Raw genomic sequence first — 71,395 nt, 5'->3', positions numbered from 1 at the left:
GGAGATTGGATCAATTGTTATCCTAGTCCATCCCTTGCAAAGAAATATTTAGTGTATAGCCACCCCTAAAACATTGTAATAATACGCAAAGGAGATATATATAGGGGAGAAGGCAATGCCCTCGGACAAGCAGACACGGGTGGGAGTACTATGTGGGTCATATGATGAACTCACTCAGTAGGGTTGGACACATGGGTCAGTTGCATGGACTCCCTAGTGGTTGCCAAGGGTTGGCTTTTGTCATGTTTCCCTATCTTTCCTCCTTCATGTGTAATCTTTGAATATTTTCTCAAATTTTGTGGTTTTCTTTCAACTAACGAAAACATGAAATTTGTTAGCAGTGACTAGTAGGTTAGTCCTAAAGGAAAAATATCATATATGAGAAATTATTAAACTTTAAAGGAATATATGCGCTTCTGGTTGTAGTGGTCAAAAAACAACATAAGGGTTATACAGTGACAATGTTAGACATCAGAAATTTAATATAAGCTTCGTTCCACAAAAATATGGAAGTCCTACTCTTATTGTTGAGGATATCAAGGAAAAAGAATAAAGAAGGGTGAGCGAGAACTCCATTGAAAGGAAAAACTCCAAACATGTGAACTTATGATAGAGAACCTTTTATTTGCATCGACAAGAGGTCAAATTTCCACCGAGAGGCAAGGTTGGAGAAAGTGCTAGCCTAGAACCTAGGTAGTGTTTAAGAACCCTAAGTGTAGCCTAGGTGGATGTATAGAATTGGCTATCAAGGTATATTTGGGGTTATATATGTGTACCAATATTAACTTAGATCATACATGTGAGTAAACTACCACATCTAGCCTTTAGAATATGGCCTAGGCCCATTCGACAAATCTATGTAACAAGGCATGATTTCTCGCTTGAGTGGATAATTTCTTTCTTCCACTGCCTAGAGTTTCGCTTATGCCCTAGGCGAGGCATTTGGTCGTTGCCTAACACCTAAGGGTGTCTAAGCGCCTTCTCGGTGCTGCCTTTTCTAGCATAGCCGAGAGATCTCTTCACACCACACTTGAGATGAAATCCCCTTCCATAAGAATGAGATGCCTTACAAGCTACTACGAGGCATTTTTATAGGCTCTTGGACTTGTACAAAATACTAGAAATACTTTTTTTACTACAACCATCATCGCTCTTGGCAAGGAGGGAAAATAAGGACACCTCGTAGTATTAGGGCTTCGTTTTTTGATATTTTTCTGAATTTTTGAGGGTATGTGTCCTACTCAAGGAGGCGAGGAGGCGATGGCTCTTTGATGATGGGATACGATTCTCCTTGCCTAGCCCCCATTCTGACGGTGCTTCTACCATTGCTAGAGGGAGTGTGAAGGTTTGTCTCATGGGATTCGGTCGGCGTTTGTCTTCGGTGGATCCACATGGATCAGGTCTTTGTTCGTCGGCGGTGGATGTTGTTCTGGTGCACTGGTCTAGTAGTGATTAACGCGACGACTTTTCGATTGTCTACTACAAAGATTTGCCCACCTCCGGTGAGTGAGGGGCAAGGACGGCGGTGCATCTTCGGCTCGCTACAGTGCTTATAGTCGTTGCTAGGTGGTCTATGGATTTGGATGTCATTTTTACTTCTGTTGTTCTTTACATTACCGTGACAGTTAATGAATAGATTGGAAGCTTTTCCCCTAAAAACACGAAGGGAAACGTTTGGAGACGGTGCGCCGGCCGAAGCTTCGGCCGGTCGCCCGCTACCTCGTGCTCCTGTGTCAATGAGACCTGCATCCGCACCCTATCTGCTGCAGCCCAATCTCGCAGGCGAGGCCGCCGTCCACCCCCGCATCGCGCCCCTACCCCGATGTAGCCTAATCTCGCCGGCAAGGCCGCTCTACCCCCCGCATCGACCCTCTACCCGCGGCAGCCCAATCTCATCGGCGAGGCCGCCGTCCACTGCACGGCCGGCGATTTCCCCACGCGCACGACACATCCACCCCCTACCTACAGTCTTCACGCGCGCGCATCCCCTGCCCCCTCCTCCCGGGCTGTGTTTGGGCAACCACAAGCTCCATCGCCGGCGGCCAAGCGCTCCCTGGCCGCCTGCAGCCATGCCCGGATCCTCCCGCGTATACAAGTGTTGCAACCGTCACCTAGAAAAGCTTCAACAACCGTTGAAAAAAGCTTCAACCATAGACATAGAAAGCTTCAATGGCACTGCACAACAAGGGAAAGCTGCAACCGTTGTTGGATTTTGCTACTATCGGCAAAGCTTTTTGCTACATCCATCAGGCAGAGCTGCGACCTCGCGAAGGACGACAATGATTTTTTTGCTGCAACCGTAGCAGGATTTTGCTACTACCGTTGGAGGTTTTTGCTACATCCATGTAAGGCTGAGCTGCGACCTCGCGAAGGCGGCGACGGCGTTTTTGCTGCACCCGTAGTTTGATTTTGCTACTACCAGTGAAATTGTTTGCTACATCCATTGAGCTACAACGGGTGAGAAGCTACAACCATTGTGGAAAAAGCTACAACGGGTGAAACAAAAAGCTTTCAACCGCCCGCAGGCGCCGACGTGCTGCACGGGGATGCTTCAACCATCTAAAACTTTTTGCTACATGCGTCATTCTTTCTTGCAGGGACAAGAGAGAAGCAGATGTTACAACCGGTGCACATCGGAGCTACAACCGTCAACCCAAAATGCTACGACCGATGGCATTTTTTGCTGGAACCAGAGAAAGAATAGGCTTCGACAGACGTGCGTTATAGCTGCAACTATACTGAAAAATGCTACGTTCGGCAACCAAAAAAGCTACATCCGATTTTGAAAAAAGTTTCAACTGGATACGGGATAGCTGGAGATCCGCCACCGCACAGCCGAAAAAAGCTGCAACTGGCATCGAGAATAGCTACTACCTGCTTTTAAAAAAGTTTCAAACTGAAAACAGCTAGATAACAATGGCGACCGGCGACGACGGTGCTGCGTGGCGGTGCTGCGATGGGCGCATGGCGAGCTACGACAGCAGGCCGGTGGCGACGCTGGAACCCTCATCTGGTGGTGCTACAATCAGGCGGTGTGACACACGTCGAGATGCAAGGCAGAGCTGCATCCGGCGAGCTGCGGCGGCTTCGGCGATCTGTGACATGGACCGGCCCCCGTGAGCTGCGACGTCGAGCAGGCCCGGCGAGGTGCGACGGGGCGGTCGAGCAGGCCCGGCGAGCTGCGACGGGGCGGCCAAGGGCGCGCACGAGGAGGCTGACCTGCAGATTTCCTTTTTTTCCCTCGCGCAAGGAAGAAGAAGGTAAGGGGGAATCGTTTTCTTTGGCGGGATCCAGCAGCCCAGGCGGTCGGATCCAACGGCTGCTGTGCGACCGGCCCAACAGTTGGGCCGGTGCGCCGGCGCAGATCGTTGCCCAAACACGAAAGGTGACATATATGGTTGATCTAGGGGCACGGTGGAAAGTGGATTTTATACTACAGTAATGCTCCAAGGTGCTGATTGACTTCTACTATATGACCCGTTTTTGACTTTTACCACTGTCTATTATCTTCACATGTACGAACAAAAAAGTACATGTAGATAAAAGTCATGGGATATGTGTGAAAAATGTTTTTCTATCACTAGTAGAAAAAGGGTCATCAGTCCCGGTTTATAAGGGCCTTTAGTCCCGGTTTTCGAACCGGGACTAAAGGGTCGTTACTAAAGGCCCCCCCCCTTTAGTCCCGGTTCTTACACGAACCGGGACTAAAGGCCCTCCACGTGGCCGCTGGCTAGAGCTCCACCAGCTCCATCTTTAGTCCCGGTTGGTAACATCAACCGGGACTAAAGGTATTTTTTTTGAATTTTTTTTGAATTTTTTTCTTGATTTTTAAATTTCTGAATTATTTTATAATTTAATCTCTAATCACCCACCCCTCATCACTACTCAATTTAACCTCTAATCTCTAATCACCCCTCATCATTCGAAATCATCTAACTTCCCGATCATCACCCATCCCTCTCACTACTCCAGCCCGAGCACGCTTAACTTTCGGGTTCTATTCTCCTTCGTCTCCAAGTCTGCACTTATTGTTTTTCTGACAATAATAAGATATCAATCCTATTAACCCTCGGGAGTTTAGCTTGAGCATGAAGTCACACATTTCACTGTTTGAGTTTGAAACTATTATTGTACAAAACAATAATTATTTAGTAACACTAATATTTCTTGAATAAATAGTTAGACCATAATTTGACCAGATTTGACCAAAATTCAGAAAAACTGAAATAATTATTTAGTAACACTAATATTTCTTGAATAAGTAGTTTGACCATTGTTAGTCCACAATTTGACCAGATTTGACAAAAATTCAAAAAAATTGAAATAAACCAGGACGGAGGTAGTAATTGGCATATCATAATGAACAATAGGGAGGATAGAGATCATCTGTTCTTCAAGTGCAACTTCAGTACTAGAGTTTGGAACTACATGCAGATCTCTTGAACTGATAACTCTGATAAGTGTGAGATTGCTTGCAAGGCCAGGAAATAATTTGACAAACCTTTTTTTTGCCGAGGTTGTCTTCACAGCTTGGTGGAATATATGCATAATCTGGAATGGAAAAATATTATTGAATGAAAAGCCCCGTTTTGCTAGGTGGAGAGTGGGATTCACTTGGGATATTTATTTGCTTACACATAGGATCAAGGCTACATATAAGGATGCTCTATTGAGATGGATTTCCTATTTGCCCCCTTTGGTTGTATTTTCTATTTTGGGTTCTCATATTCCCTCTTTAAGTAAGATTTTGTTTTCTCTTTCGGCCGAGGCCTTGTGATCACCTTTGTATATCTTTATATCTATGTTTCAATAAAGATGAAGTTGTGGTGCTTTGCCCTGCAGGTACGTCTAGTACAGCAAGATTTGCCCGCCTCCAGTGAGTGAGGGGCGATGACGCCGGCGCGTCTTTGGCTCGCTACAATGCTTGTAGTCGTCGCTAAGTGGTCTACGGATCTGGATGTAATTTTTACTTCTGATGTTCTTTATACTACCTTGTGAGTTGATGAATAGATCGGAAACTTTTCCCGCAGAAAAAAGGAAAAGTGATATATATGGTTGGTCTAGGGAGCACCATGGAAAGTGCCTTTTATACTGCAGTAATGCTCCAAGCTGCTCATTGGCTTCTACTATATGACTCTTCTTTGACTTTTACCACACTGTATTATCTTCACATGTACGAACAAAGAGTACATGTAGATAAAAATTATAGGATATGTATGAAAAATGAATTTCTATCTGGGATCCATTGTTCTTCGTGCTTGTGCACTTGCTTTTCACTGATACACAGCGGAACATAAAGATGCACTTCCTAACAAGAAGAGACTAATGCACACCACCGCCCAAAATATTGGTAACGCTGTTAGCCGCTATGCAACCGGTCCGTAAAGTAACTAAATTAAAATAGTCTAACTATAACTCTTCTTTTTACTAGTACATATGAAACATTATGATGCCCTAAGATAAAACAAAAAACACAACAAAACATTATTTATGTAACAACCAAAAATAAAACAATACAACTTAGACAATACTAGTAAGCGCACCAGATGACAACGCACGACACGTCGGATGTGGCAATTTCAAAGTGTTCGTCGTGTGTACAAGAAATTCACATGGTTGTAACGAAACAATAAATTAATAAAAAAAGAGTTGAAAGAGAAAGGAGCTATGACAATCTTACAGCAATTTACAGGGGAAAAACATGATCACAAATCAAAACAGCCTTGTACTTCTTCGGTGGCTTAATGGTTAACCACGTTGCACTTCTTCCTGATCTCGCCCTGGCTTCCGGTGAGCGGGTTGGCGTTGCCCATCTTGATCATGGAGGCGGCGAAGTCGGCGAAGAACTCGTCCTTGAATGCTCCGGTGGCATGGCGCTGGACGTAGGCGCGGGTGAAGGGGTCGGTGAGGAGGGCGCCGTCGGAGTGGAAGAGGCCCCTCCGCTTGCTCACCAGCTTGAAGTAATCGGTGTCGAAGGTCTTGAAGCTGCCGGGGTCCATCTCCACGAGTGTGGTGTTGTCGTTGAGGCTGGCACACTTGCTCTTTAGCCGCATCATGTACTGCGGCTCCAGCGTGGGGTCGATGTCGCTGGGGTTCTCCATGCCGGTGAAGTTGTAGAGCCGGTCGGAGAAGGAGAAGCAGTGCGACGTCCCGATGGTGTGCCCGGCGGACAAGACGACAAGGTCCTTTGCATCGAGGTTCACGGCGGCGAAGAGCTGGGTGAGCACGGTGAAGTTGGAGGTCGGGGGTGGCAGAGCGTCGGTCTCGTTGGAAATGGACACGCTGCCGTCTCGCCGGCCCAGAGGAACTGTCCAGAATGGACCCTTGCTCTGGAGAAACCATGATCGAGCAGCATTAGAATTTGGCTTCCACACGTACCGTGTCATTTGAAAAATGGCATAGTAGGAGTACTCTACTCACCAGCCATACTGCGTCCCTGGCAATGAGGGCGAGGATGTCGGCGCAGGAGACGGTGTCGGGGCAGGCCTTCTCCACCGCGGCCTTCACCCTCTCGACAAAGCCGAAGCCTCGCAGCGTCTGGTTCGGCTGCGCGTCCTTCTCCGCCGTCTTGTTGGCCGAGTCCAGCAGAACCGAGCCGTCGCACCCCTGCATTAATTAATGGCGGTCACTGGTCAGGCCACCGCACACAATAGGGTACGGGCAGGGCAGACAACATGCATGCAAATGTAGCTTACTCTGACGAAGCAGTCGTGGAAGTGCATCCGGAGGAGCGGCCCGGCGAGGCTAGGCGCTAGTGACAGAGCCCTCACCATCTCCTTCCTCACGACGTCCTCCACGCTGGGGCAGGACTCGCTGTAGAACTTGTCGTGCAGCTGCGCCCGCCCGCACGTCGCCGCCACCGCCGCGAGCAGCAGCGCCACCATCGTCGCAGCCCTGGACGCCATCTTCTCGGCCAAGAAGCTTGTTTCTTTCTTGGCTATGCAAGAAACGAGGATGGCTAGTTGATCCGGAGAAGCTTGAGCTGCTGCTGCTGATGATGAACTGGCGCCGGGGAAATATATAGCGCCGGAGTGTCCCCACGCCTGCATGTGGTGGGCTGTCCTCCGGAGCAGCAGGTAAAATTCCCATGGTTTAATGAGTTGTTCCTTGTTTGCACTCTGCGGAATCTTTGCCGTGGCAGGTACACCGGCGGCCACCGTACGTATAATGGAGGCGGACGGACAGCCAGACGGAAGCACATCATTAGATGAATTCACTAATTTTCTCTAGACAGCAATCTACTCACTAACTTACTAATTAGTTATGAGTTATCACGGAGAAAACTGCGGTGCCAAGTTGTAATCAACAAAGGCTACTGGCAATGAGTGAATGCCACCTACTGGTAGTTTGCAAGCGTGCGAATTTCATGATGCATATATTTGTACCGGTGCCACATGCTATCCTGAATATATATATATATATATATATATATATATATATATATATATATATATATAGTAACGCTAAACTAAGCGTGAGTGTAGAATAGCTTATTCTACATGCCAGTAACGGTACATACAAAATATAGTAACATACTATGTAAAATATAGTAATTTTCGTAAAAATATAGTAATTACAAACTTGGGTGATAAAAAAATATTTTCCAGGCAATATACGTACTTACACAAACACTAATTAGAGGTACCTCACAAAATTACCTTTGGTTGTCATCTACGAATTTGTCTGCGTTGCACACATGTCTTAGTTGGGTCTGGCTATGAGAAAACAGGCAAACGAAATCTGCATCTGCACCTCATTTGGTCGCCCACATCTAGACTTCCTGCATTAGGGGAACGGTTTTGGCATGCTGTTTGGTGTGCTGTATTGTCTCCACTCATGCAACTACACAGTGTTTGATTGTATATATACACAGGATATGATTAAGAGCTAATACCTACGCATGACATAACACACAGAGTTACAATAGAGTTCCTTGGCAGTGTGCCCGTGATGGTGGCATTAGTGTAAGCAGAGGGCGAGGAGGCATAGAGAAAAGACGCTGGCGGCAGTGCCAGGCACAATATGGCGTCCATCCGACAAGGTTGACAACTACACATAACACTGGCGACGACATGACGACAAGGAAGAAAAATATGAAGGAGAAATGCAATTTGCATGCCATGGCCGCGTTAGAGCAACTCTAGCGAACCCCATAAAAGTCACAAACCCGCAAAATTATGGCGAGTATACGGATTCGGCCCAATTTTCTGGCCAGAACAGAGCCCGTATACTCGACGGCCCGTAAATATTTTTACCGCGGCCTGCAACCCTCCCCCCCTCCGCCAAGCAGTATATCTATGGGTTTGCGGTGCATATGCGGGTCGAAACCCTATCCCCCGCTGCCGCGTCTCGCCGCAATTCCCCACTCCCCTCCTTACATTTCTCGCCAACGGTGAGCCCCTTCCACCTCCAAAAGACATGTGGGGCTGCATGCGGAGCTCCGGCCACGGCTCTGGGAGTAGCTCCGGCAGGGGCGGCAGCCCCGAGCGCGAGCGGCATGTCTGCTTGGATGGCGCGAGGAAGCGCGGGGCGAGGAACTAGACGAACAAGTCTCGAGCCGCTGCCGAGCTTCCTCGTCCGTGAGACGGAGGAATACGACCGTCGGCGCGGGCGTACGCCCTCCTCGGCCGCGGGCTCGTCCTCCGCCACGAGATCTTCCCACGCCGCGATCTCTTCCTCTTCCGGCGCAAGGCTTCTCCCCGTGAAGAGGGAGTGGTCGGAGGAGCCGGTGGAGATCGAGGTCATCGCCGTCAAGCAGGAACCGGAGGTGATCGAGTGACGAGGGGTCATCGAGCCCAAAGATTTCGTGGCCGATTTCGACGCGGTGGCGTCCGCCATTGCCGAGCGGAGCTTACGCGAGGAGGCGGAGCGCCGGCGCCACGACGACGAGGTCGACGACCTCATCATCCAGCAGGCGGTTGCGGCCAACCTGGCCGTGAAGGAGAAGGACGACGAGTGGCGGCGCATCCGCGAGGAGCAGAGGTCGAAGTTCATCGATCTCGTCAGCTCTGACGAGGACTGAGCTCCTCCACCGCGTCGTCCTCAGCGTGAGCTCATCCATTTTGGTATATCGATCTCGGCCTCGCCGCCATGAATCCCCCCTCCCTCTAGTAGTAGTAATAGAATGTAGTATGTATGATAATGTAGCATGTGATGATGAACTATGAATGATAATGTAGTATGTGATGAAATAGTGTGGTTGCAATTTCTCCCGCGAAAGTATTATTCAAATTATGCAGTTTCATATACGGGTTCTATTCTGCCACACACGATTTTGACCCGCAAAACAGTTCTTTATCGAACTGTAAACGCCTTATGCGGGTCACGGTTTTACGAGGTCTGCTAGAGTTGCTCTTAGTGCAAGAGGACACAGAGGAGGAGGCCAAAAAGAACAAAGCTAACGACGGCATCAGTGTAGTAGGACGGGAGCGTGGAGTTAGAGAGGAACAACGCCGGCGATGGCTTCAGTGTAGCAGAACATGGGATAGAAGACATAGAGGATCAACGACCGCTCGAGTGTAGTAGGACGCGGGAGAGGAGGTTGAGAGGAAACGATGCCGGAGGTGGCGCTAGCGCAACATCACGCAGTAGAGGAGGCCGAGAGGAACGACACTAACAGTGGCGTCAATGCAGCAGGACACATGACTGGAGACCGAGATTAAGGTCTGTCATTAACACACATCACACATATGCATATGTATGTTTTAACGAGGAAGAATTTACATCTAGTCTACGATCATCGAAACAGAAAATGTGCAATACAAAAGTCATGCGAAACTGCAAGATGAAGCAACTGGTCAAAGGAAGTTTCAAACGGTCAACCGTGCGCGACAAATTTAACAAAATATGTCCAAAATAGCTTCAAACATGAACACGAAATTGAGCATTTACGGTTGAAGAAACTACAAACCGGTGACCTGAATGAAACCATAACATTGATGGTGCATCTTTTTCATGTAGAGGTTATCTCGAATCGAAGCATCGTTGTGTAGATTAGAAGAGATGACAAAGAAAGAAGATTAGAGACGAGCTTAATGGAGGTAGAAGAACATAGCAGGTATAAAGCTCGCATCCCTCAAGTCTCCTCAGGTGCAACAAGGTCCACCATGTGCGTTCGATGTGCCTCATCTCAGTCTGGCTTGCTGAAAACTGTCGATTTGACCATTCCTAGCGGGCCTGACTGAGAGGTGCTTTAAAGTTTGTGCGTTACGGGCCAAACAATGAATGTAGATAAACAAACATGCCATTTTCTTCCCACACAGACCTGATTGACCTATATACAGGGTACCAAACACGCCCTAGGTGATGCCTCTAGGATTGGAGTTCTAAGTTTCATATCAATGCCATGTAGCCAACGACCAACCATGTTTTGACATTATGTGACAGGTGCAAATTAGAAGCTACCAGTAGAAATGATTTGGTTTTTAGTGGGAAAACTCTTCTCCTTCAGGTTTTTCTTTCTGTATACACTCACTTTGTATGTGATCTACGCTGCATCAAATAAAATACCAACCGATTTTCAAGACGGCGCGTATATAGTTGGAGGGGGTGCCAGGGAGGTTTTTACCCAACGTAGATGACAACATAATCTCCGGATCGGCCCACCACCTCCTTCGACATAGACACAGTGTCAGTACTATATAACTCTACTGTTGCAGATACGTTAATGTCTTTTACTATATGTTTGTTAGACTGTTGGTGTTTGGCTGCATGCATTTTAGTTATGTAAAGGTAGGGTGTCGTTCATCATGCTTTATATCCGCTTTATACTACATTTGACTTAATAAAAACACCCTCCTCGCAAAAAAAGACTTAATAAAAACACCCTTTATTAAAAAAGGATGATTGACCATGTAGCCCGAGCAAATTTGTAATCAAAGTAAATGTGCTTCATATATAGTTCCGTCTATTTGACATAAAAACATTGTCTACTTCAATACAAATTACATATGCTTCACAAGCTTGTTTTTTGTTGTTATTGAAATCACCCTTCCGCGAAGATACCAATTACTTTCGAAGGGATATTTAAATTTCATGTTCGTTAATTGGTACTACCTCCACCCTGGTTTATTGGCCCCTTTTGTAATTTGTGCCAAATTTTGAAAAAAAATTTAACTAATAAAATGTTAATGCATGTCACAAAAAATATATCATTGGGTTTGTATTTGAACATAGTTTTCAATGATATTTTTTTTTGGTGGCATGCATAAATATTTTATGAGTTAAATTTATAGTCAAAATTTGGCACAGAATACAATAGGGACCAATAAACCAGGACGGAGGTAGTAATTGGCATATCATAATGAACAATAGGGAGGATAGAGATCATCTGTTCTTCAAGTGCAACTTCAGTACTAGAGTTTGGAACTACATGCAGATCTCTTGAACTGATAACTCTGATAAGTGTGAGATTGCTTGCAAGGCCAGGAAATAATTTGACAAACCTTTTTTTTGCCGAGGTTGTCTTCACAGCTTGGTGGAATATATGCATAATCTGGAATGGAAAAATATTATTGAATGAAAAGCCCCGTTTTGCTAGGTGGAGAGTGGGATTCACTTGGGATATTTATTTGCTTACACATAGGATCAAGGCTACATATAAGGATGCTCTATTGAGATGGATTTCCTATTTGCCCCCTTTGGTTGTATTTTCTATTTTGGGTTCTCATATTCCCTCTTTAAGTAAGATTTTGTTTTCTCTTTCGGCCGAGGCCTTGTGATCACCTTTGTATATCTTTATATCTATGTTTCAATAAAGATGAAGTTGTGGTGCTTTGCCCTGCAGGTACGTCTAGTACAGCAAGATTTGCCCGCCTCCAGTGAGTGAGGGGCGATGACGCCGGCGCGTCTTTGGCTCGCTACAATGCTTGTAGTCGTCGCTAAGTGGTCTACGGATCTGGATGTAATTTTTACTTCTGATGTTCTTTATACTACCTTGTGAGTTGATGAATAGATCGGAAACTTTTCCCGCAGAAAAAAGGAAAAGTGATATATATGGTTGGTCTAGGGAGCACCATGGAAAGTGCCTTTTATACTGCAGTAATGCTCCAAGCTGCTCATTGGCTTCTACTATATGACTCTTCTTTGACTTTTACCACACTGTATTATCTTCACATGTACGAACAAAGAGTACATGTAGATAAAAATTATAGGATATGTATGAAAAATGAATTTCTATCTGGGATCCATTGTTCTTCGTGCTTGTGCACTTGCTTTTCACTGATACACAGCGGAACATAAAGATGCACTTCCTAACAAGAAGAGACTAATGCACACCACCGCCCAAAATATTGGTAACGCTGTTAGCCGCTATGCAACCGGTCCGTAAAGTAACTAAATTAAAATAGTCTAACTATAACTCTTCTTTTTACTAGTACATATGAAACATTATGATGCCCTAAGATAAAACAAAAAACACAACAAAACATTATTTATGTAACAACCAAAAATAAAACAATACAACTTAGACAATACTAGTAAGCGCACCAGATGACAACGCACGACACGTCGGATGTGGCAATTTCAAAGTGTTCGTCGTGTGTACAAGAAATTCACATGGTTGTAACGAAACAATAAATTAATAAAAAAAGAGTTGAAAGAGAAAGGAGCTATGACAATCTTACAGCAATTTACAGGGGAAAAACATGATCACAAATCAAAACAGCCTTGTACTTCTTCGGTGGCTTAATGGTTAACCACGTTGCACTTCTTCCTGATCTCGCCCTGGCTTCCGGTGAGCGGGTTGGCGTTGCCCATCTTGATCATGGAGGCGGCGAAGTCGGCGAAGAACTCGTCCTTGAATGCTCCGGTGGCATGGCGCTGGACGTAGGCGCGGGTGAAGGGGTCGGTGAGGAGGGCGCCGTCGGAGTGGAAGAGGCCCCTCCGCTTGCTCACCAGCTTGAAGTAATCGGTGTCGAAGGTCTTGAAGCTGCCGGGGTCCATCTCCACGAGTGTGGTGTTGTCGTTGAGGCTGGCACACTTGCTCTTTAGCCGCATCATGTACTGCGGCTCCAGCGTGGGGTCGATGTCGCTGGGGTTCTCCATGCCGGTGAAGTTGTAGAGCCGGTCGGAGAAGGAGAAGCAGTGCGACGTCCCGATGGTGTGCCCGGCGGACAAGACGACAAGGTCCTTTGCATCGAGGTTCACGGCGGCGAAGAGCTGGGTGAGCACGGTGAAGTTGGAGGTCGGGGGTGGCAGAGCGTCGGTCTCGTTGGAAATGGACACGCTGCCGTCTCGCCGGCCCAGAGGAACTGTCCAGAATGGACCCTTGCTCTGGAGAAACCATGATCGAGCAGCATTAGAATTTGGCTTCCACACGTACCGTGTCATTTGAAAAATGGCATAGTAGGAGTACTCTACTCACCAGCCATACTGCGTCCCTGGCAATGAGGGCGAGGATGTCGGCGCAGGAGACGGTGTCGGGGCAGGCCTTCTCCACCGCGGCCTTCACCCTCTCGACAAAGCCGAAGCCTCGCAGCGTCTGGTTCGGCTGCGCGTCCTTCTCCGCCGTCTTGTTGGCCGAGTCCAGCAGAACCGAGCCGTCGCACCCCTGCATTAATTAATGGCGGTCACTGGTCAGGCCACCGCACACAATAGGGTACGGGCAGGGCAGACAACATGCATGCAAATGTAGCTTACTCTGACGAAGCAGTCGTGGAAGTGCATCCGGAGGAGCGGCCCGGCGAGGCTAGGCGCTAGTGACAGAGCCCTCACCATCTCCTTCCTCACGACGTCCTCCACGCTGGGGCAGGACTCGCTGTAGAACTTGTCGTGCAGCTGCGCCCGCCCGCACGTCGCCGCCACCGCCGCGAGCAGCAGCGCCACCATCGTCGCAGCCCTGGACGCCATCTTCTCGGCCAAGAAGCTTGTTTCTTTCTTGGCTATGCAAGAAACGAGGATGGCTAGTTGATCCGGAGAAGCTTGAGCTGCTGCTGCTGATGATGAACTGGCGCCGGGGAAATATATAGCGCCGGAGTGTCCCCACGCCTGCATGTGGTGGGCTGTCCTCCGGAGCAGCAGGTAAAATTCCCATGGTTTAATGAGTTGTTCCTTGTTTGCACTCTGCGGAATCTTTGCCGTGGCAGGTACACCGGCGGCCACCGTACGTATAATGGAGGCGGACGGACAGCCAGACGGAAGCACATCATTAGATGAATTCACTAATTTTCTCTAGACAGCAATCTACTCACTAACTTACTAATTAGTTATGAGTTATCACGGAGAAAACTGCGGTGCCAAGTTGTAATCAACAAAGGCTACTGGCAATGAGTGAATGCCACCTACTGGTAGTTTGCAAGCGTGCGAATTTCATGATGCATATATTTGTACCGGTGCCACATGCTATCCTGAATATATATATATATATATATATATATATATATATATATATATATATATATATATATATATATATATAGTAACGCTAAACTAAGCGTGAGTGTAGAATAGCTTATTCTACATGCCAGTAACGGTACATACAAAATATAGTAACATACTATGTAAAATATAGTAATTTTCGTAAAAATATAGTAATTACAAACTTGGGTGATAAAAAAATATTTTCCAGGCAATATACGTACTTACACAAACACTAATTAGAGGTACCTCACAAAATTACCTTTGGTTGTCATCTACGAATTTGTCTGCGTTGCACACATGTCTTAGTTGGGTCTGGCTATGAGAAAACAGGCAAACGAAATCTGCATCTGCACCTCATTTGGTCGCCCACATCTAGACTTCCTGCATTAGGGGAACGGTTTTGGCATGCTGTTTGGTGTGCTGTATTGTCTCCACTCATGCAACTACACAGTGTTTGATTGTATATATACACAGGATATGATTAAGAGCTAATACCTACGCATGACATAACACACAGAGTTACAATAGAGTTCCTTGGCAGTGTGCCCGTGATGGTGGCATTAGTGTAAGCAGAGGGCGAGGAGGCATAGAGAAAAGACGCCGGCGGCAGTGCCAGGCACAATATGGCGTCCATCCGACAAGGTTGACAACTACACATAACACTGGCGACGACATGACGACAAGGAAGAAAAATATGAAGGAGAAATGCAATTTGCATGCCATGGCCGCGTTAGAGCAACTCTAGCGAACCCCATAAAAGTCACAAACCCGCAAAATTATGGCGAGTATACGGATTCGGCCCAATTTTCTGGCCAGAACAGAGCCCGTATACTCGACGGCCCGTAAATATTTTTACCGCGGCCTGCAACCCTCCCCCCCTCCGCCAAGCAGTATATCTATGGGTTTGCGGTGCATATGCGGGTCGAAACCCTATCCCCCGCTGCCGCGTCTCGCCGCAATTCCCCACTCCCCTCCTTACATTTCTCGCCAACGGTGAGCCCCTTCCACCTCCAAAAGACATGTGGGGCTGCATGCGGAGCTCCGGCCATGGCTCTGGGAGTAGCTCCGGCAGGGGCGGCAGCCTCGAGCGCGAGCGGCATGTCTGCTTGGATGGCGCGAGGAAGCGCGGGGCGAGGAACTAGACGAACAAGTCTCGAGCCGCTGCCGAGCTTCCTCGTCCGTGAGACGGAGGAATACGACCGTCGGCGCGGGCGTACGCCCTCCTCGGCCGCGGGCTCGTCCTCCGCCGCGAGATCTTCCCACGCCGCGATCTCTTCCTCTTCCGGCGCGAGGCTTCTCCCCGTGAAGAGGGAGTGGTCGGAGGAGCCGGTGGAGATCGAGGTCATCGCCGTCAAGCAGGAACCGGAGGTGATCGAGTGACGAGGGGTCGTCGAGCCCAAAGATTTCGTGGCCGATTTCGACGCGGTGGCGTCCGCCATTGTCGAGCGGAGCTTGCGCGAGGAGGCGGAGCGCCGGCGCCACGACGACGATGTCCAAGACCTCATCCTCCAGCAGGCGGTCGCGGCCAACCTTGCCGTGAAGGAGAAGGACGACGAGTGACGGCGCATCCGCGAGAACTAGAGGTCGAAGTTCATCGATCTCGTCAGCTCTGACGAGGACTGAGCTCCTCCACCGCGTCGTCCTCAGCGTGAGCTCATCCATTTTGGTATATCGATCTCGGCCTCGCCGCCATGAATCCCCCCTCCCTCTAGTAGTAGTAATAGAATGTAGTATGTATGATAATGTAGCATGTGATGATGAACTATGAATGATAATGTAGTATGTGATGAAATAGTGTGGTTGCAATTTCTCCCGCGAAAGTATTATTCAAATTATGCAGTTTCATATACGGGTTCTATTCTGCCACACACGATTTTGACCCGCAAAACAGTTCTTTATCGAACTGTAAACGCCTTATGCGGGTCACGGTTTTACGAGGTCTGCTAGAGTTGCTCTTAGTGCAAGAGGACACAGAGGAGGAGGCCAAAAAGAACAAAGCTAACGACGGCATCAGTGTAGTAGGACGGGAGCGTGGAGTTAGAGAGGAACAACGCCGGCGATGGCTTCAGTGTAGCAGAACATGGGATAGAAGACATAGAGGATCAACGACCGCTCGAGTGTAGTAGGACGCGGGAGAGGAGGTTGAGAGGAAACGATGCCGGAGGTGGCGCTAGCGCAACATCACGCAGTAGAGGAGGCCGAGAGGAACGACACTAACAGTGGCGTCAATGCAGCAGGACACATGACTGGAGACCGAGATTAAGGTCTGTCATTAACACACATCACACATATGCATATGTATGTTTTAACGAGGAAGAATTTACATCTAGTCTACGATCATCGAAACAGAAAATGTGCAATACAAAAGTCATGCGAAACTGCAAGATGAAGCAACTGGTCAAAGGAAGTTTCAAACGGTCAACCGTGCGCGACAAATTTAACAAAATATGTCCAAAATAGCTTCAAACATGAACACGAAATTGAGCATTTACGGTTGAAGAAACTACAAACCGGTGACCTGAATGAAACCATAACATTGATGGTGCATCTTTTTCATGTAGAGGTTATCTCGAATCGAAGCATCGTTGTGTAGATTAGAAGAGATGACAAAGAAAGAAGATTAGAGACGAGCTTAATGGAGGTAGAAGAACATAGCAGGTATAAAGCTCGCATCCCTCAAGTCTCCTCAGGTGCAACAAGGTCCACCATGTGCGTTCGATGTGCCTCATCTCAGTCTGGCTTGCTGAAAACTGTCGATTTGACCATTCCTAGCGGGCCTGACTGAGAGGTGCTTTAAAGTTTGTGCGTTACGGGCCAAACAATGAATGTAGATAAACAAACATGCCATTTTCTTCCCACACAGACCTGATTGACCTATATACAGGGTACCAAACACGCCCTAGGTGATGCCTCTAGGATTGGAGTTCTAAGTTTCATATCAATGCCATGTAGCCAACGACCAACCATGTTTTGACATTATGTGACAGGTGCAAATTAGAAGCTACCAGTAGAAATGATTTGGTTTTTAGTGGGAAAACTCTTCTCCTTCAGGTTTTTCTTTCTGTATACACTCACTTTGTATGTGATCTACGCTGCATCAAATAAAATACCAACCGATTTTCAAGACGGCGCGTATATAGTTGGAGGGGGTGCCAGGGAGGTTTTTACCCAACGTAGATGACAACATAATCTCCGGATCGGCCCACCACCTCCTTCGACATAGACACAGTGTCAGTACTATATAACTCTACTGTTGCAGATACGTTAATGTCTTTTACTATATGTTTGTTAGACTGTTGGTGTTTGGCTGCATGCATTTTAGTTATGTAAAGGTAGGGTGTCGTTCATCATGCTTTATATCCGCTTTATACTACATTTGACTTAATAAAAACACCCTCCTCGCAAAAAAAGACTTAATAAAAACACCCTTTATTAAAAAAGGATGATTGACCATGTAGCCCGAGCAAATTTGTAATCAAAGTAAATGTGCTTCATATATAGTTCCGTCTATTTGACATAAAAACATTGTCTACTTCAATACAAATTACATATGCTTCACAAGCTTGTTTTTTGTTGTTATTGAAATCACCCTTCCGCGAAGATACCAATTACTTTCGAAGGGATATTTAAATTTCATGTTCGTTAATTGGTACTACCTCCACCCTGGTTTATTGGCCCCTTTTGTAATTTGTGCCAAATTTTGAAAAAAAATTTAACTAATAAAATGTTAATGCATGTCACAAAAAATATATCATTGGGTTTGTATTTGAACATAGTTTTCAATGATATTTTTTTTTGGTGGCATGCATAAATATTTTATGAGTTAAATTTATAGTCAAAATTTGGCACAGAATACAATAGGGACCAATAAACCAGGACGGAGGTAGTAATTGGCATATCATAATGAACAATAGGGAGGATAGAGATCATCTGTTCTTCAAGTGCAACTTCAGTACTAGAGTTTGGAACTACATGCAGATCTCTTGAACTGATAACTCTGATAAGTGTGAGATTGCTTGCAAGGCCAGGAAATAATTTGACAAACCTTTTTTTTGCCGAGGTTGTCTTCACAGCTTGGTGGAATATATGCATAATCTGGAATGGAAAAATATTATTGAATGAAAAGCCCCGTTTTGCTAGGTGGAGAGTGGGATTCACTTGGGATATTTATTTGCTTACACATAGGATCAAGGCTACATATAAGGATGCTCTATTGAGATGGATTTCCTATTTGCCCCCTTTGGTTGTATTTTCTATTTTGGGTTCTCATATTCCCTCTTTAAGTAAGATTTTGTTTTCTCTTTCGGCCGAGGCCTTGTGATCACCTTTGTATATCTTTATATCTATGTTTCAATAAAGATGAAGTTGTGGTGCTTTGCCCTGCAGGTACGTCTAGTACAGCAAGATTTGCCCGCCTCCAGTGAGTGAGGGGCGATGACGCCGGCGCGTCTTTGGCTCGCTACAATGCTTGTAGTCGTCGCTAAGTGGTCTACGGATCTGGATGTAATTTTTACTTCTGATGTTCTTTATACTACCTTGTGAGTTGATGAATAGATCGGAAACTTTTCCCGCAGAAAAAAGGAAAAGTGATATATATGGTTGGTCTAGGGAGCACCATGGAAAGTGCCTTTTATACTGCAGTAATGCTCCAAGCTGCTCATTGGCTTCTACTATATGACTCTTCTTTGACTTTTACCACACTGTATTATCTTCACATGTACGAACAAAGAGTACATGTAGATAAAAATTATAGGATATGTATGAAAAATGAATTTCTATCTGGGATCCATTGTTCTTCGTGCTTGTGCACTTGCTTTTCACTGATACACAGCGGAACATAAAGATGCACTTCCTAACAAGAAGAGACTAATGCACACCACCGCCCAAAATATTGGTAACGCTGTTAGCCGCTATGCAACCGGTCCGTAAAGTAACTAAATTAAAATAGTCTAACTATAACTCTTCTTTTTACTAGTACATATGAAACATTATGATGCCCTAAGATAAAACAAAAAACACAACAAAACATTATTTATGTAACAACCAAAAATAAAACAATACAACTTAGACAATACTAGTAAGCGCACCAGATGACAACGCACGACACGTCGGATGTGGCAATTTCAAAGTGTTCGTCGTGTGTACAAGAAATTCACATGGTTGTAACGAAACAATAAATTAATAAAAAAAGAGTTGAAAGAGAAAGGAGCTATGACAATCTTACAGCAATTTACAGGGGAAAAACATGATCACAAATCAAAACAGCCTTGTACTTCTTCGGTGGCTTAATGGTTAACCACGTTGCACTTCTTCCTGATCTCGCCCTGGCTTCCGGTGAGCGGGTTGGCGTTGCCCATCTTGATCATGGAGGCGGCGAAGTCGGCGAAGAACTCGTCCTTGAATGCTCCGGTGGCATGGCGCTGGACGTAGGCGCGGGTGAAGGGGTCGGTGAGGAGGGCGCCGTCGGAGTGGAAGAGGCCCCTCCGCTTGCTCACCAGCTTGAAGTAATCGGTGTCGAAGGTCTTGAAGCTGCCGGGGTCCATCTCCACGAGTGTGGTGTTGTCGTTGAGGCTGGCACACTTGCTCTTTAGCCGCATCATGTACTGCGGCTCCAGCGTGGGGTCGATGTCGCTGGGGTTCTCCATGCCGGTGAAGTTGTAGAGCCGGTCGGAGAAGGAGAAGCAGTGCGACGTCCCGATGGTGTGCCCGGCGGACAAGACGACAAGGTCCTTTGCATCGAGGTTCACGGCGGCGAAGAGCTGGGTGAGCACGGTGAAGTTGGAGGTCGGGGGTGGCAGAGCGTCGGTCTCGTTGGAAATGGACACGCTGCCGTCTCGCCGGCCCAGAGGAACTGTCCAGAATGGACCCTTGCTCTGGAGAAACCATGATCGAGCAGCATTAGAATTTGGCTTCCACACGTACCGTGTCATTTGAAAAATGGCATAGTAGGAGTACTCTACTCACCAGCCATACTGCGTCCCTGGCAATGAGGGCGAGGATGTCGGCGCAGGAGACGGTGTCGGGGCAGGCCTTCTCCACCGCGGCCTTCACCCTCTCGACAAAGCCGAAGCCTCGCAGCGTCTGGTTCGGCTGCGCGTCCTTCTCCGCCGTCTTGTTGGCCGAGTCCAGCAGAACCGAGCCGTCGCACCCCTGCATTAATTAATGGCGGTCACTGGTCAGGCCACCGCACACAATAGGGTACGGGCAGGGCAGACAACATGCATGCAAATGTAGCTTACTCTGACGAAGCAGTCGTGGAAGTGCATCCGGAGGAGCGGCCCGGCGAGGCTAGGCGCTAGTGACAGAGCCCTCACCATCTCCTTCCTCACGACGTCCTCCACGCTGGGGCAGGACTCGCTGTAGAACTTGTCGTGCAGCTGCGCCCGCCCGCACGTCGCCGCCACCGCCGCGAGCAGCAGCGCCACCATCGTCGCAGCCCTGGACGCCATCTTCTCGGCCAAGAAGCTTGTTTCTTTCTTGGCTATGCAAGAAACGAGGATGGCTAGTTGATCCGGAGAAGCTTGAGCTGCTGCTGCTGATGATGAACTGGCGCCGGGGAAATATATAGCGCCGGAGTGTCCCCACGCCTGCATGTGGTGGGCTGTCCTCCGGAGCAGCAGGTAAAATTCCCATGGTTTAATGAGTTGTTCCTTGTTTGCACTCTGCGGAATCTTTGCCGTGGCAGGTACACCGGCGGCCACCGTACGTATAATGGAGGCGGACGGACAGCCAGACGGAAGCACATCATTAGATGAATTCACTAATTTTCTCTAGACAGCAATCTACTCACTAACTTACTAATTAGTTATGAGTTATCACGGAGAAAACTGCGGTGCCAAGTTGTAATCAACAAAGGCTACTGGCAATGAGTGAATGCCACCTACTGGTAGTTTGCAAGCGTGCGAATTTCATGATGCATATATTTGTACCGGTGCCACATGCTATCCTGAATATATATATATATATATATATATATATATATATATATATATATATATATATATAGTAACGCTAAACTAAGCGTGAGTGTAGAATAGCTTATTCTACATGCCAGTAACGGTACATACAAAATATAGTAACATACTATGTAAAATATAGTAATTTTCGTAAAAATATAGTAATTACAAACTTGGGTGATAAAAAAATATTTTCCAGGCAATATACGTACTTACACAAACACTAATTAGAGGTACCTCACAAAATTACCTTTGGTTGTCATCTACGAATTTGTCTGCGTTGCACACATGTCTTAGTTGGGTCTGGCTATGAGAAAACAGGCAAACGAAATCTGCATCTGCACCTCATTTGGTCGCCCACATCTAGACTTCCTGCATTAGGGGAACGGTTTTGGCATGCTGTTTGGTGTGCTGTATTGTCTCCACTCATGCAACTACACAGTGTTTGATTGTATATATACACAGGATATGATTAAGAGCTAATACCTACGCATGACATAACACACAGAGTTACAATAGAGTTCCTTGGCAGTGTGCCCGTGATGGTGGCATTAGTGTAAGCAGAGGGCGAGGAGGCATAGAGAAAAGACGCCGGCGGCAGTGCCAGGCACAATATGGCGTCCATCCGACAAGGTTGACAACTACACATAACACTGGCGACGACATGACGACAAGGAAGAAAAATATGAAGGAGAAATGCAATTTGCATGCCATGGCCGCGTTAGAGCAACTCTAGCGAACCCCATAAAAGTCACAAACCCGCAAAATTATGGCGAGTATACGGATTCGGCCCAATTTTCTGGCCAGAACAGAGCCCGTATACTCGACGGCCCGTAAATATTTTTACCGCGGCCTGCAACCCTCCCCCCCTCCGCCAAGCAGTATATCTATGGGTTTGCGGTGCATATGCGGGTCGAAACCCTATCCCCCGCTGCCACGTCTCGCCGCAATTCCCCACTCCCCTCCTTACATTTCTCGCCAACGGTGAGCCCCTTCCACCTCCAAAAGACATGTGGGGCTGCATGCGGAGCTCCGGCCATGGCTCTGGGAGTAGCTCCGGCAGGGGCGGCAGCCTCGAGCGCGAGCGGCATGTCTGCTTGGATGGCGCGAGGAAGCGCGGGGCGAGGAACTAGACGAACAAGTCTCGAGCCGCTGCCGAGCTTCCTCGTCCGTGAGACGGAGGAATACGACCGTCGGCGCGGGCGTACGCCCTCCTCGGCCGCGGGCTCGTCCTCCGCCGCGAGATCTTCCCACGCCGCGATCTCTTCCTCTTCCGGCGCGAGGCTTCTCCCCGTGAAGAGGGAGTGGTCGGAGGAGCCGGTGGAGATCGAGGTCATCGCCGTCAAGCAGGAACCGGAGGTGATCGAGTGACGAGGGGTCGTCGAGCCCAAAGATTTCGTGGCCGATTTCGACGCGGTGGCGTCCGCCATTGTCGAGCGGAGCTTGCGCGAGGAGGCGGAGCGCCGAGGCCACGACGACGATGTCCAAGACCTCATCCTCCAGCAGGCGGTCGCGGCCAACCTTGTCGTGAAGGAGAAGGACGACGAGTGACGGCGCATCCGCGAGAACTAGAGGTCGAAGTTCATCGATCTCGTCAGCTCTGACGAGGACTGAGCTGACGCACGATCTAGTATGTGATGATGAACTATGAATGATAATGTAGTATGTGATGAAATAGTGTGGTTGCAATTTCTCCCGCGAAAGTATTATTCAAATTATGCAGTTTCATATACGGGTTCTATTCTGCCACGCACGATTTTGACCCGCAAAACAGTTCTTCATCGAACTATAAACGCCTTATGCGGGTCACGGTTTTACGGTGTCTGCTAGAGTTGCTCTTAGTGCAAGAGGACACAGAGGAGGAGGCCAAAAAGAACAAAGCTAACGACGGCATCAGTGTAGTAGGACGGGAGCGTGGAGTTAGAGAGGAACAACGCCGGCGATGGCTTCAGTGTAGCAGAACATGGGATAGAAGGCATAGAGGATCAACGACCGCTCGAGTGTAGTAGGACGCGGGAGAGGAGGTTGAGAGGAAACGATGCCGGAGGTGGCGTTAGCGCAACATCACGCAGCAGAGGAGGCCGAGAGGAACGACACTAACAGTGGCGTCAATGCAGCAGGACACATGACTGGAGACCGAGATTAAGGTCTGTCATTAACACACATCACACATATGAATATGTATGTTTTAACGAGGAAGAATTTACATCTAGTCTACGATCGTCGAAACAGAAAATGTGCAATACAAAAGTCATGCGAAATTGCAAGATGAAGCAACTGGTCAAAGGAAATTTCAAACGATCAACCATGCGCGACAAATTTAACAAAATGTGTCCAAAATAGCTTCAAACATGAACACGAAATTGAGCATTTACAGTTGAAGAAACTACGAACCGGTGACCTGAATGAAACCATAACATTGATGGTGCATCTTTTTCATGTAGAGGTTATCTCGAATCGAAGCATCGTTGTGTAGATTAGAAGGGACGACAAAGAAAGAAGATTAGAGACGAGCTTAATGAAGGTAGAAGAACATAGCAGGTATAAAGCTCACATCCCTCAAGTCTCCTCAGGTGCAACAAGGTCCACCATGTGCGTTCGATGTGCCTCACCTCAATCTGGCTTGCTGAAAACTGTCGATTTGATCATTCCTAGCGGGCCTGGCTGGGTGGTGCTTTAAAGTCTGTGCTTTACGGGCCAAACAATGAATGTATATAAACAAACATGCCATTTTCTTCCCACACGGACCTGATTGGCCTATATACAGGGTACCAAACACGCTCTAGCGATGCCTCTAGGATTGGAGTTCTAAGTTTCGTATCAATGCCAGGTAGCCAACGACCAACCATGTTTTGACATTATGTGACAGGTGCAAATTAGAAGCTACCAGTAGAAATGATTTGGTTTTTAGTGGGAAAACTCTTCTCCTTTGCAGATTTTTTTTCTGTATACACTCATTTTGTATGTGATCTATGCTGCATCAAATAAAATACCAACCGATTTTCAAGACGGCGTGTATATAGTTGGAGGGGGTGCCAGGGAGGTTTTTACCCAACGTAGATGGCAACATAATCTCTGGATCGGCCCACCACCTCCTTCGACATAGACATACTGTTGCAGATACATTAATGTCTTTTACTATATGTTTGTTAGACTGTTGGTGTTTGGCTGCATGCATTTTAATTATGTAAAGGTCGGGTGTCGTTCATCATGCTTTATATCCGCTTTATACTACATTTGACATAATAAAAACACCCACCTCGCAAAAAAAGACTTAATAAAAACACTCTTTATTAAAAAAAGGATGATTGGCCATGTAGCCCGAGCAAATTTGTAATCAAAGTAAATGTGCTTCATATATAGTTCCGTCTATTTGACATAAAAAACATTGTCTACTTCAATACAAATTACATATGCTTCACAAGCTTGTTTTTTGTTGTTATTGAAATCACCCTTCCGCGAAGATACCAATTACTTTCGAAGGGATATTTAATTTTCATGTTCGTTAATTCGTACTACCTCCGCCCTGGTTTATTGGTCCCTTTTGTAATTTGTGCCAAATTTTGAAAAAAAATTTAACTAATAAAATGTTAATGCATGTCAACAAAAAATATATCGTTTGGTTCGTATTTGAACATAGTTTTCAATGATATATTTTTCGGTGGCATGCATAAATATTTTATGAGTTAAATTTATAGTCAAAATTTGGCACAGAATACAATGGAGACCAATAAACCAGGACAGAGGTAGTAATTGGCATATCACAATGAACACTAGGGAGGATAGAAATCATCTGTTCTTCAAGTGCAACTTCAGTACTAGAGTTTGGAACTACATGCAGATCTCTTGAACTGATAACTCTGATAAGTGTGAGATTGCTTGCAAGGCCAGGAAATAATTTGACAAACCTTTTTTTTTGCTGAGGTTGTCTTCACAGCTTGGTGGAATATATGCATAATCTGGAATGGAAAAATATTATTGAATGAAAAGCCCCGTTTTGCTAGGTGGAGAGTGGGATTCACTTGGGATATTTATTTGATTACATATAGGATCAAGGCTACATATAAGGATGCTCTATTGAGATGGATTTCCTATTTGCCCCCTTTGGTTGTATTTTCTATTTTTGGTTCTCATGTTCCCTCTGTAAGTAAGATTTTGTTTTCTCTTTCGGCCGAGGCCTTGTAATCACCTTTGTATATCTTTATATCTATGTTTCAATAAAGATGAAGCTGTGGTGCTTTGCCCTGTAGGTACAAGTTTCCAAAACATTGCACTGTGCGTCAAATTAATCCAAAAACATTCTTTTTTACCAAGGTTCCATTGAAACTCGTCTTTGACTCTTGTAACAACTGCACAACCTCAAACCAAGTTAGAAGTGTTTTCCATGTCTCATCTTGGCCCAAGCAAGGTCGTCCTAAACGTCCCGTTGTGGGTGAGGCACTGAAGAATTGCTCAAAGGTATCTTGTTTGTTATAGACAATACCAAATAGGATATCGGTCACTGAGAGGAACATTTGTCTAGCCACTAATCCTTCAAAATTCTAATTTGTGAGATGTCTTTAATGCTGAAGCTTCCAAAGTGGTAGAAAAAAACTCTCCATTTTCATTGGGCTCGCCCTAAAATGAGAGTCTTCCATTTAACCCAAGAGATGGTTTCACAAGAGGTCTTACCATACACCTTCCTCGCGAAGACAAAGCTTAAGCAGTAATTTAAGGAGAAATGCAATGTTCTTGGCCTCAACATCCCATTTTTTTTCAACCCGCACCTTCTACTTTCTCCACTTCTCTGCAAAAAAAAAACTGGACTGAAAATAGTCCAATATTTGCATAATCCGTAGTGGAATTTAGTAGAAAAACAACATGTACAAGACCATGCTGATAAGCACAGAGTTAATACGGACCAACCATCCACAAAGGACAAAAACTTTCCTTTCCAACTAAGAATGTGTTTCTCCCTTCTCTCTACCATGATTACTGCATTCTCGAGCTTCAGATAATGAATTGGAATCCCCAAATAGTGAATGGGGAATTGGCCATGCTCGTAAAAAAATTGGTATATCGAACTTCAGCTTCCCGGCCAACCTCTAAACAAGCCAACTAGCTCTTGTGGAGGCTAATTTTAAGGCCCAAAAGTTGCTCAAATACAGAAACCACTAACTTGATGTTTTAAGCCTTTTGAAGGTCATGTTCCATGTATAGGATTGTGTCATTAGTGTATTATAGGATGGACAAGTGTACACTAGATGTGGCACTACCCCACGGATTTGACCAATTTCCTTGGCAAGCTCAATGAGAATCGTCAATATATCTGCAACAATATGAAATAACATAAGAGATAAACAATCCCAATGTCCCATACCATTTTCTGTATCAAAATAGTGGGGAGTGTCGTCGAGGAACTTAATGGTACACTAAAACGATCAATTAAGCACGCCATTTATTGGAGAAGCATTACATCATGAGTCCCTATTGAAGAAAAGACCACTTGACTTGTTGTATGTTGAGTGAAATTCACCACTAATCCATTAACTTAATATGATTGCACACTTTAGACCAACAACTCGGGAAGTGATCAGTTAAGGCCCTACACTCATTGATTTGATCAAATAATCTAAAACTCAATTTGATAGAGAAAAATCTGGCCACATGGCTGTCATGTGAGCATTCCTTTGACCGCTCGGGAACTAATTATTTTATACTAGTCGTCAACCCGTGCGTGCGCACGGGCTAGTAGTTTGGAAAATAGCTTAGTAGTTTTTTTTGTAAATATTGTTAGAAACAAAATAGGAACTAATTATGAATTATAAATTTACACTTGAAAAAATGACACTTTGTTCTTTAATCATATATTTTATATTTAAGTATATTTTATATGTCATATAAGAACACTATAGTTTGATTTCTTTGCTCTAAAAAATGTTAATTTATTCTTCAGCATGTGCAAATATCTCCCAAAAACAATTTTTTCTGAAGAATTGTTAGGGTTGGAAGAAGTTCATACATTTATTAAGTCTCCCAAGTGTATTAATTATATAAATTTACTGTCAGTAATGTTTTTGAAATGAAACTACATTTGTGCGAACAAAAAATATTCTTAAGTTTAGAACAAAAACAAACAAACAAAATTGTTCGATACTTTCCTATATATAGTGCATAATTATTGAAATATGTACAGAGAAGCATGATGTGTATAATCATGACATCCCTCCAAAAAAAATAACTAAACATGAGCCCATGAGTTTCTGTCATGTTTGTTTGTCGAGAAACACATGATTTCTTCCTACGTACACATTCTTAATTATCCAAGTCGAATTTGTTGGACGATTGTAAACTCTGAACATCACAAACATAATGAATTTATTTTCGTCCAAATACACCTCTAGTATCATCTCTTCTATTTTCCTAAAGGAAAACTCAATTCTTTGAATCCCCAGGTATCAGCCACTTATTTTTCTAATCTCATAAACCAAGTCGGGGTGCTATGAAATATTCAAATGGTTATACAGATCAGATGCATCGTGGTGGATAACTTGGGCCATGTGATGCACACTACCTTAGGAAATGTAAAAACAAAATGGACTATATTTGTTTACAAATTATTGAAAAACTTGAGCAAGAAAGAGAAATAGAGTGGCCAAGATTAATATATTATTTTTTGGAAAGACTTATATAGTTGTACCAGAAACCTAATAATAATTTGTGAAACAATTTTCGCTGTTTTCAACATGCAGCAATATTACTTGTTGTTTTCAATGAGAAGGAGAAACAGTTTTGCATAGTTAAATGTCACCTGGCTTTGTAACCCCAAAGGAATAAGAATCTACAAATTATGAGTAGAAGCATACATCCCTACTTAACAAAAGGACACACCAAGTTCATCAAACATGGATGAAAAAACTGAGTGTTGTTATTGGACATCAGAAGTCCATATCCTAAAAAATATGACCATGCCGAAGGTAAAATTAGTATCATCTAAGCTAGACTTTTGCCACTCGAAATGATAATACATTTTTCAACTACTAATTTTATTTGTCCAGGCTACAGCACAACTAATGTCTGCATTGCAGTAGTATTTGGGTAACAAAAAATCATATTATAATTTGAGACGCTGCAGAACGTTCTGAACTATCGGCATGCACGTATACTGGATCGTGTAGAAAGGAGAAATAACCGGCACTTTTGGCGATGCGGGCACACCGCCATACTGCAACACAACGCCTTTAAAGTTTTCCCCTGGGAACATCCAATTAATATTTACATATATGAACTTGTAAGCCTATTGATCATGTTGCACACACCTGTTGTGACCTTCACTCACCTGCCAGTACCCCGACCGGTCGACACCTCTTCCTGCAAGTAGCCACCAGTTCAATGATATAGAAGATAAAGAAACGAAATTTACATCAACTTCGATAGTCAAAAAAACTCTTTCGTAACACTTCACTTCACATTACGTTAGTGCTAGACTCATCTTCATGACTTGAGTAGTTGCCTAATTCACTACAAACAAAACAAACCAGCTGGCTGGCAATAACATGTGGCGGAAGTGCAGCAACATTAAATCTAAACAAACTGCATTAGTCGATTCAAACCATACCAGGGAGCTCAACTAAGATCATCAAGAGTCTGTGTGATCTCTGATTGAGGCATGATCTAGATGACACGGGGTGGTAATTATACTGAAAATCTGATTATCTATGTATGCATCTTTTTATTCCATCTATTCATCGCCATGTATCTAACTATGCATCCATCAATCCTTCCTATCCATCAATTCCATATACGTATCAGCAAGTAGCATCAAGGTAATGCATGGGACAATGAGAAAATATCGGACCTGAGATTAAAGGGGCTGGAGCATGACCACCATAGATTCCACTTCATACGCATCTGCAGATTAAACTGGCTGGAGCAGGACCAACTTCCCATAGAAGATGGTTCTTGGTACTTGGTATTCAATGTGTTGGCCGTAATGGAACTTCGAATTGTTATATATTTACCTTTGTTTACAAAGCGGTTTTATTTACAAAGATGATGGCGTACACTATATTATCCTTCCACCTGAATTGCTAGCATAGAAACAACAGAAGCCTGAAAAGGAATATATTGCAAGTTACAACAACAGTATTCGTAAATCAACATTGACATAAACCACTGAATTGAAGAAGAAATACAGAAAGCGGTAACTCACAAATCAGTCGAGTACAAAGAACTGATGCACATTTTTCAATCATATAAATGTGTAGAAAGGCCTAGGTAGGAATACGGGAAGGTGTGTATATGCATTATGTACTTCCTCTAAACACAACTATTTTCTATCATCCAGGTCACGCCCGATGGCAAACATTGCCGCAGTCCATACATGTCATGGGTTTGGCCTAATTGGGTTTGGAGGATGCTACAACATAGAGATGCATTCTTGCCACGGTCCCCATGGTATGGTGTTGAATTTGGGAAGCACATGAAGAGGAGGAAGTGGTGTTGAATCTACACATGTGGCCTCAAGTGTTCGTTTCCCAGAGCTTAATCCACTACTGTTTGCAGTGCTAATTCACCGTATTCCAAAAGCTTAGGACGCGTTTGGTTGCTACTCAGGTAACGTCTTCAGTTAAGGTACCGGGAAGCTCCGGTTCCCTTTTCTTCTTTAGGAATACGTGATGTGTTTGGTTTGGCCGCCCCACTCCCGCTTTTGTAATCAGCCGCGATTTGGGTGTTTTCGAGTTTGTGAACCTCCGGATCGGAAGACACTGCTACGGAATACGTTGTTGGCGTACCAAATGCTGGGTGCCATTTCAGAAAGCGCGGTAGTCGGAAACCGTGACAATTCTTCCGAAACAAACGCGTCGTTAATTGCTTAGGAAACCAATCCACATCCGATCTGGTCACCTCAATCCATTGGAAGCTGCCTCAGGTCAACTTTGTCCCCTTCCTACTGCCGTGCGGAATTTGCAAAGTACAACACATTGCTACAAAACATGAGAAAGCATAGCAGGGAAGACAGAAGAAGGTCCGACATTGTTAGGGCAATCATCGCCATGGTCCAGCTCGGCGTTTCTGCTAACTGGACTGACCCGTACAATCTTTTCACCACCAAAATAAAGATCGCAAGTACCTAATTATACTACAACACTCTCTCGAGCGCTCGCAGAAAAACAGATCACCATGTACCTGATTGTACTACTGCGGCATGTGGAGGCCCTGAGGAAGGAGGCCGACCGAGGAGGCCCGTGCGTGTGGACGATGGTAGCACCCCTGCAGGAGGGAAGAGATGAAGATCTCGTCCTGCTCGACAACGCTCAGATGATGCCGCTATGATGAAGGGAAGGCATATGCGTGAGAGATTGAGCCACAAAGAAAAACAGGAAGGAAAAAAACAAAAACATGAGAGATTGAACAGGAAGGAAAAAAACAAAAACATGAGAGATTAGCGGAGCCATTTAAGAGAGAGAGTTGACGGATCCTTTTTTTTGGCAGTTGATTATTCTGTACGTGCACGCGTGTTTTTTCTTTTGGAGTTTTGCTCTAGCTTTCAAAAGAGGCATGAGAGATTGAGTCAGAAAAAAATAGCAAAAACAGATGTACACCTTTTTAATTCGGTCGCACGAGATAAACGAAAAAAATAGAAAAAATAGCTTTCAAAAGAGGCATGAGAGATTGAGCCAAAAAGAAAAAAAAAGCAAGAACAGATCTACACCTTTATAAGATCTACACCTTTATAATTCGGTCCCACCAAATAAACAAAAGAAAATAAATAGTAAAAACAGATCTACACCGTTATAATTAGGTCCCACCAAATAAACGGCTCTTAATTTCTAATTAATGTAGGAATTTCTAGAAAGTGACAAATTATTATAGATAGATAGATAGATAGATAGGGATCTATTTGTAAATTGGTTAGTTTTTACTCACAAACCATGCTGAGGATGTATGGAGGACAAATATATTAAAAACCTTAAGTTGCATGGGATTGAAAGCCACATCCTTAGAGATGGCAAACATCTCGCTAACCGCATGAACATCAACTAGTTTGTGTACCAAAATGCAACCCACTCTATATATTAAAATTCAAAAAACTAAGCAGCAAAAATCATATGAGATTAGAATAAAAAAATATTGCTACGAACACTGTTCTACTATATTGCAAAACAATATAGACAATGGAGAATTTTGAAGAAAAGAACAGAAAAATCGCATATCTCAGGCTATCACATCATAGTATTTTAAGAGCCATGCATAATAGTATATGAAGAATCCCATAACCGCCTCCTGGGTCGCTCGCCTCCCGGGTCGCTCGCTAGGGCGACTCTAGAGGCCACCCTAATCCAGTAGCACAACTCATCTCTCGTGCTCCTCGTGCCGCCTTCGATGGCGGCGGTGGCGGCGCCCGGCCGTGGAAGGCAGAGGTCTTGCTGCGGGTTTCTCATGCCGGAGGAGGTGCGGTCGTTCGAGCACCCTGTTTCTTATGGTGGCACGCAGGTGGTGGGCCGCCGATCAAGTTGTCAGCATTGCGCGAGCGGAGATCTTTAGTGATCAGGTGGGATGTGGCTCGTGCATAGGGGTTCCTTCTCGCACTGGCCAAGTGTTGTTCCTCCGGCAGCCATCGGACATGGAGTCGGTCATGCTGCGCGAATGGATGCATTTCGATGCCTTTGGGCAGTTTTGCTCGGCTCCTCAGTTGGGCTGCATCTTGATGGCTGCTTGGCGTGAGGGTTCTAGTTTGACGAGTGAATGGGCCATGGATGGTGTCTTTGGTGAGGTTTGTGGCACTCCGGCTAAAAACCGTACCTGACCTTTGTTGATGCTGTTTACCACGTCGCCTTCGGGTGTCGTTATTCATCCCCTCACCGAGGATCTCTAACACCTATTTCAATCTTGTGATCTCGTCTCCCGGTGAAAACCGTAATCCAGATTCCCAAATCGGCGATGTCAATATCCTTTATGAGGAAGTCATTACTAGAATGCATCGTGTCAGAGACTTGACTTGTTGGAGAACCTCATGGGGAGTCGTTGGTGGAGGGCCTGCGGTGGCGCGGTTGGTGTGGCTTTCCTGTCTCTCCGGTGGACTGCTTTGGGTGGCTGAGGTATGGAGGTGATGCTTGGCGATGGGTAGCAATGATTCTTCCTGGCAGAGTGGCGATGCCAAGATGGTGCACGGCAACCCGTGTCAGTGATGCGTTGGTGGTGCCATGGAGCCAGATCCTTGAGGCCTTGTTCGGTTAAGCCACTCCTCAAGTGGATTGGAGTGGAATGGAGGGAATTTGGGGAAAATTTGAACTAGATGGAATTTAATCCCTGCCAATCTCTGTCAATCCCTCTTATTTTTCATGGAACCGAACAAGGCCTGACGAAGTTACTGGTTGCAGATCCCGGTCCTAGCAATGCAATGAGGGCTCATGGTGTATTATCTGGCGGCAGGTAGCCATGCTCAGATTTACCACTGATTTGCACTTGCGACGGGGACACGTGATCGCCAAAGCGTCCCTTATGGAGGATTTTGGTGGCATTGTTGTCTCTAGTCCGTGGATATATAACATGCGCCACATGGGTGTCAATGCATGCACCTGGCAATAAAGGCCGATTGTGGCGGCTAGATCGCTCCATTGGTGTCTGCACAGTTTTGAGCTTGCTTGCTGATGGCTCTATATTTTACACATTTCTAGAGCTCATTTGTTGCATGTTCTCGGCATACATCAAGGCATGTTGAACCAAATAAATGTCCAACACATGATTACTGATTTTTACTCTTTTCGTGACAATTGCCTATTATTATTATTATTATTATTATTATTATTATTATTATTATTATTATTTGGTTTTTATTAGATTCCTTTATTTTGTTGTGTCTACAGGTGTTTTGGAGCAACCTAGGACCAAACACGATGAATAGGCCAAGGTTAAGTTCCTTACAGAGGACTTCCAGCATCGGACTTGCGCACTTCGGAAGCTAAAAAAAGTGAGACTTTTTCCAAATCATTATATAATACAATTGGTACGTCGGTGTCGTTCTCATGATTTCAACTAGATTAAGAACTTTGAAAACGTTGTTCGGATGAGTAAGTTATCACTATTTTCCCAGAAGAGGTCATAACAAAAGACGACCTCTAGTACGACAAAAAATGGTCCTACTGATGGTCGTACCAGGTGCAGATAGGCCCGAAAGTTGCCTCTCTGGATGAGATTCTTCATCAATTTCGTCTCCCTTTGTTACCTCGTGTTCCTTGGCTAATAAGGAAGAGTTTGAGAGAGGATTTGACTCAAGTTGAGCCCTTGAATGAAGGTGGAGGGTCCACATCTATGCAAGAGACCCAATCAGGCCTTCTATATATTGAAATGGCAATATCAGAGTCTTCGTCGTGTGTACAAGGAATTAACATGGTCGTAACGAAACAACAAATTAAGAGTGAATTCCAGTTTTTACCCCCTAATTTAGCATTTTTGACATTAGTTACCCCATTTAACAAATTTTCATCCAGATTACCCCATTTAGTGACAATATTGTCTGTTTCTACCCCTTTTAATTTTTAAGAGCCTTCTAGATCGTGTTTTACTCAAGAGAGACTCAGTGCCCAAACATACATTTCTGTTATAACAAAAAAAATCCCATACTATTATGTTAATAACTGATAGTACTAATTTTCAATGGACACACATCATTGGAGCCCAACTAAAAAACACATGTTCGACAATAGCACAGCAGACCTGTAAAATAGAATGTGATGTTTTAGTTTGATGATCTCCCAAAGCGTAAAATAAATGTGTCCTCTGATGTTTTGCATCAAGGAAGAAAACTAAAATATCATCACATTAAACTTACGAAACACAACTCACAATGCAAAATTGAACATACTGTCCAAATGAATATTTTTGCCAGTTGTGATGTCGGAACCTCGAGACGTCTGTCCATCTTTTTTGGGAATGCCCGGTGCACTGCAAAATGAAAACGTATCAGTACATGGACGGGCTGCAGCACTCTTGATCCTACAACCTGGCCGCCTGGTCTCGGCGGTCGGCGCAGTACATGAAGAGAGCGGAGGATAGATACTGTAAGGGCATGAAAGCGGTGATGATGATTGTGGTCTAGGAGGTGTGGCTGGAGAGAAACAGGAGAGTTTTCAACAGGAAAATTGCTCCGGTTAACAGCTTGATCCAAATCATTAGGGCAACCTTGGGGCAATGGAGAATTGCTGGTGTGAAGTGCTTACAACACCCATTTGGGGATCCCGGCTTATCATCCCCTTTCTGGAGTCTCTCTCTTTCCTTTCATTTCTCTTCAGTTCTCTTGCCACCTGTTGGTGCTTGTAAATATCTCTACCGTCTAATACAAATGGCCAGCGATTGCTGGAACTTAAAAAAATTGAACGTACTTGACCGCTCAAGATAAGTGTTCCCCTTTCCGGCGATGTGGTGCACATGTACACCTGACAGCTAGGAGAAAAAGAAAACGGGTGCTGCTCAACCAAGTGGCCGGTTCGGTCATTGGAAAAAAATGCCAAGAGGAATCTGATGGCACGGAGTTAATTGGTAGATCGCTCTCAAAAAAACTACTGGGGTAAAAACTGGCAAGACCTTTGCTAAATGGGGTAATCTGGATGAAAATTTGTTAAATGGGGTAATTAGTGTCAAAAATATTAAAATGAGGGGTAAAAAATGGAATTCACTCTAAAATAATGAAAGAAAAAGATTTGGGAGAGAAAGGAGCTATGGCAATCTTACAGCAATTTACAGAGGAAAAAGATGATCACGAATCAAAACAGCCTTGTACTTCTTCGGTGGCTTAATGGTTAACCACGTTGCACTTCTTCCTGATCTCGCCCTGGCTTCCGGTGAGCGGATTGGCGTTGCCCATCTTGATCATGGAGGCGGCAAAGTCGGCGAAGAACTCGTCCATGAAGGCGCCGGTGGCATGGCGCTGGACGTAGGCGCGGGTGAAGGGGTCGGTGAGGAGGGCGCCGTCAGAGTGGAAGAGGCCCCTCCGCTTGCTCACCAGCTTGAAGTAGTCGGTGTCGAAGGTCTTGAAGCTGCCGGGGTCCATCTCCACGAGGGTGGTGTTGTCGTTGAGGCTGGCACACTTGCTCTTTAGCCGCATCATGTACTGCGGCTCCAGCGAGGGGTCGATATCGCTGGGGTTCTCCAAGCCGGTGAAGTTGTAGAGCCGGTCGGAGAAGGAGAAGCAGTGCGACGTCCCGATGGTGTGTCCGGCGGACAAGACGACAAGGTCCTTTGCGTCGAGGTTCACGGCGGCGAAGAGCTGGGTGAGCACGGTGAAGTTGGAGGTCGGGGGTGGCAGAGCGTCGGTCTCGTTGGAAATGGACACGCTGCCGTCTCGCCGACCCAGAGGAACTGTCCAGAATGGACCCTTGCTCTGGAGAAACCATGATCGAGCAGCATTAGAATTTGGCTTCCACACGTACCGTGTCATTTGAAAAATGGCATAGTAGTAGTACTCTACTCACCAGCCATACTGCGTCCCTGGCAATGAGGGCGAGGATGTCGGCGCAGGAGACGGTGTCGGGGCAGGCCTTCTCCACCGCGGCCTTCACCCTCTCGACAAAGCCGAAGCCTCGCAGCGTCTGGTTCGGCTGCGCGTCCTTCTCCGCCGTCTTGTTGGCCGAGTCTAGCAGAACCGAGCCGTCGCACCCCTGCATATTCACGGTGGTCAGGCCATAGCGCACAACGGGGTACGGGCAGATACTGATGCATGCAAATGCAGCATACCCTGACGAAGCAGTCGTGGAAGTGCATCCGGAGGAGCGGCCCGGCGAGGCTGGGCGCCAGTGACAGCGCCCTCACCATCTCCTTCCTCACGACGTCCTCCACGCTGGGGCACGACTCGCTGTAGAACTTGTCGTGCAGCTGCGCCCGCGCGCACGTCGCCGCCACCGCCGCGAGCAGCAGCGCCACCATCGTCGCACCCTTACACGCCATCTTCTCGCCAAGAAGCTTGTTTCTTGCTTGGCTATGCAAGAAACGACGATGGCTAGGTGGCGAGTTGATCAGGAGAAGCTTGAGCTGCTGCTGCTGATGGACTGGCGCCGGGGAAATATATAGCGCCGGAGTGTCCCCACGCCTGCATGTGGTGGGCTGTCCTCCGGAGCAGCAGGTAAAATTCCCATGGTTTAATGAGTTGTTCCTTGTTTGCACTCTGCGGAATCTTTGCCGTGGCAGGTACACCGGCGGCCACCGTACGTATAATGGAGGCGGACGGACAGCCAGACGGAAGCACATCATTAGATGAATTCACTAATTTTCTCTAGACAGCAATTTTCTCACTAACTTACTAATTAGCCATCACGGAGCAAACTGCGGTGCCAAGTTCTAATCAGCAAAGGATACGTGCAACAAATGAATGCCACCACCTACTGGTAGTTTGAAGACATGGAAATATCATGATCCGTATATTTATATTGGCACCACATGCTATCCCGAATCAGCTTTGCTAAGTCTCAGTCAATGCTATATTCGCTTGATCTTGCGTGAAGATCCGTACAATTTCGATGTGGTTTGAAATACTTGTAACACCAGAATTTTGAGCCAGATTTACAAACTTGAAAATAAATTTAAATTATGTTACAATTCATTGAAAGGTAGTAATTTTTTTAAAGAATTTTCGCATATGTCATCCAAAATTGCTTTGTTTTTTAGATTAAAAACCTTGCCAATAATTATGTTAATATTATGCCTTGGTCGAGGCCCTGGCCCAAAAGACCAGAAGAATTTAAATATCATCTTTTGATCAACATATAATTGGAATAATGACGTTTAAATTCCAAACATGGTTAAAATGATATTTATAAATTTGGATATCTAGTTTTTATAAGTCTCAAGCTTGGCACGTGGTTGGAATTTTGTATTCACGAAAAACCAATGGATGTGAATCCCCCCCCCCCCCCCCCCCCCCTTCTCCCGGGTGTTTGAGGCAAGTAATTCTGCACGAAATTCAATATTTAAACCCGAATATTAATATAGAGATCCTACACCTACGAAAGTCTAGGTAAACCCACCATAACAATCATACAGACATTCTAGAACACGACAAAGATAGTTGCCGAGGCAAGATCCTAAACATGCCCATTACCGGGTTGCATCTTATTGCTTGGTCATCTTGTCATATGCATCGACCGTCGCCTAAGAAAACCATACATTATAGGAAATGGCTTATAGGTGAATACAAATTTGTGACGGGCGAGACGTATGCCCGCCACTGGTAGACCGTTTCAGAGCTGGCCGCGTAATGCAACCTAATTGTGGTGAGCAGTAACAAAGGCCCGCCACTACTTATTTGTACATCAGTGGCGAGTGTGACTGTTGCTTGCCACAGCTAAATTATGGTAAGCACTCTTATCAGACACGAAGGAAGTACATATTATACACTTGTAGTAGTGGCCGGTCCAGTCGGCCGCCCGCCAGTGTTGTCCACTTACGTGTAGCAGGCGCCCTGCCGTGCCCGTCACACATAGACCCACGACACTGGCTGCAGTTTACTTTTCCCTCACCTGAAAAACGGTTCCAAAATTTGGCATTTCCCCCGCCCCCTTCCCCCGCGCCTTTCCCCCCAAATCTCGGCCGACTCGGCGTCGCGCCCCTCGTTGCCGCCTCTCATCCTCGCCGCTGCTGCGCCCCTCGTTGCCACCTCTCCTCCTCGCCGCCGCCGCCACACCCCTCGTTGTTGTCGCCCCCTTCGTCGACGCTGCGTCGCGGCCTTCCTCGCGGCCATGGGCATGGACTCCTTCTCCAACACTGGAGGCATCTTGCTTCCGCCGCCACCGCGAAGCTCCTCCGCGATGGCTACCCCTCCGACCATTGTGCCCTCCTCCGCCAACATCGGATACCTCGCGCCGCCTTCGGACGCCAAGCAAGCCACCTCTCTGGTATGGTCAAAGTTGTGTTTAGGGTAAATAAATATTTAGCATTGATTAAATTTGAGTAGTGTGCCGTACTATTATTGTGCTTACGGTAACTATGAGTAGATTAGGAACATTTTTTAGGTATTGACATGAGTGACAATGTTTTGGCAAAACGTCGATTCATTTTCGTTTCGCCGAATTTCTGGTACTCATTATGTCCTCCTTTTAGCAGAGGTCATGTCGAATTTTTCTTTCATTTTTTAACTAGGATCCATTGTAGTATCATTGGTTTATATTTGCAGGTATTAACATGAGTGCCAATGTTTTGGCGAAACGTCGATTCATTTCTGTTGGCCTTACTTTGAAACGTAAGTTCATTTCTTTATGCTTGCAAATATACACATGAGTACTTTGATGTGAATCTCATTAATTTTACATTGTTCAATTGTTCCCCGAGACGGCTGAGCTTATTTCTTCGATTTCAGGAGAGACCCTAAGAAGCCATGGACCGATCTGAAGAAAGTTATCAATGCTGCTCTTTTGATGTGTCATAAGTCCGACCGTAAGAACATGCCACATTCGCAGTACAAATTTAACACTAGCTTCTATTGCCGGCAACAACCGAAAGGCAAAACCATGCACATGGCTGGCTACTGTGCCATGGTCTTGATGGATGACGATGTGCGCGCAGGACCACTGTTGAGGAGTGATTCGATGTTGTAGAAATGGTCCGAAGAGAATGAGAAGGAATTTAAGCGAGCTCACTTTTGGACAGAGCATGAGCACTTTCAGAGGGTGCTCATGAATATCATCAATCGCCATGTAGTAGGGGATGAGGAGATGTTCTACTGTAGGGCAGAGAGCCAAGAAGAACGAGAGATGAGAATGAAACATTGACATGGCGATATACATGCTCCTTTCTAGTCCAGCAAACCGTCAAAAACCATTAAACTATGTCATGACACACTGCTTGTTACCTTGTGATCTCTAGTTTATATGTACGCATGTCATATGTTTATATATTAACCTTGTGATCTTTTCCATATGTATATATTTTGAATTTTATTGTCTGCTAAAAATAACAGATGGGACCACCAGAAGATTTGTGGGATGGGGTCTCTGCGGCGGACATGGAGAAGCACTATCTATGGACGTGGGAAAAGTATCGGGCAAAGTACCTCAGGGAGGCGATGTTAGCTTGGGTTAGGAGTATTCCAATGACCCAGAGTTCTCTCCCAGCGATTGAGAAGATTGCAGAGAAGTGTTTAGTGACCTTGCGGCGTCCATCCTTACGGAGGCAACCCTGAATGAGAGGCTGAGGATCTGGCCGGGTATGAGTCCAACCACCATACCCATAACCGCTGAGGTTGTTGTGGGCTCTCCGAGAGGCCAAATGTCCAATTCCAGAGCAAGCGGCCCGTTGGTCCCCATTCGTTCCATCAAGTACTAATTCATGTAGTATGTGCGGCTTCTACTAACAGTCTACGCGTTAAATATCCGCTGACACTCATTGCACTCCAAAACAACTCGTCAAATCATTAATTATGTGATGAGCGATGACATATATATGCTTATTAATGATTGTAATGCACTTGTTATATTTTCTTTATAACTACTACTTTTCATTAATCTGACATCATTGTAATGTGGTGCGTGTATGTGAATCATGGTTCAAACCCACATTTATGTATCAAATGCAATATGATGATATGATTGAGGTGCAATATGCTGCAATTCAATCAATTCGGCATGCGACGATAGCAGTGACGAGCACAACACACTGTGGTGGGCGGTACAAAAGGACTGCCACTGATGCGCGAAATTCCTATGCTGGGCAACACGGAAAACTGTGGCGAGCCCGGACAATCGCGAGCCACTGCTCTTGGGCTACCACTGGCAGGCGGGTGGCCGGCACTGATGTCGTATTAGCAGTGGTGGAAGGTCAGTGGCGCGTGCCCCTGAGAGCCTTGCCCGCCACTCCTGGGCTTTTCCCACATGCGACTGCTAGGCATTCCTGCAGTAGTGATAGTTCTCGTTGAAATGGGCGGTGAGTCTGATCCCTCACAAGTTGATTTCGTTCTTAGTAGAGCCGCCAAAGCGTGGTAGCCCAAGAAAATTCTCGAGATTATATGTTAATTTTGTAACGCCCCGTCAGGCTAGCCCAAGGCCCCTTTAGCATATTGCACGAGCATGTCCATCAATCGGGCATGTGGGCCATCCAGAAGGAAGGAACTAGCATCTTGACGATCAAGGGAAGAAGGCCAGATATCCAGGAGGACTCTCCAGCCGCCTTAGCTGACTAGGATTATTGTAACCATAGGCCTTAGTATCCTTAATAAGTCAAGGTCAAGCTAGCAGCTAGGGGACCTTACAATCAACCCTTTGATACACCTAAGATTCCAGAGCCCTTCAAAAAAAACCTAAGATTCTAGAGATCATCATCATACTTTGTGCACCCCTTCAATCCAGTACAACACAAGTAAGAGTAGTGCTTTGCCTCCAAAGAGAGGTCTGAACCTAGATATGTATTATGTTTCCCCTCCGTGCTTTCTGGCTAGTCACGGCACCCTACCGAGGGGTCTACGGGATTTTACATTGACAATAGCACCAGACATGGATCGTGCTACTAAGAGTTGACATCGAGATTGGATCCAAACATCAATTGTGATGTCTTCGCTCCATGCCAGATCTTCACCTTCGTGGCGATGAACTTAATCACAAACTCGGTGGCCAGATTAATCCCATTGACACTTACGCAGCAGTTCAGATTCTCTTCTTCGAGAATCTAGATACACTGTCGATGGGCGTGATGAGCTCGATCTCTGCAACCTAGCACAATGCAGGAGCCAGAGCCGATCTTCATTAGTCCACCAACCTCCCACTACATTGCCACCATCGACTTTTTCCATGACGTCCTAATGGAGCACGAGCCAAAGGAAGAGGAAAGCGATGGAAGTTGCCCCGAATTGATATCAACACCTTGCTAGCCTTGGGAGGCAACTGCCATGTACATGGTTGATAACATAGCCAACGCCGAAGATGACGCTTTCGACGAGCGCGCACTCGCAACGCGCATGACACCAGTACCAAATACCAACGACGCCTCCAAAAAACTGGAAGCCTGTCGTAAGAAGATGTAGCACCTGCACTTGCGCCAGCAACAGGAGCGCAGTCGCCTCTTAGAAAGGAAGGCCCAACCGTAGCCTCCATCAGGCTAGTCCAGAATAGGGCAGAACATAGTGTATTATCTGAAGATGTGACCAAACTTGTCGCCCGGGCCCGAGCAATGCATACAGCAATACATGGAGTTGCACCTGCCAATTCGTCAATGTTTCACACCCCGCCATAAACCTTATGGTTCCAATGGGGCAGTGAACGACATCAAACTCCTAGACGATCATCCAGGCCATGAGAATTGTTTTTTTAAAATAATTTATATATGCAATATGACCAGAAAATGATTAGTTTCAGGAGGGCCAGCATTATACCCCTTTTCTGCAGACTAGGGAGTAGCAAAAAATATTTGTGCTTCGCAGGATTGCAACTCATGTCCCCAAAGGCCTCAACCAGCTGACCTAGCATATGCTTGTGCTAAAAATAGGTTCATTATTTAATTAAAAAGTCCCACCTCGACTCTTTGCACGAGAATACATCAATTTATATAAATTTATAAATTGCATGGAAATTGGGGAGCTAATTGAAGAAAAAGGAACAGAGGGAGTGAATGAATTAAATGGATTTGGGCTAGCATTGGTGACTTGTACTAGATAAATAAAATTGTTGCATTTGCATGGATGGTTGTGCCAATATAAATTAATTGAATTTGTAATAAAGGCCAGATTTCGTGATTGTTGCTATGAGGGGGAGACCCTATAATTAATGAATTAATCCTTCCGGAGTCTACCAATCTTATGTTAATACTCATTTTTTAAGACTTTCGTGAGATAACCACAACAAAGGGTGGAATGGATTTCAACCTCGGCGTGCGTATCCCTGCTGACGTCAAGTGGCACCATCCAGATGTTGTTGTGTCGCATGGACATGTCAATTACTTCTCCCGTTGCAATGCACGGGCATATATGCTAGTAAACCTTATGGTTGCAATGGGGCAGTGAACGACATAAAACTCCTAGACGATCATCCAGGCCAGGAGAATTTTGAGCATGCCAAAATTTTGCTCCAAACAGTTGTGGTATAACAAAATGTTTGTATAGGATCGAAGACCACGGTGGGGACCTCGAACGACATGCACAACAGACAAGTTCACTCCATCGGAATTGAATGTCCACTCGTTCGCATAGGCATGTAGTTGCCAACCTGTCTCCGCCGACATGCTCGCAAAGTCACGCACTCGCCAACCCTGAGAGAACACCATCGCCGCACTATCTGCTAGGAAACATAGTAGAAAACTAAAAAATTCGCCTTATGATCACAATCCAGGAACACTATGAAGATGCATTAGAGGTATAGATTGGATCGTTACCAACTTAGAGTTGCACTGTAAGAAGAGTTGATGTATATCATTGATGAAGTCCCGTAAACCGTTCATGAATGATCCATCGAGCAGAAGAACGAGCCTAAGAATATCCCTCCATCGTCGGAGGAGCAAATCCCACTCTTGAGCTATCTAGCCCCTTGTCACACTTTTCGATGAACCTGAAAGTTTTCGTTATGATCACCGTGTTATAGAAGACGTTTGAGAAAGCCCAAAGTTTATTGTCTGGTATGAAGTGACTACGATACTCCCATGGTACGATGAACTAAAGTATACATTACCTCTCCTTGTTATACCAATAGACTTGTGACGATTACATGTCAAAGTATAACAATCAAGTTGGATCAATTCAATATGATCGTTCTTGTAACATCATAGTACCAATGTTGTTTTGGTATCCTCGTTACTCTTATCTAAATACGTATGATCAGGAAAACATGATTATCACACAACACTTGAGCTAGTCCTAGGGGCAAAACTAGGAATCAGATTTTACTGTTGATTATTCTAGACATGTATGTGTGTTTCCTCTGAATCGCATATTCAAGAATGAAAGCAAGTATATCATAGAATATAAACTCTTAATTGGAAATATAGAAATAAATAATACAAATATAATTGCTTCTAGGGCATATTTCCAGCAAACTCCCACTTGCCCTAGAGCCAATAATCTAGTTACATAGCTTCTCTAACACCAATGGCTATTCATGTTACTCATATTTTGGTCATCATAGAGGCTTCATCATCAGGTCCAACACATTCAAAAAATTGTGAATCTTGAGTACTTTCACAAAAACTTTATATGCTGTTAGATGATGTGATACCTGCGTTCGACATCCCTAGTCTTCATGTGGGACCTTGGCTCCTTTTCTTGCGTAACATCGCCTCTATTATAACAATAGAGCTCCATTGGACTCAACACACTTGGGACCACAACTCTTCAAGAAACTTCTTGATCTAGACTGCCTCCTTCAATCCTTCTGAAGCCGCAATATATTCTACCTCCGTCGTAGAATCTGCAACAATGTTCTGCTGGAAACTTTTCCAAACCACTGCACCACCATTAAGAGTGAAAACATAGCCCGGTTGAGATTTATAGTCATTTATATCAGTGATGAAGCTATTGTTAGTGTAACCACTTACAACGATCTCTTCATCTCCTCCATAGACAAGAAGAATGTCATTCATCCTTTTGAGGTACTTAAGAATATTTTTAACAGCTGCCCAGTGTTCCAATCCCGGATCACTTTGGAACCTTCTACTAACACTTAGCACATAATAAACATCTAGTATTGTACATATCATAGCATACATGATAGAACGAATTGCGGAGGCATATGGGAGTCCACTTATTTGCACACGCTCATCAACAGTCTTGGGAGATGATTCTTGCTAAGTGTTGTGCTATGTGGCATTGGAAGAAAACCTTTCTTAGTGTTCTCCATTTTAAGCCTCTTTAAAACCTTGTCCATGTGCGTGCTTTGGCTTAGCACAATTAGACGTCTTGATCTATATCAATCGATCTTAATGCCAAATATATAAGTTGCTTTGCCTAAGTCTCTCATCGAAAACATACTTTTCAATGAATGTTTTGTTGTGCTAAGAAACTTTACTTCATTCCAACAATAATATGTCATCCACGTATAAGATTAGAAATGCTATAGAGCTCCCACTAAACTTCTTGTATACACAAGCTTCTTCATCGTTCTTAATGAAGCCAAATTCTTTAACCACTTCATTAAAATGTTGATTCCAACTCCTCGATACTTGCTTTAAACCATAAAGTGATCTTTGAAGCTTGCACACCTTACCGTCATCCTTAGGATCTAAAAAACCTTCTGGTTGCATCATGTATACATCCCCATTAAGATTTCCATTTATAAAAGTCGTTTTGATGTCTATTTGCCATATCTTGTAACCGAAATATGCAGCAATTGCCATCATAACTGCAGACTTTAACATGGATACTAGCAAAAAAGTATCGTCATAATCAACTCACTCGATTTGCAAAAATCCTTTCACAACTAGTCTTGTTTTATAGATAAGTAGGATTACAATCTGTGTCGCTTTTTCATTTGAAGATCCATTTATATTGAATGTGTTTTACACACTCTCGGGGATATACCAAGTTCCAAACTTTTGATTCTCGCACATGGACTCCATTTCGTTTTTCATGGCTTTAAGCCATTCTTTTGAACCGGGCGCCTCCATCGCTTCTCTATAGTGCGCAGGCTCATCTTCTTCTAAGATGAATATTTCATTATGAAACAAGTCAGTAGGTTTGCTAACTCTTGCTAACATACGCGGTTCTGTTACATGCTTAACTAGATTTTGTATAACTGGTGTAGTAAATTTTGGTTCAATTGTGTGGACAACTTCCAAAACAATTTCCGGTTCATTAGTCCAACTTACTTCCACCGGAGATTCAGCAATCTCATCAAGGTGTACTATCCTCCCACTCATGTCTTTAGGTGGAAACTCTTTCTCAAGAAAGTGTCCAGCCCTTGCAAGAAACAATTTGTCATCAGATGGGCGGTAGAAGGAATACCCAATAGTTTGTTTGGGATAACCTACAAATTAACATTTGTCTGATTTGGCATTGAGTTTATTTGGTTGTAAATTCTTCACATAAGGTTTCACAACCCCAAATCTTGAGATGCGACAAATTGGGTCTCTTCCCATTTCATAACTCATATGGTGTCGACTCAACAGACTTAGACTGTGCTCTGTTTACTGTGTATGTTGCTGTTTCGAGAGCATATCCCCAAAATTATAAAGGCAAATCGGTAAGAGACATCATTGGCCTCACCATGTCAACATGGTTTGGTTACACCTCTTAGACACTCCATTCCTTTGTGGAGTTCCGGGATGAGTATATTCCAAAACAAATCCATGATCACTTAGATGTTTGTTAAACTCGTGACTTTGATATTCGCCTCTGCGCTATGATCGTAGAAACTTTATCTTCTTGCCACGATGATTATCAACTTCGTTCTGGAATTCTTTGAACTTTTCAAAGGTCTCGGGCTTATGTTTCATTAAGTAAATATTACTATATTTATTAAAATGATCAGCGAAGGTTACAAAGTATAAGCGTCCACCGTGTGCCAGTGTGAACATTGGACCACCTATATCACTATGTATTATTTCCAATAATTCACCCCCCGTTAAGGATGACCCATGAACGGGGTCTCAGTTAGTTTACCCATCAAGAAAGGCTCGCATGTGTCAAATGATTCAAAATCAAAAGACGTTAATACTCCATATTTATGAAGCTTTTGCATACATTTCTTTCCGATGTGACCAAGTCAGCAATGACACATGTAAGTATTATTATTAGTCTTCTTAAGACGTTTAACTTCTATGTTATAGACATCATTTTCACATTCAGGATCCAAAATGAAAAATTGACCGATAATAGGTGCAAAGCCATAAAACATATCCTTATAACAAATTGAACACTCATTTTTCCGAGACATATAATGATAACCATAGTTTATTTAACATGATACAGAGATAATGTTCTTACAGAAATCAAAACAAAATAACAATTATTAAGTTCTAAGATAAATCTTGAAGGTAAACTTAAAGACATGACTCTGATAGCTTGAGTAGAGATCACATCACCATTCCCGACATGCATCACGACTTCATTTCCCTAAAAAAATCGATCTATACAATGAGGATATTCCACATAATCTTACAAAGGTTAATGTCAAATGTATCATTAAAATATATAAATTGGTGGCATCTTACTTCACAAACTGGTTTGAGGTTCTTGTGGCACGGAGACAGTCGATAACCCTAAAGCGTATGGTTTTGAGTCCTAGGGAATGTAAAGTTTTACAAAGAAAACATTCATACATCATTAGCGTGGTTTGTAAGAAAGAACAACCAGTTTGCAGATAAATCCGTGTAAAACATAGTTAGTTCACGAGTGGTCAAAGGAACGTTGTATGTCAGTCACGTGACCGAAATTTTCCCTATCAACCAGATTTTGGCCATATTTGATCAAATCAATGGGTATATGTCTTAAACTGATCACTTTCTAAGTTGTTGGCTTGAAGCATGCATCATTTGAGTTAGTGTAATGGTGACAAATTTCACAGTTGTATGCCTTATCGAAGTCTACTTTCAAATGACACCATCCATTTTCATGGTACAATTTATGAACAAATTCATGGAAGACCACCACCTTGTCCATGATAATCCTATCATGCATTAATGACATTTTTGTGGGTTGAACCACTTGGTTGACAAACCCATTGAGTCAATCATTCGCCACCTTTATAAATATGAAGTTAATGTTAAGAAGGCATGTCAATATGTACAATGGAAATAGATTAGCCTCTTTAGTCATGGGCATTAAAATAATTTCACAAAAAATAGTCTTAAAAGCTTAGGGTGCTCCACATGGAGGTCCTCAAACAACTTCCCAACCTCCTAGAAGGTTTGCTAGGCTCGGTTGAGAAGTCATCCGATCCAGCTAATTTATTATGAATACAACTTCGCTCACCCTGTGTTTAGAAAAAAGGTTCCAAGGAGCTTGTTTTGACCATCCAAAACCTATTGAGATGTCATCTACTGAATCATTTAGAGAGAAATTACTCTAATTGGGAGGTCCAAATAGACATATTATTTGGTAGTATAAGTCCATAGGGAAGTCGTGGAGAGAGAGAGAGAGGGTTGCTACATAGCTACTACATCAAAATGGTAGCCTGAATAAGACACCACTCAAGTGTAATCATGAGAGTGCATAATACATCTATTTATTCGAGCTGGCTAAGGCCGGTGCTTGATGACATAATATCACCGACCCAGAGTGACATAATATCATGTCTATTAACAAGACACTGCTCGCACTTCTCGATCCGCTTGAAGACATGGAGGTACTTGAAGTATTGGTTGCTGTTGTCCTAACGATACAGGGCGGACATCCGCAACAGCTGCTCCAAGGAACAAATAGTTGGCCGGCGTGCATGGCGAAAAGAAGTGGGGAACCGGCGTGCCATACCTGATCCTTAATGCTGGCGTCACTCTCCGGGCGAGCTACTATCTTCTCGACGATCCCATGCCATTTGTTGCACGCCGCCTGGATGAGCCCCCAATGGTTCGACATCGCCTTCGACCCGCGCTACATGTAGACGCCTTTGAAGTAGGGGTCGACGAGCTTGCGCTCGTCGAACTCGGCCTTGATGCGGTCCCAATACGTCTCGATGCTCTAGTTCGTGCCAGTGATCGCGTCGAGGCAGACGACTTCCCACGCTTCGGCGAGGCACTCCTACTCCTTGGACGCCCACTTGATGCGCGGCTCACCAGTCCTGGCCGTCCCCTTCTTCTTCTTCTTCTTCTTCTTCTTCTTCTTCTTCCGTTTCCTCGCCGGCACCGGCTCCTCCTTCTCATCCTAATCCTCCTCCTCCTGCTCATCCGGCTCCTCCTCGCCGTAGTCAAGCTCACCGTCCATATCGCCGTTGAGGTCTATTGTGTCCTCCTGCATAGTGAACCCGGGGGACGCGGCATCGGCGGCCAAGCCTGCCGTAATGATGTCGTCCATGTCGGCTTCGGTCGCCGAGGTGCGACGCGGAGGCGTCGGAGAAGGGCAGCGCGCCACGACGGAGAAGGGGCGTCGGGGAGGATGAGTAGGCCGACGACAAGTAGTTGTACGGAGGGTCCTGCACGCTGTCGAAGGCAGGCGAGGGCGCCCGCTGGGCCGGGTGACCATGGGGGAAGGTGATGTTGGGGTTGAACCCACCGTCCATGTCCCCGCCGGCGTATCTCGACAACGGTGAGTAGCCCTAGGGTTGCGGCAACGACGAGAAGCCGGCTGGAGAGCCGACGATTTGCTAGCTCCAAGGCACATACTGGCCGTGGATGTCGGGTGGATTCATCATACCCACTCGAGCCGCCTCGGCTTGTTCGGCCGAGCGCTCCGCCGCCGCCACAGCCACGAGCGCCGCACTATCCCTTGCCTTCTTGGAGTTGGCCCTGTTCCATCGGTCGGTGGTGACAGCCTCCCGACGCTGAAATTCAGCCTTCCAGTCGGCGTTGGACATGCCTGGGGGCTTGGACGGTGGCGGCCTCAGTTTCCTCTGCTTCGGCTGGGCGACGGTGGCGGTCGCAACCGTCGTGGCGCGGGGGACGACGTACTTCTTTGGCGGCATGGCGGCCGGCGCGGAGGAGGAGCAGGAGGAGATTGATGGGAGGAATGGAGAGAATGAGAGGGAAGCCGGGGGAAAGCGGGAAAAAACGGCAGGAAAAGGCCCCCCTCTCGCCGACAGAGCGGCCCCACGCCCCTTTTCGCTTGTTCCGACGCCCCCAGGCGCCCCCAGCGTGCCGGGTTCTGCTCGGGTGCGACGGCTGTTATTTCGGCCCAACCCGGCAAAAAACAGATTCCTGGGACGCGACTGGGACGATTTTCGCCCGCCGACGCTAATAAATCGCCTAAGGGGGGCAAATAAGACGCTCCCGAAGCATGGAAATTGAATCGGAAGAATCCTCAACTCCTTCCCACTCAAGCCCCGAACCATTCGGGGGCTAATCATGAAGCTATGTACCTAGGGTAGGGTCACAGGTCTGACCTAGACGCCCTCCCCAAGGTCATCGCCTCAAAGCCAGAAGCATTCGAAGGGTATCATCATCCACTCGACTAAAGACATTCCACTCGAAAGAATCAATTACACTCGACTGTCACAGAAGCCACTCGACGTACAGAAGATCTAAAGCCACTCTGCACAAATGACGGCCAGGCGTTTACTCATAGACTTAATTGCCATTTACATCACTTAATTGCTAGCGTTACCAGTAATGTTCCACTCTTAATGTACAATGAACCCTGTGTAACGGAGGGGAGCTAGGGTCCTGGCGCACTCTATATAATCCACCCCCCTCCTTTGGGACAAGGGTTCACATCTTTTGTAAACTCACACACACATACAATCCAGTCGACCGCCTCAGGGCACCGAGACGTAGGGCTGTTACTTCCTCCGCGAAGGGCCTGAACTCGTAAACTCGTGTGTACAACTACTCCATAGCTAAGATCTTGCCTCCTCATACCTACCCCCCATTCTACTGCCAGTCTTAGATCCACGACAGTTGGCGCACACCGTGGGGCAGGTGCCTTAGCAGTTTGTTGGAGAAGTTGCGATTCTTCTGATTCCCATCATCATGGTTTCCGGCGGAGGATTGACTGAAGGCCGCGAGATCCGTCTCGGCGCGCTCGTCTTCATCGCCGACGACTCCGCTTGGATCCACGAGGCTCCACTCGACGTCAAGGCGCTCCCCGTCCGCGGGGCGACGCAGTTCCGCGCTTGCGTCTGCGGTGTCCTTCTTCGACAGCCATCAACTCAGTATCAGCCGGCTCCTACGGCATCCTCGCTTCCCATTGTTCGCCGGCGTCAGCGATCCGGTCGGTCGTGGCTTCAGCGGTGAGTGAGACATGCGGTGGCTCGCCAATCGGCCACCCCACAAATCACGGCGATCGAGCCCGATGAAACTCTCTACGGCCTGTTCGATCTGTCGACTGGCTCCGTCGAGACTGCATCCGAGTGCGACAGCAACGACCCCGCGGCAGAAGTCTTGATGGTCAATGGACCACGCAGTCCTCCTGGCTTCCCCCGTGAAGACGGTGGCGATGGCGTCGGTGACCCATCACATGTCCACGAAGAGTACCGCCCCGAACCCCTCTCTTCGCAGCAGAGGGAAGATCTTCGCCACCGTAATATGGATGCACTTCACACTCCTATCGTTGGAGAAACCCCCGAGGCCCAGGCCTTGGAGGAGGTGCGCCTGGCCAACTTGGCTGAGCGCACTCGACTGGAGAACCTCCAGCGCGCACTCGACGAGCGTGCTCGGCAGCGGATTCCTGAGTCCAGTCGACGACAACTTTCTCCGCCTCCGACCCCGGTATACCAAACTCCGATCCAGAATCTCACAGCTGCAGCTCGAATAGCAGAGTCAATTCAACCTTACCAGTCAGAAGTTGGCCGAGGTTTGATGCAGATTCGGGCTTTACTCCGGGCAGCAGGAGAGCATAATACAGCAGTATCTCAGTCACGGAATAGGATTCATAGCAGATCTGTGGTGGCAGATACTGTCCAATCTTCTCACAGCCCAAGATCGCCTCCGCGGCGTGAGGGACGTGGGCACCAGCAAGATCAGTACAGGAACCGTGAGCAGTATGATCATCGACTTGACCACGATGACCGTCGTCGAGTGCCCACACCTCCTCCGAGGAGTGGGTCATACGTGCCTCTGCGGCAAGATGACAGGCGCCCCCACAGCGGGGAACGAAGAATTCCGGTCGACCTAGAGAGCCAGGCTTTGATGCAAGATCTACTCTCGTTCAAGGTCTGGTTGATAGGAACAGGGCTCACAGAGAAGGCCACGATAGAGATTATCCGACTGGAAGCAGGGTGCATGTTCCAGGACCCGAGTGTTTCAGCAGAGCCATTAGAGCAGCAGTGATTCCTCCCTACTTCAGGTTGGTGACTGGAGTCAGCAAGTTCACCGGCGAGTCCAAGCCAGCCACTTGGCTTGAAGGCTACCGAGTGGCTGTGCAGATTGGTGGCGGCAATGATGATGTGGCCATGAAGCACCTTCCCTTGATGTTGGAGGGCTCAGCCAGAGCGTGATTGAATCAGTTGGCTCCTGGCATCATATATAGTTGGGAGGAACTTCCTCGAGTGTTGTTAGAACCTTTGAAGGTACTTGCAAAAGGCCAGCAGGGTTGACAGAATTACAGTCCTGTGTTCAGAAGCCGAATGAAACCTTGAGAGATTATATCCAGAGATGGATCACTCTGCACCACACAGTGGAGAATGTGTCGGATCACCAAGCAGTTTGTGCCTTCAAGGAAGGAGTTAAGTACAGAGAGTTGAACCTGAAGTTCGGTCGAACAGGAGATATGTCCCTGAGTTGAATGATGGAGATTGCCACCAAGTATGCCAATGGTGAAGAGGAAGACTGACTCTGGAGTGGCAAGCACAACAGTCGCCCAAGAAACGAAGGAGGGAATTCCAGTCGGAAACAGAAGCGAAAGGCCGAACCAGCTGCTCCTAGTGAAGCTTTAGTTGTTGCCCAAGGAAAGCCCAAAGGGCCCTGGACTCCCAAAAAAGTTAAGGATCAAGAAGGAAATGACGTGCTGGATTTACCGTGCCATATTCATACCAAAAAAGATGAAGAGGGGAATTTCATTTACCCTAAACACACCACTCGACAGTGTCGTCTCCTGATCCAGCAGTTCCGAGAGAAACAACCCAAGGAGAAGGAAAAGGAGTCGGACAGAGGTGAGGATAGGGAAGAAGATGATGATGGTTTTCCCAATGTCAATTCCACGCTGATGATTTTTGCTGATGTTGAAAGCAAAAGTCGACTGAAAGTTATTAACAGGGAAGTAAACATGGTTGCTCCATTAACACCCAGTAATCTAAAGTGGTCCCAGACTGCCATCATGTTCAACCAGTCGGACCATCCAGCGCATATAGCCACCCCTGGGAGGCAAGCACTGGTGGTCGACCCAGTAGTTGAAGGCACTCAACTGACTAAAGTGCTGATGGATGGTGGAAGTGGCCTAAATATCCTTTATGCTGAAACTTTGAAGGGAATGGGCATTCCGATGTCCAAGCTTAGTGAAAGCAACATGAGTTTCCATGGCGTTATACCTGGCAAGAAGGCTCAGTCACTCAGCCAGATCACCCTTGATGTGGTTTTCGGTGATTCCAAGAATTACCGCAAGGAAAAGTTGACATTTGAGGTAGTGGATTTCAAGAGTGCTTACCACGCTATTCTGGGTAGGCCCGCTTATGCACGTTTTATGGCTCGACCATGTTACGTGTATCTCAAATTGAAGATGCCTGGTCCTAGAGGAGTAATCACTGTCACTGGCAATTGGGAGAAGGCGGAAGATTGCTTCCAAAAGGGCTCAAAAATTGCCGATGCACAAATGGCAGTAGTAGAACTGCAAGAGTATCAGAAAAATGCAGATCCGAGTGATTTGCTATGAGCCAAGAAGCCTACCACATATTCTGCATTTCAGTCGTCCGATGAAACGAAGCCGATCCATATTCACCCGACCGATCCCAATGCTGCTCCGACCCATATCTCAACAACACTCGACAGCAAATAGGAAGAAGCGCTCATCCAGTTCCTCCGTGAGAACTGGGACATCTTTGCATGGAAACCTTCTAACATGCCGGGTGTACCCAAGGGACTGGCTAAGCATCGTTTGCGAGTCGACCCAAAAGTAAAACTAGTCAAGGAACATCTCTGACGGTGCGCCGCCCAGAAGAGAAAAGCAATTGGCGAGGAAGTGGCTCGGCTCCTGGCAGCTGAGTTCATCCAAGAGATTTACCACTCCGAGTGGCTCGCCAATGTTGTCATGGTCCCCAAGAAGGATGATTCACTTCCCATGTGCATTGACTTCAAGCATATCAATTGGGTCTGCCCAAAATATCATTCCTCTCCCCCGCATCGACCAAATTGTTGACTCGACTACGGGGTGTGAGCATTTGTCCTTTTTGGACGCCTATTCCGAGTATCATCAGATCCGACTGTATGGACCCGATGAGATAAAAACGGCTTTCATCACTCCATTCGGATGCTTCTGTTATGGCACTATGCCATTCGGCCTGAAGAACGCCGGAGCCACATTCATGCGTATGATCTAGAAGTGTTTACTCACACAGATCAGTCGGAATGTGGAAGCATACATGGATGACATTGTGGTCAAGTCACGTAAGGGTTCCGACCTACTGGCTGACCTCGCTGAAACCTTTGCCAACCTCAGAAGGTATGATATCAAGCTTAATCCATCGAAATGCACATTCGGAGTTCCTGGTGGGAAATTACTCGGGTTCCTCATTTCCGAACGAGGGATCGATGCTAACTCAAAGAAAGTTAGTGCTATACTTTGGATGAAACGCCCTGTGCGTGTGCATGATTTCCAGAAGCTTACTGGTTGTTTGGCTGCCTTGGGTCGATTCATTTCTCGCCTTGGTGAAAAGGCATTGCCTCTTTACCGACTGATGAAGAAGTTTGATGAGTTCGAGTAGCGGTGCTTGCTACACCAATCAGCAAAGAGCCTTTACTGCTTTATATTGCAGCCACTGGACAAGTTGTCAGTACAGTACTCGCGGTCGAGCGGGACGAAGAAGGAAAAGCCTATAAAGTTCAGCGCCCAGTATATTATGTTTCTGAAGTTCTGACTCCATCGAAGCAAAGATATCCACATTATCAGAAGCTTGTTTATGGGATTTACATGACCACGAGGAAGGTTTCACACTATTTCTCTGATCATTCCATTATAGTCATCAGCGACGCTCCATTATCAGAGATTCTGAACAACATAGATGCAATTGGTCGAGTGGCAAAGTGGGCGATTGAACTCCTTCCCCTGGACATCAAATTTGAGGCAAAGAAAGCTATCAAGTCCCAACCAATAGTTGATTTCCTCGCTGAGTGGATCGAACATCAACTTTCGGCCCAAATTTAGTCGGAGCATTGGACCATGTTCTTTGATGGGTCCAAGATGCTGAATGGTTCCGGTGCTGGGGTGGTGTTGGTATCCCCCCGTGGTGACAAACTCAGCTATGTTCTCCAGATTCACTTTGACTCCTCCAACAATGAAGCTGAATATGAGGCACTTTTGTATGGGTTGCGTATGGCCATTTCACTCGGCATCCGTCGCCTCATGGTCTATGGCGACTCGGATTTAGTGGTCAATCAGGTGATGAAGGAGTGGTACGTCAGAAGCCCAGCTATGACTGGTTATTGCAATGCAGTGAGAATTTTAGATAAGTGGTTTGAGGGGTTAGAGCTCCATCACATCCCTCGACCGAAAAATCAAGCAGCCGATGATCTGGAAAGATAGGCTCCAAAAGGGAAGCCATTCCCAGCAATGTGTTCCTGGAGCATACTCATACACCTTCAGTTCAAGAAGATCCCTTCACTAAAGAGCCCCCGCAGCCAAAGAGTGCCACCGATCTGACTGAAATCGAGGTTCCAGCCGTGGTCGATTTGATTTTGGAGGTCTTGGTCATCACCCCCGATTGGACAGTACCATATATCGCGTACATTCTTAGAAAGGAACTCCTAGAGGATGAAGAAGAGGCTCGACAGATCGTCCGTCGATCTAAAGCCTTTACTGTGATAAGAGGACAGTTGTTCAGAGAAGTGTGATGGGAGTTTGCCAGAAATGCATAACACCTAAAGAAGGTCGAGCGATCCTCAATGACATCCACTCGGGGACCTGTGGTCAGCATGCGTCCTCTCGGACCATTGTGGCCAAAGCATACCGAGCAGGATTTTCTGGCCACGGGCAAATGAGATGGCAAAAGAAATAGTCGACAAATGTGAAGGTTGCCAGTTTTAGTCCAACATGTCTCACAAGTCTGCGTCGGCCCTGAAGACCATTCCACTCGTCTGGCATTTTGCTATTTGGGGATTGGATATGGTTGGACCACTGAGGACTGGTAGGAGTGGATTCACTCATGTGCTTGTAGCAGTCGACAAGTTCACCAAGTGGATTGAAGCCAAGCCTATCAAGAACCTTGAAGCAAGTACTGCCGTCAGCTTCATCAGAGAGTTAACATTCAATATGGTGTTCCACACAACATCATTACTGACAACGGGTTAAACTTCGATTCTGATGAGTTCAGAACTTTGTGTGCTTCCCAAGGTACTCGAGTCGACTATGCCCCAGTCGCCCCCCAGTCGAATGGGCAAGCCGAAAGAGCAAATGGATTGATTCTCAAAGGACTGAAGCCCCGACTAATGTGTCACCTCAAACACGCAGCTGGAGCCTGGGTCGATGAACTTCCATCAGTATTGTGGGGATTGAGGACACGGTCGACTGGCAGAACCCCCTTTTTCTTGGTTTATGGAACCGAAGTTGTACTACTGAGTGACTTGCTCCACAATGCGCCCCGAGTAGAGCTTTTCTCAAAAGAAGAAGCAGAACAGGCATGGCAAGATGTAGTTGATCTCCTGGAAGAAGAAAGAGAGATGACCTTGATCTGATCAACCATCTATCAGCAAGACCTGCGTCGATTCCATGCCAGAAACGTGAGGGGTCGAGCATTTCAAGAGGGAGACTTGGTTCTCCGAGTGGATCAGGAGAAACCACATAAGCTTGCTCCTGCCTGGGAAGGCCCCTTCGTTGTCACCAGAGTGCTCCACAATGGAGCATACCACCTCTACAATGTCGAGCACAAGAAAGATGAACCGCGAGCTTGGAATGCGGAGCTGCTCCGCCCCTTTTATACTTAAGCACTCAATCTATTGGGATGTAATAAGAAGCACCTTTGTAGTTTGTTTATCAAAGACAAGAGTTTTTACAGCCTTCTGAAATGATTGTCGATTGCTTACGTTTGTTTCTGAAATCCCCCAGTGGGTGGCTTAGCTGTGAATCCGTTTCGCCTAAGTTTAAAAGAACCTACCAAGTGGTGAGCAAGCCTCTCACTCGGTGGCTTAGTTGCGAATCCGTTTCGCCTAAGTTGAAAAAAATCGTACCGAGTGATGAGCAAGTCTCTCACTCGGGGGCTTAACTGCAGCCCAGTACTCGCCTAAGTTGAAAAAATCCTACCGAGTGATGAGCAAGCCTCTTACTCGGGGGCTTAGCTACAATCCAGTGCTCGCCTAAGTTTCAAAAATCCTACCGAGTGATGAGAAAACCTCACACTTGGAGGCTTAGCTGCAGCCCATTGCTCGCCTAAGTTTCAAAAATCCTACCAAGTGATGAGCAAGCCTCTCACTCGGGGGCTTAGCTGCAGTCCAGTACTCGCCTAAGTTGAAAAAATCCTACAGAGTGATGAGCAAGCCTCTCACTCGGGGGCTTAGCTGTAGTCCAGTGCTCGCCTAAGTTTCAAAAATCCTACCGAGTGATGAGAAAGCCTCTCACTCGGGGGCTTAGCTGCAGTCCAGTGCTCGCCTAAGTTGAAAAAATCCTACCGAGTGATGAGCAAGTCTCTCACTCGGGGGCTTAGCTGCAGTCCAGTACTCTCCTAAGTTGAAAAAATCTTACCGAGTGATGAGCAAGCCTCTCACTCGGGGGCTTGGCTGCAGTCCAGTGCTCGCCTAAGATGAAAAAATCCTACCGAGTGACGAGCAGACCTCACACTCGGAGGCTTAGCTGCAGCCCAGTGCTCGCCTAAGTTTCAAAAATCCTACCGAGTGATGAGAAAACCTCACACTCGGGGGCTTAGCTGCAGTCCAGTGTTCGCCTAAGTTTCAAAAATCCTACCGAGTGATGAGCAGACCTCACACTCGGAGGCTTAGCTGCAGTCCAGTGCTCGCCTAAGTTTCAAAAATCCTACCGAGTGATGAGCAAACCTCACACTCGGGGGCTTAGCTGCAGTCTAGTACTCTCCTAAGTTGAAAAACCATCCCTATCCGCAAGGATGACGAGGTGCAGGTCGAGTGCAATCCTCCCCACAGAGCTGCGCTGCAAGTACAATGTGTGCTCCTTCCCTATCTACAAGGGTGACGAGGTGCAGGCTGACTGCAATCCTCTCCACGGAGCTGCACAACAAGTACAATGTGCGCTCCATCCCTTTCCACAAGGATGACGAGGTGCAGGTCGACTGCAATCCTCTCCACGAAGCTGTGCCACAAGTACAATGTGCGCTCCATCCCTATCCGCAAGGATGACGAGGTGCAGGTCGACTGCAATCCTCTCCACGAAGCTGCACCACAAGTACAATGTGCGCTCCATCCCTATCCGCAAGGATGACGAGGTGCAGGTCGACTGCAATCCTCTCCACGGAGCTGCGCCACAAGTACAATGTGCGCTCCATCCCTATCCGCAAGGAAGACGAGGTGCAGGTCGATTGCAAACCTCTCCTCGGAGCTGTGCCACAAGTACAATGAGCGCTCCATACCTATCCGCAAGGATGACGAGGCGCAGGTCGATTGGGATATCTCCCTCAGAGTTGCATCTCAAAGAATATTCCGAATGAAGAATAAGTTCTGCTCGAAGGCAAACCCAAGCACATGCAGAAGATAAACCAAGTTTGGATAAATCTCAAAAGTTTCAGGACGAAGATAAAAGTACTCGGGCGTCAGGCCCGAAGGAGTTTAAGGTTACAAAAACCACTCGGCATTCCGAGGCAAATTTAAAGCAAGTTTAAGTATCAAGTTTGTTCACTCAGCAGGAGGAGGGCTTGCGGGCTCGACGAACTCGTCCAAATCGATCCCGTCCATGATCCGAGTGGCAGCAGCAATGAAAGTCTCCAGGAAGGATTGGAAGTCGTGCCTTTTTGTGTTGGCGACCTTGATCGCCGTCAGCTTCTCATCTCGAGCTTCTTTGTAGTGGGCCCTAACTAGCGACACGGCCACGTCAGCGCTGCATCGGGAAGAGGACTTCTTCCATTCCTGCACTCGACCGAGGACTTCATTGAGCCGAGTCATCAGAGACTCGAGATCATTCTAAGGAGTTTCCCTTGGCCAGAGCAATGAGTCGATGCGTGAAACTGCCACCTTCAGACGGGCAAGATAACTTGTAACATTGTGACGCGGGATTCCAGTCGAAGCACATTCATGGCAGCCTCGTCGCCGACTAGAGAAAGGATAGGGTCCAAGCCCGTCTCGATCCGTCCAGTTTCCTCTTCAAAGTTTTGGCAGAATTCTGCAGAGTCAAGGAGTTAATGAGTCGACTGGTGAGGACTAACTTGCAAACAGTAAAACAGTCGGGTAAAAAGGGGGGTACCTTCGAGCATAAGAAAGAGTTTCTTGGCGAGAGCTTTGAGATAAGCCTCCAAATCGTTCCTCCTACGAGTTATGCTTTCCAGCTGGTCATTCAGAGCCACTTTATCTTTTTTCAGACGAGTCGCCTCTCGATTGGATTCAGTGAGGGATGACTTCAACTTGTTGATTTCCTCCTCTAGCGCTCCGATCGAAGCCAGTTTCTGGTCAGCAAGGGCAGTCTTCTCCTGAGCCCCCTTCTGCGCAGCTGCAAGGTCCAAGTCCTTCCTCTCCAGGGCCAGCCTCATTTCCTCTGCAAAATACACATTTAGATCAAACAGAAGAATGAAGAGATAACTTGAAGGATGGTTAAGATAAGCAGTCGACAGGCCGCTACCTTCCGTACCAGCGACTTCATCTTGAGCCTTCTTTAAGTTCTACTGAGCCAACTCCAGGTCAAGGTTGAGTTGCCTCTGCTTTTCCTCAAATTCGGCGAACTTGGAGATAAGCGTACATGATTTCTACAGTGAGTAAAAGACATATCAATCGACAAGATCAAAGATTATTTACTTCCGAATGAATAAAACTTCAAGACTACTCAGACCCCAACCGACTGCCAGCAGTCGACTGCGGTCTCGGGGTCTACACCCAGTGGGTGCACTTAGCGTGCCCCCACTGGTTCGGATTCCACTCTGCTGGTCCGCCCGGACCGAGTACAAAAAAGAGAAGGGAGAGAAAGAAGTACTCAGACCCCAACCGACTGCCAGCAGTTGACTGCGGTCTCGGGGACTGCACCCAGTGGGTGCACTTAGCGTTCCCCCATGGGTTCGGATTACACTCGCCCGGTCCACCCAGGCCGAGTAAAAAAAAGATGGTAAAGCACCCAGTGGGTGTACAATCTCAAAGTGCAAGACAATGAAGGATTGCGCGAAGGAAAATATTCGGGCAGCATATCCTAAAAGAACAAGTTCAGTCGGGAGTTAACTTACCTGGGCATTGGCTCGAAGAGCCGCGCTGGGGTCATAAGCAGCCTGACTGCTTTCGTGCACCGCCTTCACCCGCTCCATCATTATGCTAGCCTGACGAATGGCCTCCGCAGCGGCGTCCGACTAGCTTTCTGGAACATGATGAGTGGCAAAGAAGGGGACGGACGGTCCAGACGCAACGGCTTGGAGATCCGAGGCATGAAGTTGGATGGTTGAAACAAGCTCTGGTGCAGTCGACGATGTGGGGCGCGCACTCGACACCGGGTCAACAAAGGTTACAGAAACATTACTCGCATCTTCGAGCTGTTGAACTAGCCGCTCTGCCGCGAGCTCCGACTGGGATGTCTTGCTAGCTATTGCCTTCTTCTTCCTCGGCCTCAGCGACACGTCCTCGTCATCATCCGAAAGCTCAATGACATTGGGAGGGGCTGCAAAGAAATCAGCCGAGCCTAGATGAGTCGTCAGAATTTAATCGACCATACAACCGAGAACAAAATCACGAGAATTGTACCCGGGTTGGAGGTGACTGCATCTTCCATGTCCTCGTCTTCATACTAGCGGGTGGAAGTCCCAGAGGTGGCAGCTCTGCAAATTTCAATATTCGGTCGGTCTCGTTTGTTACACTGAATCAACCAAAGAATCAGGTCAGATTTTTACCCAGAGATAGTAGGAACGAACATTTTGATCTTGGGCAAATCCTTCGGAGGTTTGGATGATGCAGCCTTCGGTGGTTTCGGAGCTAGAGGAGGTGCAACTTTAGATTGCTTCGGTGTCTTCTCAGTCGGCACTGGAGAGGATGTCCAAGGATGCTTTGAAGACTGCCCAGTCGGTGCGGCCACCGTGGCATGGAGGCTTTCCGAGTCATGAGCGTGCTTGGACCTTTTTTCTCTGCAAGGAGGCGAGTCGACCTCTTCTTCGTCACTCGGGTCACCATTCTCCTCACCATCCTCCTCGTCCGAGTGCCACTCGCCACTATGGCCTCCACTTGCCTCCTCCTCCGAGTCCTGCTCCTGCTCTCCGTTGGGCATTGAATACATCTCATTAAGAGCCTGAAGGATAACAAGCAAAGCAAAAAACAGCCAGTCGTCAACAGGCGGTTACATGATTAATCAAAAAAGTATTCGGCAATCCAGAGTCAGACCTGGTCTGGCTGGCGCGAATTGTCGAATGGAGCGACCCTCCTGGACCCCCTGGGGTTATCCTTGTTGCCTGTGATGCCCCTCAACCACTTCTCCACCGTGCCCTCGTCGACCTCCTCCGGGTGGATCCGAGTGGAATCCTCAATGCCCAAGTACATCCACATTGGATGATCGCGAGCTTGGAGCAGTTGGATGTGTCGTTTGAGGAATACCTCCAGCAGATCCATACCGGTCACGCCGTCCCGGACGAGCTGGACCACCCGCTCGACCAACACCTTCACCCGCGCTCTCTCCTCTGGGATCACTTTCAATGTGTAAGGCTTCTCAACCCGAGCCAGGGAAAAGGCAGGGAGCCCGATCGACTGACCTGGAGTCGGCTGGTCTTTACAATAAAACCAGGTCGACTGCCAACTCTGGACCGACTCGGGAAGGATCATGGCTGGGAAAGTGCTTTTGTTCCTCATATGAATCCCAAGACCCCCGCACATCTGAATCACGTGTGTTTTCTCGTCACTCGGATTGGCCTTCTTGACCAACTGAGAACGGCAAGTGAAAATGTGCTTGAAAAGACCCCAGTACGGCCTCCAACCTAAGAAGTTCTCACACATGTATACGTAGGCGGCAAGATATACTATGGAGTTGGGACTGAAATGGTGAAGTTGTGCTCCAAAGAAGTTCAGGAATCCCCGGAAGAAAGGATGGGGAGGCAGAGAAAATCCACGGTCAACATGAGTTGCAAGGAGAACGCACTCACCATCACGCGGATGCGGTTCAGTCTCTCCTTCTGAGAGCTGCGCCGATTCATGGGGAATCAGCCCCTCCCTCGACCAGATCATCGATGTCGTCTTGGCTGATCGTAGAACGGATCTAGTCGCCCTGGATCCAGCCGCGCGGCAGGCCGGATCTCGATGAGGATCCGCCCCGGTTGGACCTCTTTTGTCACAGCCCTAGAATTGGTTGTAACTAGTTGCACAAGCATTCATGCATCATGTATATATTTATGAAAGTTGAATTGGGGAAAGTGGAAAGCCACAAAAATCTTTTCTAAAAATGATCAACATTAAAAATTGCTTCAAATAAACCCAAGAAAATGTTCCTGTTCATTTATGGAAATATTGGCAAGCGGTAAAATTCAAACCAATATTTTTGGAATCACATAAATATTTATTTGGGCCTTTAAATTAAGTCAATACTTATTTGAATTGGAGCTACTAATTCCTATAAAATATTTGGTAGCTCCAAATATTCTGAAACTTGGTGAGGGCCTCTGGTTTAAATCAGATAGTGCCCATAAAAGTTTGCAGAATTTTATAAAGTGTTTTAGTATTTAAACTAAGTCAAAACATACTGCAAAAAAATAGAAAACAGAAAATAGGAAAGAGAGAGAGAGAACTCACCTGCCTCACCCACTTGGGCTCCTTACCCGGCGGCCCAGCTAACCGGCCCAGCCCACCAGGGGCATAACTGTCTTCAACCTCTGCCTACTGGCAGATGAGAGGCCGAGCACGGCGCCCGCGCGGGCTGGCACGCAGCTGCCTGCCTGGCCCTCGCTGGCCAGCGCAACGCCGCGGATGACCACCCCGTTGCCGTACGGATCCGCCCAACCTCTCACTTGCCCCCACCCCGCTCTCTGCCTCGCTTCCCCCTCGGACCCGAGAACGCCGGAGCGCAGCCATCGCCATCGCTCGCTGCTGTCGCGGCCACCGGCCACCCCACGCCTCACTGACGCGCCCAAAAGCTCCTCCACTTCGTCCTCAACCTCCTCACCGAGCCACACCCCGCCAGACGCCCTCGAACGCCGGCCACGCCGTCTTCTTCAACCTCGGTCCGCCGAGATCACCATCGCCGCCCCGCTTGCTCCGGCCCCTCCACGAGCTCGCCGACCAGCCCTACACGATCCCCGTGAGCTGCTACACCGTGTCCCCCTTGTCTCCGCGATGTTTGCTAGCTCTAGTCGCCGTTTTGCCAATGACCGAAACCCGCCGCCGCCTGTGACCGCCGCCGACGTGCCTCCGGCCACCTAGCGGCCCGGCCGTCGTGCTTAGCTCCCTCCCCGCGCTGCGTAGAGCACGTAGGTGCCTCGCACGAGCCTCCCCGGCCACCGTAGCGTCGACCCCGAGCTCGCGCGAGCTCCGGCGACCGCCAAGGTCGACGCCGGTGACGACTCCGGCCATCTCAGGCCCAGCCGCTGCCATTACTCGACGCAGACGAGCGCCCGCGTCACGTAGAGGCCCTCCGCCGGCCATTTGGTCCCTGGAGGAGGAAACCCGCAGCTCTCCGTCGAGTCTCGCCTCGCCGGCGTCAAGTCGCCGGCAGGTGTTGACCTAGTTAACCCGGGTTTGACCCCGCTAACCAGGGGGTTTGACCTCCCCTGACTCACTGACTTGTGGGACCCAGGCCGCTAACTAAACTCGGTTAATGTTAGTTTAATGCTAACTAAATTTAGTTAGCTTAACTAACCACTGACAGACGGAACCCACAGGTCAGAGTTGACCAGGACCGTCGCCTTTGACCTGCTGACGTCGCCACGACATCATGTTGACGCAGTAACTTATTTTCTGGATTTATTCTTTTACAGGAAATTCCAGAAACTAGTATAAACTTCTAAAATTCATAGAAATTCAACCGTAACTCCAAATGAAATAAATTATATATGAAAAATGATCAGAAAAATCCAAGGAATCTGAATATGGCATTTTCATGCATGTTTGAACAACTTAACCTCACTTTCTAGTCCAAAACATGATAATGCACTATTTGAATTCATAGTTTGAATTTGAATTTGAACCTAGTGTTCAAACCAACTCCATTTAACTTGTTGCTAGTTGCATTAGCTCAATCAACGGCATATTGCCATGTCATGATCATGCATCATATTGTTGCATCGCATTGATTGTGTTCTTCCTTGTTTGCCGGTAAATGTCCCCTCTCGGTAGACGCTGCTCCGACGCTGTGATCGTTGACACTGATGAAGACTCAATGTTATCTTCAGAAGTGCCAGGCAAGCAAAACCCCCTTGCTCATTCCGATACAATCCCACTCTCTCGCTCCTGCTCTCTTTTACTGCATTAGGACAACAACGATTCAACTGTTATATGTTGCGGTAGTTGAACCCCTTTCCTCTGCATGACCTGTCATTGCCACAGTAAATAGATGAAACCCACTAGCATGAGTAGGAGTTATTTGAGCCCTGATGTGCCTACTCATCCATGCTTGTTTGTCATGCCTGCTATTGCATAGAGTCGTGTCAGGTCTGGTTCATCGGGGATGAATCAGAGGTGTGTAAACATGTCCTACGGTGTGTGAGCTAAGTGTGTGAACACGATTTGGTAAAGGTAGCGGTGAGAGGCCATGTAGGAGTACATGGTGGGTTGTCTCACTGAAACCGTCCTCAGGAACTGAGTTCTGTGTTTGTGATCCATGAAACAACTACTACCACACATTGGGCCCTGAAATATGACCCCGCTCGACTTATTGACCCCTCTCGTCCTCTGTCCAGGAGTTGCAACTAGTTTCTGGTGTTTGTAGGTTATGTGTTGGTGGCCATGCGTAGCGCTGACGCTAGGGGTGGGCTATGATGCGGTAGATACACTGTGGCCGGGTATGCCGGGCGCCCGTTTGGCGTCTCGGGACCCTGTACACATCGTTTGGGGCCGTTGAGGACACCCCGGCCGGATTTCCTTGCGGATGGAACCCGAATAGGCGATAAACCTGGACTAGAGACTTGTGCGGTTAGTCAGGTCGTGGTCTACACCCATGTCGGCTTTCGCTTGAAGTCTGCCGAGCACATGTCGTGTGCAGACGCTAAGTGGTGGAAACATGTGTGACGAAGTACACCCCTGCAGGGTTATAAATGATCTATTCGAATAGCCATGTCCACGGTAAAGGACTTCTGGGTTGCCTATAACAGTCCATAGACAAGTGAAAGTGGATACTCTAAAACTTCCAAGATAAGTGTGAGTGCTATGGATGGCGTTTTTGTAGGGAGACGGGAGCGGATCCATAGTGGTGTATTGAATGGTGAATATCTGGACTCGTGTGCGCCACCTCAAAAGAGTTGCTTGCAGTCGTAGTTCAGGTTAGCCACTGAGTCAAAGCTGGCTTGCTGCAGTTAAACTCCACCACCCCCCTTGTTGATACCGATGCATATGTAGCTAGTTCTGATGTAAGTCTTGCTGAGTACCTTTGTACTCACGTTTGTTTAATTTATGTTTTGCAGAGAGACTTCAGTCTCGCTAGTAGTTCCACGTGGACTTCGAAGTTTAGCTTGATACCTCAGCTACGATCTTGTGCCCTGGGCAGGATCTGGTAGATAGTCAGGCTTCTTAGCCTTTTTCATTTGTAAATGTCTGTACTCAGACATGTTAAGATTCCGCTTGTGCCTTGATTTGTATTCTATGATTGTTGGGTCATGAGACCCATGTTTGTAATATCTCGCTCCTCGGAGCCTAATGAATGAATACTTGAGTTGTAGAGTTATGTTGTGATGCCATGTTGTATTTACACATATCGAGCATATTGTGTGTATGATTGAAATGCTTGGTATGTGTGGGATCCGACAATCTAGTTGTTTATCCTTGGCAGCCTCTCTTATGGGGAAATGTAGTCTAGTGCTTCCATGAGCCATAGTAGTCCGCTACAGCCCGGTTCACCAGAGTCCTACTAGCCCAGCACTACTGCTCAGGACACTTGACTGGCCGGCATGTGCTTCACTTCGTTCATGTGTCTGTCCCTTCGGGGAAATGTCACGCGGTGACATCCGGAGTCCTGCCTAGCCTGCTACAGCCCGGGTTCCCGGAGTCCTGTTAGCCCAGTGCTACAGCCCGGATTCACATGCTGTTGACCGACATGCTCGATGTGATTCATGTATGCCTGTCCCCATAGGTTAGTGCCGCTTTTGGTTCACGACTAGCCATGTCGGCCCAGGTTCTCTGTCATATGGATGCTAGCGACACTATCATATACGTGAGCCAAAAGGCGCAAACGGTCCCGGACCATGGTAAGGCGACACCCGTGGGAACACCGTGCGTGAGGCCACAAAGTGATATGAGGTGTTACCGGCTAGATCGATGTGAATTGGAATCGGGGTCCTGACAGCTTTGGTATCAGAGCCTGACTGCCTGTAGGATTACCAAGCCAAACTGGTCGAAGTTGAGTCTTGAAATGCTTTAGTTATGTAAGGGAATTGATTGTGGAAGGGAACGTAAGGCTCTTTTTACTCCTTTACCTTATGCCCTTCTGATCTGAGTCAACCTCTTCTTTTCCACGGGGTTAAGAAACTAGGCCTTCTCATCTATCTATCAGGATGACGTGTTACTAACCCGTTGACTTATAGGATTGATGGATTCATGCCGCAGTTCAGTTGCCAGTACTTCCATGTGTTCATAATTGGTCTCGGAACCTTGGTATTGTGATGTTGAGTGGTTATGCCACCATTTTGCAGGATGTGTCAAATCTTTTTGAGCATTTACAGCCGTTATGCTGTCCGAGTCATTCCAGGTTTCCAAGTAGTCTGATGCATTTGCAAACCCCTTCCTCCTGTTCCTGATGCCTATTTGGGCCAGATTAATCACACTAATCGGTGAGTTGAGGTACTCTGTTGTCTCAACATATATGTTGGAGCTATCATTATGACCCTAGGTGTTTTAGGGAGTCACCTAGTAATATAGCCATGTTTTGTGTTCCGGTGTGATGATTCTGGCCACCATTCTCGAAAGCATCCCGTGATGCCATGTAGTGGTAGGTATTCTATTCATGGGTTCTTGAACCCGAGATTCACCCTATTTATCTCATGTTGATAGTGTTGCTAGTTCCTTTAGGATATTAGTTACCTTTGCGATAGTCCTCGAGGTTCGTGGTACATCCTTCTTCCAATTATCATGGACCATTCTTGGCAGGAGTTCTTTTGAACCAAAAGGTCACGACAGAGTGCTCCTGATGAGTTCTCCATTCTATGTTGTGACTCTGCCAACCCTACCTTCCTGCATGGGTTATCCGAAAGAAATATGTTGAACTCATTCGACATACTAACCTATGTATCCACAACTCAGAAAGATATATGTTCCCTTGAGTTGTCCCTCTTCATTTGTATTCTGACCATCTTCTATCAATTGTTGGTCAAGAGTAGTTGTGCATTGGTGTTATCGATGCCTATTATTCATGTGATCCGTCAAGCCATTCCATTCCGGAATGACTAGGAGAAACAAACTCCAGTACCTCATCCATATCCAGGATTGGGCCAAAGCAGTTGTATTCCGCAGATCAAAGTGCCAATCTAGCTTTTGATTCTGTTCAACCCTTAAGTATTGCCCTCTTTATGTCAGGAATATCATAGGAATTGCACAACCTCCTATGAACTCTTAATACAGTGATACTTCTCGCCATCATTATTCATTCCTCGGTTCTGTGTTGATGTAACCGGAATGCCGACAAGTGAATTGTGATGTGTGGAATCAATACTCCGAACAACTCGTTGCTTTGTAGTAATTGGACAATATTCTTATTCCTAGCGTGTTGGTTTTTGAGCTACCATTCTAAGATTGATCGTGCTACCTAGTCCATATCTCCGGGTGCACTCATCGACCAATGAGTTAGGATTGTGACAATCCCTCGCTCCTTGATCATATCGTCTTTCCCTGAAAGCAAGATTGTTCTCGAGCTTAATAACATATCGGTGGTTCGTCATTTTCCGAATATATTCTCGGATGTATTACCAGGTTGTTCCCTGATCGCTATGTTGAGTTCGTGATCATGTTGGCTTTTCTATAAACCACCCTTTCTCCAAGTATCTGTGTTGGATACCCCCGAGCTAGTTGGTTAAGCTAAACAACAACTTGGAGAGTTGGAAGATAAAAGCTTGTCTGACTTAGTTCATGTTAAGGGATATCTTTTGTGTGTGTGTGTTGAAGAAAGATGGTATTGTCATCGGTTGACCATCGTGATCAGTTAATGGACCTATCATCTTATCCAATCTTTGATTCGAGTATGGGCTATCATCAAATCAAGTTAGAACCAGCGATATTCGTAATGTTGTCTTACTCGTGGTTGATTCCTCGAGCATACACCATTACATCCTTTGGTCTGACCAATGCTATCACCGTGTTCACATGATGGTGGAAGTCCAGTGATATGGAAATCCCGATGAGTTGTTGTTAAGCCCATTCAGCAGCATTTTGTCTCCCCCATGATTCATGTTGAACATCAACCTAGTGTTGAAAACTTTGTAACCAATGCCTTCGTGTTCCGTTCATGAAGCTTATGCTTGGATGAAAGAAGTGACTTTCTCCAAGTTCACATGCACTAGGTGTAAGTTGCCGCCATGAATTTGAGAAAGGTTTGTTTTGTTTCCCTTGGAATCATCCCAAATCAGTCATGCATATGTGCGAAGTATTCTATGGTTTGGTAGATTAATTACCTCCACTCCATATGTGTTCCTAGCACACCAATCCACTGATTGGTTTGTTCAAGGAGAAGAAGTTTCTTCTTAGGAGCTAGACTTACGCAAGGACTTCGATATCCTCGTTGATGGTTCCCTCCTGAACTCGGTAGTGTTCCGTTGTAAGACTACCAGGTGGCCATGATTGTCTAGGACAGCGTGTTCATGTGTGTTTAGCAGAACCAGCTCATGTTTTGGAGCTTACTACCATAGTCCATTTCCTGAGAATCTCGCAATGTCATCTCATCGATTTGTGTTGCAGACATTCATTTTGTTTCTTGACTCGATGAGTCTGGAATATCCTGACACCAACCAGATCTGAATCTCAGGCAGATGTGATGGTTGGGACGTTTTCCCAAGAGCTATAATATTGGTCTCTCTATAACCCGGTAAGTGGATGTCGTGGCCAACACACCAAGCTGGAAGACCTATTATTGTAGTATCTTGATTGAGTAAGTTGGCCACCTCCCCATAAGGATTACGTAGAATTTATTCCAATAGTAGTTCCTTATGGATTTTTGAGTTCCCGAAGTCTGACCTTTTACTTGATGTCCTAGATACCAAACCATATCAATAAATGGGTTATGCTAGCACATCAAGGAGAACATTAGAAGTAGAGTGCTAAATGTCTCTCGGTTGATCATCCAGATTTTGATCCCTCGGCCTCGCTAAGGTGAAATCTGAGAAGGTGTTATCTTCCTTTACATCTGCATTGTCCACCGTTATTCATCATGGTAGCATGTTGTGTTGCCAGGATCCTTGACACAGATATTGGTAAAACCCTGATGAATACGAAAATGCTCAAGTTCTTGAGAGCATGCGCAAGCACTAGGACTTATCATCGGCATTAGCTGGGGTCCGTTCCCGGTTTCTTCGATTATGCCATAACCTTTCAAATAGTGGAATCTCTCTCTACTGTTGGGGTTCTCCCCAGTTCCTAAAATCATTCCCAGCATTCGCATTTTGTTCCTAGCTTGCACCGCCATTGTGTCATCCTACTACGGACTACCCTTCTCAGTAATTACTGAGCAGGATCATCTTCAAAGTGGTCCTACCATGGGTTCCATCCATTTTCGATGATAAGCAAATCACCCATCGCGTTTTCTTCAACAAGGTAGTCCACATCATCCATTCTAGCCCGAGTATGTCGTTCTCTTGAACTCCGTCAAAGGATCGTTTGTGAATTGCCTTAGGTTGGTATAGAGAGTCTCAATGATCTATGGATCAAAAGTAATTCTTTTTGCCACTTAAGGGAATATTTCTGCGAGTCACCTTCCTTAAGGTGTCTCATTGTGGCATCTTGGAAACCTAACTCCTCGCTACGTTGACACCGTTCACCACCCTCTTAGGTGTGGAATTTATGCCTACCAATTTGAACCCTTGTCATCCGCTTCTTTCCATCACCCCTGATGTGTGTTTTGTCTCTCAGCTCAAGAGATGTTTCAACGTCTCACCCCCTGAGTTGATCCTGAGTACTCGATCTTCGAGGAGATCGATTCCTGTAGAGTTTCTTTCTGCCATCATCGTGCTGGATGGAGATCTCGAAAGCAAAGACGTCAAGATCAAATTGAAGCAATGAATCAACATCTTTGAGAAGGACAGTTGGATTGTGAAGATCGTGTTAGCTTTGTGTCCCCTCTGTCTTCTTACCTCGCGTCTTGAATCTCGGGACGAGATTCCTGTTTAGTGGGGGTGAGTTGTCACAGCCCTAGAATTGGTTGTAACTAGTTGCAAAAGCATTCATGCATCATGTATATATTTATGAAAGTTGAATTGGGGAAAGTGGAAAGCCTCAGAAATATTTTCTAAAAATGATCAACATTAAAAATTGCATCAAATAAACCCAAGAAAATGTTCCTGTTCATTTCTGGAAATATTGGCAAGAGGTAAAATTCAAACCAATATTTTTGGAATCACAGAAATATTTATTTGGGCCTTTGAATTAAGTCAATACTTATTTGAATTGGAGCTACTAATTCCTATAAAATATTTGGTAGCTCCGAATATTCTGAAACTTGGTGAGGGCCTCTAGTTTAAACCAGATAGTGCCCATAAAAGTTTGCAGAATTTTATAAAGTGTTTTAGTATTTAAACTAAGTCAAAACATACTGCAAAAAATAGAAAACAGAAAATAGGAAAGAGAGAGAGAGAAGAACTCACCTGCCTTACCCACTTGGGCTCCTTACCCAGCGGCCCAGCTAACCGGCCCAGCCCACCAGGGGCATACCTGTCTTCAACCTCCGCCTACTGGCAGAGGTGAGGCCGAGCACGGCACCCGCGCGGGCTGGCACGCAGCTGCCTGCCTGGCCCTCGCTGGCCAGCGCGACGCCGCGGATGACCACCCCGTTGCCGTACGGATCCGCCCGACCTCTCACTTGCCCCCACCCCGCTCTCTGCCTCGCTTCCCCCTCGGACCCGAGAATGCCGGAGCGCAGCCGTCGCCATCGCTCGCTGCTGCCGCGGCCACCGGCCACCCCACGCCTCACCGACGCGCCCAGAAGCTCCGCCACTTCGTGCTTGACCTCCTCACCGAGCCACGCCCCGCCAGACGCCCTCGAACGCCGGCCACGCCGTCTTCTTCAACCTCGGTCCGTCGAGATCGCCATCGCCGCCCCGCTTGCTCCGGACCCTCCCGAGCTCGCCGACCAGCCCTACACGATCCCCGTGAGCTTCTACACCATGTCCCCCTTGTCTCCGCGATGTTTGCCAGCTCTAGTCACCGTTTCGCCGATAACCGAAACCCGCCGCCGCCTGTGACCGCCGCCGACGTGCCTCCGGCCACCTAGCGGCCCGGCCGTCGTGCTTAGCTCCCTCCCCGCGCTGCGTAGAGCACGTAGGTGCCTCGCACGAGCCTCCCCGGCCACCGTAGCGTCGACCCCGAGCTCGCCCGAGCTCCGGCGACCGCCAAGGTCGACGCCGGTGACGACTCCAGCCGCTGCCATTACTCGACGCGGACGAGCGCCCGCGTCACGTAGACGCCCTCCGCCGGCCATTTGGTCCCCGGAGGAGGAAACCCGCAGCTCTCCGCCGCATCTCGCCTCGCCGGCGTCAAGTCGCCGGCAGGTGTTGACCTAGTTGACCCAGGTTTGACCCCGCTAACCAGGGGGTTTGACCTCCCCTGACTCACTGACTTGTGGGACCCATGCCGCTAACTAAACTCGGTTAATGTTAGTTTAATGCTAACTAAATTTAGTTAGCTTAACTAACCACTGACAGATGGGACCCATAGGTCAGGGTTGACCAGGACCGTCGCCTTTGACCTGCTGACGTTGCCACGACATCCTGCTGACGCAGTAACTTATTTTCTGGATTTATTCTTTTACAGGAAATTCCAGAAATTAGTATAAACTTCTAAAATTCATAGAAATTCAACCGTAACTCCAAATGAAATAAATTATATATGAAAAATGATCAGAAAAATCCAAGGAATCTGAATATGGCATTTTCATGCATGTTTGAACAACTTAACCTCACTTTCTAGTCCAAAACATGATAATGCACTATTTG

General features: G+C 46.6%; 4 protein-coding genes across 4 annotated transcripts; all 4 read right to left on the bottom strand.

Annotated features, from left to right (window-relative positions):
- Positions 1–5,547: 5,547 nt before the first annotated feature.
- Positions 5,548–7,007, bottom strand: LOC125523562 (peroxidase 1). Its single transcript, XM_048688592.2, has 3 exons — positions 6,696–7,007; positions 6,421–6,606; positions 5,548–6,329 (listed from the first exon to the last, which is right to left on the bottom strand). The coding sequence occupies exons 1-3, from the start codon at positions 6,903–6,905 to the stop codon at positions 5,742–5,744; spliced, it is 984 nt and encodes a 327-aa protein (XP_048544549.1). The 5' UTR covers positions 6,906–7,007; the 3' UTR covers positions 5,548–5,741.
- A 5,483-nt stretch (positions 7,008–12,490) lies between these two features.
- LOC147992025 (peroxidase 1-like) lies at positions 12,491–13,950 on the bottom strand. The gene is made up of 3 exons (XM_087527325.1): positions 13,639–13,950; positions 13,364–13,549; positions 12,491–13,272 (listed from the first exon to the last, which is right to left on the bottom strand). Exons 1-3 carry the CDS (start codon positions 13,846–13,848, stop codon positions 12,685–12,687), a joined length of 984 nt encoding a protein of 327 aa, XP_087383451.1. The 5' UTR covers positions 13,849–13,950; the 3' UTR covers positions 12,491–12,684.
- Positions 13,951–19,449: 5,499 nt separating this feature from the next.
- Positions 19,450–20,909, bottom strand: LOC147992024 (peroxidase 1-like). Its single transcript, XM_087527321.1, has 3 exons — positions 20,598–20,909; positions 20,323–20,508; positions 19,450–20,231 (listed from the first exon to the last, which is right to left on the bottom strand). The coding sequence occupies exons 1-3, from the start codon at positions 20,805–20,807 to the stop codon at positions 19,644–19,646; spliced, it is 984 nt and encodes a 327-aa protein (XP_087383447.1). The 5' UTR covers positions 20,808–20,909; the 3' UTR covers positions 19,450–19,643.
- A 13,981-nt stretch (positions 20,910–34,890) lies between these two features.
- On the bottom strand, positions 34,891–36,346 carry LOC125523573 (peroxidase 1-like). The gene is made up of 3 exons (XM_048688597.2): positions 36,030–36,346; positions 35,768–35,953; positions 34,891–35,676 (listed from the first exon to the last, which is right to left on the bottom strand). Exons 1-3 carry the CDS (start codon positions 36,237–36,239, stop codon positions 35,089–35,091), a joined length of 984 nt encoding a protein of 327 aa, XP_048544554.2. The 5' UTR covers positions 36,240–36,346; the 3' UTR covers positions 34,891–35,088.
- Positions 36,347–71,395: the final 35,049 nt, after the last annotated feature.

The sequence above is a fragment of the Triticum urartu genome, chromosome 1A, assembly GCF_056163025.1.
Source record: "Triticum urartu cultivar PI428250 chromosome 1A, HENAU_Tu73, whole genome shotgun sequence".
NCBI lineage: Eukaryota > Viridiplantae > Streptophyta > Magnoliopsida > Poales > Poaceae > Triticum > Triticum urartu.
The sequence above is the reverse complement of the archived record's forward strand: the minus strand, read 5'-3'. Positions and strand labels throughout refer to the sequence as shown.

Bases quoted from the DNA above. Each gene is read 5' to 3' on its own strand.
- LOC125523562 (XM_048688592.2), bottom strand. From the start codon at position 6,905: ATGGCGTCCAGGGCTGCGACGATGGTGGCGCTGCTGCTCGCGGCGGTG. The intron at 6,607-6,695 runs GTAAGCTACATT...TAATTAATGCAG, and splicing joins TCCACGACTGCTTCGTCAGA to GGGTGCGACGGCTCGGTTCT. The intron at 6,330-6,420 runs GTGAGTAGAGTA...TGGTTTCTCCAG, and splicing joins CCAGGGACGCAGTATGGCTG to AGCAAGGGTCCATTCTGGAC.
- LOC147992025 (XM_087527325.1), bottom strand. From the start codon at position 13,848: ATGGCGTCCAGGGCTGCGACGATGGTGGCGCTGCTGCTCGCGGCGGTG. The intron at 13,550-13,638 runs GTAAGCTACATT...TAATTAATGCAG, and splicing joins TCCACGACTGCTTCGTCAGA to GGGTGCGACGGCTCGGTTCT. The intron at 13,273-13,363 runs GTGAGTAGAGTA...TGGTTTCTCCAG, and splicing joins CCAGGGACGCAGTATGGCTG to AGCAAGGGTCCATTCTGGAC.
- LOC147992024 (XM_087527321.1), bottom strand. From the start codon at position 20,807: ATGGCGTCCAGGGCTGCGACGATGGTGGCGCTGCTGCTCGCGGCGGTG. The intron at 20,509-20,597 runs GTAAGCTACATT...TAATTAATGCAG, and splicing joins TCCACGACTGCTTCGTCAGA to GGGTGCGACGGCTCGGTTCT. The intron at 20,232-20,322 runs GTGAGTAGAGTA...TGGTTTCTCCAG, and splicing joins CCAGGGACGCAGTATGGCTG to AGCAAGGGTCCATTCTGGAC.
- LOC125523573 (XM_048688597.2), bottom strand. From the start codon at position 36,239: ATGGCGTGTAAGGGTGCGACGATGGTGGCGCTGCTGCTCGCGGCGGTG. The intron at 35,954-36,029 runs GTATGCTGCATT...GTGAATATGCAG, and splicing joins TCCACGACTGCTTCGTCAGG to GGGTGCGACGGCTCGGTTCT. The intron at 35,677-35,767 runs GTGAGTAGAGTA...TGGTTTCTCCAG, and splicing joins CCAGGGACGCAGTATGGCTG to AGCAAGGGTCCATTCTGGAC.